Genomic DNA, 72,089 nt, shown 5'->3' with positions numbered 1-72,089 from the left:
CAGACTTTCCCAGGTGTTTGGCCCAGGCTCTGTTGAGTTTACATGGCAATGTGACTTCTCCTTTGATCAATAATGTTTCTCCCTGCTTTTTTCCCACAGATGCTATTCTCTAAACATTATCCTGCACAAAAACTCCATCTCTGTATCTGCTTCCAGAGGACCCACACTGTGATATTTGGTGCCAGGTATGTTTGAAGAACAAAAATAATATGGTGGGGTTTGGAGCTAAATTATTCACCAACCACTTATCAATAAAGATGCCATTACTAGTGGTAAGTAGAACAGATAGTCCCTGCTCAAGTTGGTCATCCAATTGTGATGAATTGTGATGTTCTAGCTGCTGTAATATGTCAGATGTTTAAAAAAGGATGGAGAATAGAAAAACTATTGTTAGATACCACTGATGCCCTAGAAAAAGATAGTGAAAATTGTGAGCAATTAATAGGCAATTGAAAACCACATAGCAGATGCCAGAGGACACCTCTCATAGCTTATAAAGAGGTTCTGATTTCCTGTAAAAAAAAAAAAAAAAAAAAAAAAGGGAAAAAAAGAGGGGTGGAAGAGGGCAGAGAAAACTGAGGACCAGGGCTGGGATTTTATAGAGTGGCTGAGCTCCAGAGAAGGATAAATGCCCAACAAAGGTAATTCTGTTATGCCAAAGTCCTAGCCCTAGTTGGAAAAAAAATGGGACTTTGACACTTAGGATGCAGTCATCTGAGTATATGGTCCTGAAAACTCTGTAATTAACAATCCTTTACACTCTCTTACTGCGGAGAAGTTACTCTCCCCTCCATATTAAAAGTTAGCATGCCCCTCTTGCTAAAAGAAAATGCAGATGCCTCTCTCCCACATGACAACATGTACACCTACTCCCACCCCCCACCCCCAACTTGGATCTGTCCCACGTCTTTCCTGGTCACTAAGTCTATAACATGACTCAACCAAAACTTGCTGGGTCTGATCAAAGAGGAAAAGACTCTACCTCAAAAGAGCTGCAAGAATTAGCATGAGCCAAAAGGGGCTAGAAGAGTATAGATTGAATTAAATCTAAGAGTGCTTGATTAAAAAGTCTGATATGTAAAATTGAATAGGTCAGAGTATATTGGAAGCACACTCCAGCAATAAAAGAATTAGCACCCTGCAAGGACTCCAAAAAATGGTGCTAATGCTGTACTAGGATGGCTCCAACAAGCATGGAAAAAGCAATGACTCATGCTATATAAAGTTGAAATGCCAAACTGTCTCAAACTCTACCAAGTAGTAGCCTCAATTGCAGTCCCTGAACCAGATGTCATATTTTTATGGTACTTGGCTATTGATTTGATGAATGAGTACTTTTTTATTCCTGGAAGAAAGGGGAGTTTGAAACCACTTGCATTTTCCCCAAGAGCTATGTTAGCTATGTCCTCTGTCATAATATAGTCTAAAGAGCTCTGTACTTCTCAAAAGCAACATATTGATTCATCACATTGATGTTATGCAGTAAAACGTGTGCAACTGCGAGGGAAGATAAACCCTGTGAAGATTGAGGGGCTGCCATGTCAGTAAAATCTTTAGGGGTCCAGTGGTGAGAGGAGTGTTGGCATAGCCCTTCCAAATAAAAGACCAATGAAGTTTGCAAGACCCAGAGAAAGAATCACAATGAAGGGTCCTGGGGTTCTGAAGAAAGGGCTTGTCATCCACAGTGGAGATTAATATATCATTTGAATATCATGTTACTAGGTCCTGGTAAAGATGGAGCATCTGGCCATGGAACACCAATTAAAACTGCATCTGGAACATCCTATAGTGAAATAAGTTCTCTCAGCCCTTTCAAGTCATAAGACTAGGCAGACCTACAAGCAATCTGTCATTACATGGAAGTGATAAACTCTGCATCAAGCATTAACATAAACAGAAGGCATTTGTAAACTGCCTGAGCAGGTAATCCAAACTCACATGTCCTCCACTACTTTTTTATCAATGACCCTCCTTTAGCTCATACCATGTACACATTGGGGCTCTTGTACAATGGCTCACAGAGCAGAAAAATCCTGAGTTTCATTTACAGAAGTATGGTCTCACAAAGAAAACTTTTGCCTTCATTGATACTTCGTCATCATTCATGCAATTTAGGTTTCTTTGGCAGTCATATAAATTGTCTGAAACATATTTACCTACAGGGAGGCAATGAATATGGATAAGAGTATGGATAGTTATCTAATCAGTATCTGATTAGATGGAACCAGGTTCATGTCTTAACACTGTCACGACTCTGAAGCTGAATTTCTTCATCTGTAAAACTGAATTGAGAATAATTACACTCTCAGATGGTCATAAGAATAAAATAAGACACTACAAATAAATTGCTTCATACAATACCTGACACTTAATGATCATATTAACCTGTCATATATTTTAAATGACTATGTGGATAGATATTTTTATTGAATTAACTGAAACTCATTACACACACACACACATACATAGGGAGAGCCATATTTCCCCTACTGTGAATTCAAGAAAAGGACTTTACATTTCATGACATAGATTTCATTTGGTAAAATTAAGCCCAATGTTCCAGCTTTCAAGATGTTTTTGATTCAAGATTTTGTCATCTTACAAACTCATAATTTCTCCCAACTTGATGTCAAACACAAATTTAATAAGTGTGCTAATGTGATCTAAAAGAGAAAAAATCAGAAGGTATTTTCCCCAATTTTTACATTTTCCAAATATAAATTGGTCAATTTCATTAGAGGAAAGCTACTAATAATAGGAATTAGAGTTTTGATTCCATAAATAAATTCTTGGAGTCATGTTATTTCTCTCAATATTTAGCTTTCTTTTTCTCAAAAATTCAAGGATATTTCTCTATTCCTATAAAGCAAGCTCCAATTTTAGATGTGAAAATGTTTCAATGAATCTTGAACTTTGTCTTCAGCCTTGAGATAGACCAGTGTTTGTCATTTTTATTCAACCTTAGCTAATTTTAGTCTAATGTTAAAAAAACAGGTGGCAAAAACATTCTGTGAGAAGACAAGTCAGTGAAATTAATATTTTTCTCCTGTACTTAAAATACCAAGGGGCATTCCCTAGTAATGCATACTTCTATGACCAAATCATTACATAAAAAATAAATACTTACATTGGTCAAAAGAATGTCAAGCAGCTTTCAAGCTGCCTAAACACCCCCTCACATCCTTGAGAACTGCTATGCTTTCGGTTCCAATCCTGCCAATCTTTTAAAGTGCTGATGCTTCACTGCATGAGGTTAGAGTTATGATTTCTCAACCTGAAATGCCAAGTAGCCCAGAAAAGCCTGTAGCATTTGCATCACAAAACACTTCTAAAAAGAGCTGATGATTCATGTACAGATAAGAGGGAATAAATGGGACCTGTAGTGATTATATATTGAGATATTTTTGAACAACTATCTACACCACCACAAAGTTTATTTTCAAAGTTTATTTGGGGTCCAAGCTGGCAATAGTCACAGTAATAGTGTCTGAAACCTTAGTGAACCTGCACGTCATGTTGCAGCTGCTTTTTATGAAGCATTTATATCACAGCTATATTTGCCAGAAACAGCAAAGGATTTTGTCAATTATAGCAAATAAACCACGATTTTTTTCCTGATTTCTGTGAATTTTATGGCACCATTATCAAGTTTCCCTCCAGAACCCATTCAGGTCCAGGACAGTCATCATTTTCCTTTCTTTCACTGGGCTCTTAACCAAAATTGGGCTTAGCACTAAAAATTGCACTAAACAAAATTTTTAACAACTGCTTATTAATCAAATTAAATGGAATCTGTCTATATCAATCTGGCCTATAAATTAATATATGTTACTTCATCATTGCCTGTCTATTAATCATGATTGTTTTAGATGTAAATTGTAGAAATCCATATCAAACCAGTTAAGGCAAAAGGGAAATTTCTGGACAGGAAATTGTAATGGTTCAGAGAATCAAGGGAAGCTATCAATAACTAAATAATGGTGGGAAGGAACATCCAATTCTGGCCAAGTTGAAGTACCTCTAACAAGTATTGGATATAACCCCCTGCCTGAAAACAAACAAAAAGCACACCAGATAAATGTTTAGAAATATATAGAAAACAGCTGTTTTCAAAGCACTGGGTATCAGTGATTCCTGAGAGATAGGAAACAAATCAGGTGGGCTAAGACTAAATTCTGCTCTGATCTCACCTTAAAAATCTTAAAAAAACAAGACCCAGAAGGATCAAACTATTTCCAAGTAGCATAACAGAGTCATAAAATTCAAGAATATTTATAGGAATACAAAAATATCTAGCCTTCAACAAGGTAAAATTCACAATGTTTCACATCCAAATCAAAGATTACCAGGTGTACAAAGAAACAGGAAAATATGAGCAACATTTAGGGGAAAAATTCAATCAACCAAAACCAAACCAGTATTATACAGATGTTAGAATTAGCAAACATTGAAACATTTATTATAACTGTATTTCATTTGTTCAAAAGTTAAATATAAACATAGAAGATATATAAAAGGCTCAAATCAAACATCTAGGGATGAAAAATCCACTGGTTGGGATTAATAGCAAATGAAAAATCACAGGAGAAAAAATTAGTGAAATTTAAGACATAACAATAGCAATGATCTAAAATGAAGCACACAGAGAAAAAGAAATTTTAAAAACTGAGGAATATCAGTGAGTTGTAGGGATATGTAAAGCAGCCAAATATACATATCAAGTGGAGTCTCTGAAGGAGGGGGAGGGAGAAAGAAAAAAAGCTTTTCAATTTTTCAAATTTGATGAAAACTATAACCTTGGAAACCCAAGATACTCAACAAACCTCAAGCACAATAAAAATATTAAGGAAGTTACACCAAAATACATCAAAATTAAATAGCTGAAAACCAATGATAAGTGGAAAATCTTAAATGTGACCAGAAGAAAAAGACATGAATTCTAGGCATGCAATGAGAATGACAACAGATTTCTCATTGAAAACATGCAAGTAAGGAGTGAAGCAATACCTCTAAAGTACTAAAAGGAAAAAATTAACTGTTAACCTAGAATTCTATAACTAGCATAAATATCTTTCAAAAATGAAGGCAAAACAAACATATTTTCAGATACAAAGAGCTGAAAGAATTTATCACCAGAAGACCTTCACTCCAAAAAATGTTGAAGGAAGTTCTTCAGGCAGAAAGAAAATTATGCTAGATAGAAAAAATGAATCTATAAAATGAATAAAGAGCACCCAGAAATGATAACTACTAGGGGGGTAAATATATAAAATATTTTTCTTATAAATGGTTGGAAGGACAGAGATACAACTGGGCCTCAGTGACAACCCCACCAGATGCTCAAATGCCACATAATGTGGCATTTGATAGCTTTACCTTTTTGACTGTTATAACAATTCTCATGAATAAGCATCTGTTGTACACTATGCTACGAGTGCAATAAAAAGTACTAATACTGCATTTTTTCAATAGCACCAGGAAATGAGCTATTCTACAGAAATATATTTTCTAGATACTTGAAGTTTAAGAATATTTAAAGTTTTCATCCTTTCTTATTTTAATCATCATACATGGGAATCTCCTAGGGATTTACTTTCAGGTTTTTCTCTTTCTGCATTTATGCTAAATATCAAAAAGAATATATGCAATGAAAAGTAGCTCAATAATTATGAATATATTATTGGGAGTGCATAAGTTAAATGAAAGTTTGGAGCGCTATTTGCCTCATATTAAAAGTTCCCAAACTGATTTGTTTTAAGTTCTTGGATCTGTCTTTATTTTATCTTTCGTCCTCACCCATGAAGTCGGCCTCTTATATATTCCTATGTGCTTGTATCTAGTGCATATTCAAGCTATATACTCTTCCTCATCCAATTCATATACTGGCTATGATGGAGACACTGGTGCAAAAGCTTACTTCTAATATGCTTTGGAATATAAAATCATGGGAAAGCTTTGGCCTAGGTAAAAAAGAAAAAGCAGAGATAGGGAACATAAAAATGTTGAAAACTTTACCAGCACAAAAATTTATTCCTTTTGAACTATTTTGACCTACTTTGTGTACTAGTATTGGTTTATTAAGTTATAACCTAGTTGGCATTTAAATTTGATAGTCTTATTCTACTGCTGGAATCACCTAATTCTTCCCTGCATCTATTTATTTTTCTTCTTTCTCAATGTCTAACATTTCTTTTCCCTTTCTTACACATAAGTGTCTTTTGGAAGACTATGATCATACAAACAATGTAAATCTGGGGTATCCATTCTGGTTTAGTTATTCATTTCTTTTTGGATGAAAATAAACACATTCATCTGAAAATTACAAATCATATCCCCACTACTCATGCAAAGAGGGATAGATGCAATATGCCTCTATTGGTGTCCTGGAAGAAAAATATTATATATTTTGGAAGTAAATTATTATGTATCTTCTTTGAAGCATGTATGTTAGTAAAATATATAAAAACATAACCTACAGAAGGAGTCTCATGAGGGCAACATAGTGGATCAGTCACGGTTCAGTCAGGGGAGCAGAATTTATTCCACAAGTTTATGGAATTGATGATTGACTATAGGAATTAAGCCTTAACTAGTTGCAGGAGGAGCTGGAAAATAAACATCCAGATTGGGGTTTGGAGGACCAAAGGAGTGACTGCAAAGGGAGAGCACATGGGGAGGTCTGCAGTTTTTTTCTATATATTGACTACCTATGTGGTAGAACCCAAAGGTGGGCATAGGGGCCCCTGATGGTAAGAAGAGCCCAAAGTCAGGTAGAAGAAATAGATGAATAATGGAGGAGGGTGAGGACCGACTGGAACCCACTGAGCAACTTTGCTTCTGACCATCACCACATCTGAACATGCGAAGACTTTCAGAAAGTAAAAGACACTACTTCAATTTAGAAGCCATGTTCCTCTTTTGACCAATTCTCACACAAGACCATACAGGGAAGGAATCCTGTGAAATGCAGTTCCCAGCTTAACCAATGTTGACACAGCCCAAACAACCACATCTGACATATTTAGGGAGCTGATAGTCTTCTCCAGATGGTAATTTTAAATGATGGAATGTTTTATTGGACCCATAAGCCAGTCAGTGCCAAGATAACCATTTGCAAACAGTCTACTGTTACAGCAAACAAAGCTAAAGACTTCATTTGGTAGAGATTTTTGGATTTTCACTATGCCACACACACAAAAATCATACTTCTCTTTTTTGAGCAAACTTGTTTAAAATCCTGGGTTACCTTACAAACAATCCTAGATCCTAATTTCTCTAATTGAAATGACACAAGCTCCTAGAAACATAGGTACAAGGGTCTCCTTCATTGTGTTCTAGTTGATATGAAACGTAGTCATGCCCCACAGCTACATAACCAGCAATATACCGATCAATATTACCAAGGGTGGCCTTTAAGCAGCTCATTTGTTAAATATATTATACCCGTGTTTGTCCTAAATATTTTCTTATGCTGCTTCCTTACATTTATACTGTTTTTTTTTAATGTAAATTACCCTTCCTGGCATCTCTGCCCCCACCCCAATAGTTCCTCATACTTTAAGGAATATTTCAATAAATTTACTCTTTCACAAATCCTTCCCTAGTCCCCCTTACCTACCTCCAATCTGGATGAATCACTCAATTCAATCACCATTTATTAATAATTTATCATTTTCATTTTTAATTAATTAATCAGTGTGGTGGGTTGTGGCCTTTTAGAAAGTTCAAAAGCAATTATAAGGTCATTCTGGTAACAATTTCCTGGGAGAGAATTTCTGAGCCTTTTTCACTACATATTAATTCTGTGAACTTACTTATAAACTGCAATAAGGGAACGATTTCAGCTTCTAAGGATAGATAGGCAGTCTTCAATCATGTATTCAGATGCTTTTACCTTCAATGCCATCACAGAGAGACACATCCACAGATATGCAAACTCATCTAACAATCACTATTTGGGCCTACTATCAAAAATGATAACATTAGAATAGCCTGGGTCCAATATACGGTCATAATATTTTGGAGTCTGATCAAATGAATAGGTATTTATTGAACAGTGACAAAGTGTAAACCAGTGAATTAGACAAAAAGAAGGAATAAAATGATGACTAACACGCAGTACTTATTGTATAGGAACATGTCATATTTTTGAAAAGTTGTTCCCCCAAATGAGTGTAATATTCCTTCCTACATATAATAAATGACATAAGAAACAAGATGCTGTGATACTACAAAAAAAAAGAGAGAGAGATTTCTGACCACATAGCCCAGAAAATGACAAAGGAAAAAGAGATATTCTTCTGGGCTTAGTGTAAATGATTACAATAGATGAAGACAGAAACAGAAAAATGGAGAAATTTTGGCGAAAGATGATTTTTCTACTCTGCTAGAATAGTGATTGTGAACTCAAGGAAATATGATTCTACCTTGAAGGAAGTATCAGAATATCTGGGTCTGAATGAGAGTGGAAAATGGCATATGTGTTTTTAAATTACCCCTGAGGAGACTGAGCCATGCCCTCTTCAATGTGCTGTGCCCCCTCAACCTCCTAACCTAATTGAGGATCAGTGGGCTAGATCCGAGTTTGTATGAAGAGGGGTAATACAAGGTTGATGGAAGCCAAATCATGGAAATAATTAAATGTCTGATATGGACTATATTCTTTAGTCAAGGGAAAAGCATTCGAATTGTCTTTTCAAGGAAGTGAGATGATCAAATATGTACTTATGGAAAATAACTCTGTAAGTCAGTTGTGCAAAACTTTGGAAGCTGAAAGATCAGTTAGGAATCTAAAGTAATACTGCACATGTAGCATTGAAAGCAAAGAAAGCTGAGGAAGGATAAACCAAACCTAAGAGGAGAGTTAGGATTACGGACATTGGCAAGAACAAGAATATATAAAATTTCAAGAAGCAGTAGGCAACCAATGGGGTAAGCCTATGCATAACTCTATTAAGTTGAAGATTCAGAAAAGGTCATTGAATTTGGTGAACTGGCAGGTAATAGGAAGAAAGTAAAAAGTACAACAAAAGAAAAAATAGGTAAAACAAACTTCATCAAAATTAAAATCTTTGTTTATCAAAAGACATTATCAAGAAAGTGAAGAGACAGCCTACAGAATGGGAGAAAATATTTGGAAAACATATGTCTGATAAAGGTTTAACTTCCAGAATATATAAAGTAATCCTATCACTCAATGCTAAAAAGACAAACAACCCAATTAAAAAATGGGTCAAGGATTTAAATAGACATTTCTCCAAAGACTACTGAAATGGCCTACAAGTATATGAAAAGATGCCCAATACTGTTAGTCATTGAAGAAATGCAATTTAAAACTACATGACACTACTTCACACCCACTAAGATGGTTAATATTAAAAAAAAAACTGGAATAGCAAGTGTTAGCAAGGATATGGAGAAATAGGAAAAGTTGTACATAATTGGTGGGAATGAAAAGTGGAGCAGCCACTGTGGAAACAGTTTGATGGTTACTCAGAAACTTAAGCTTTGAATTACCATATGACTCAGCAATTCCACTCCTAGGTATTTACCCAAAAGAATTGAAACCAGAGACTCAGTCAGATACTTATACACTAATGTTCTTTGCAGCATTATTCACAATAGCCACTTGGAAGCAAACCAAGTGCCCATCAACAGAGGAACGGATAAACAAAATGTGGTATATCCATACAATGGGATATTATTCAGCTGTAAAAGGAAGTGAATTGCTGGTACATGCTACAACATGGAAGAACCGTAAAAACATCATGCTGAGTGAAATAAGCCAGACATGAAAGGACAACTATGAAATGATTTCTCTTATATAAAATATTAAAAGATAAATCAGGGTCAGGTTTGCAGATAACAGTATTTTATTTGGGACACCAAAGTTCTGCTGCAGCAAGGAAGCCAAATCATTTTCAAAAATGGAAGTAGCTTCAGGCTTCTAGGGATGGCAGTTGATTTTTACACACATAAAAAGGAAATTAACTTGACTCCTATTGAATGGGCAAGGGTTTGTTCATCATATAGGTGCAGGTTTAGGGCAGGTGGGCTTTATTTTTGTTTTGGGTCAAACATAATGAATCAGCAGCTTCACTGGCTATCTGGGTCAGTTGCCTTGGCAGGGATTTCAAATTTCAAAAGCTATCAAAAGGAAACTCAAAGAGGGTTCAAAGAGGAAGTAGGGCACAGTTTTTCTGGCTGGATCCCCAGGACCTTCCTCTATATAATTGTATCAATTTCCCTCTACTGGTCATTCCCTCAATTATGAGGGCTTGACCAAAGATGTCAGTCTTTCATTCAGCATTGAAATTCTCTCTTAGTTCATCACCAATTTCATGGGTTAGCAGAAGTTTGGGATTTTCGTTGTTTCATTTATGCTGGTTTTGTATCTTCACTTGTATCATCTGTCAAGTTAGTAGCTGCGTTATACCATTTAAGAGTAGACAGATCAGACAATGAATGAGAGATCTTATGAATATGATTAAGAGGATAATCCTATTAGTACATCTCTAAGCCAAAATCCCCATGACTCTAGAAGCCAACTGTGATGGTAAGGTTTATGTGTCAATTTGGCCAGGTGATGGTGCCCAGGTGTCTGGTCAAACAAGCACTGTCCTAAGCGTTACTGGAAGGACATTTGTGGCTGGTTAATAAACCAGAAAGCTGGTTTAGTAAATCATCAGTCAATTGACTGCAGCTGTGACTGATTACGTCAATGAAGGGCATGTCTTCCACAATGAGAATTCAGTCAGCTAGATTTAATCCAATCAGTTGAAAACTTTTAAGGGAGAAAAGAAAGAACCTTCACTTCTTCGGCTAGCCAGCATCTCTTGAGGAGTTCATCGAACACCTTCATTGGAATTGCCAGTTTGCTGCCTGCCCTACAGAATTTGGACTCATGCATCCTGCCCTATGGAATTTGGACTCATGCAACCCCACAGTTGCATGAGATGCTTTTATAAAATCTTCTATTTACAGATATCTCTTGTTGGTTCTGTTTCCCTAGAGAACCCTAACTAATACACCAACCAAAAGGGAATCAGACCTATTCTCGTATTAAGGATTGACTTTTTGGTATGCCGAGCCCTCTATCTTGGGGCTTGCCCTTATGAAGCTTATTGCTGTAGAGGAGAGGCTAAACCTTCTTGTGATTGTGCCTAAGAGTCTCTCCCTGAGTGCCTCTTTGTTGCTCAGATGTGGCCCTCTCTTTCTAGCTAAGCCACCTTGGGACCTGATCTCAGGGGTGTAAATCTCCCTGGCAATGCAGGATATGACTCCTGGGGATGAGCCCAGACCCAGCATTGTGGGATTGAGAACATCTTCTTGACCAAAAAGGAGAAGCAAAATGAAACAATACTTTCAGTGGCTGAGAGATTTCAAATGGAGTTAAGAGGTCACTGTGGTGGGCATTCTTATGCACCACATAGATATCCCTTTTTAGGTTTTAGTATATTGCAATAGCTAGAAGTAAATGCCTGAAACTACCAAACTGCAATGATTGTATAACTATGTAGCTTACATGGGGTGACAATGTGATTGTGAAAACCTTGTGGATCACACTCCTTTTGTGCAGTGTATGGATGGATGAGTAGAAAAATGTGGACAAAAACTAAATGAAAAATAGGGTGGGATGGGGGGGTGATTTGGTTGTTCTTTTCTACTTTTATCTTTATTCCTATTTTTATTCTTTCTGGTGTAGGGAAAATGTTCAAAATTAGATTGGGGTGATGAATGCACAGCTATATGATGGTACTGTGAACAGTTGATTGTACACCATGGATAATTGTATGGTATTTGAATACATCTCAATAAAACTGAATTTAGAGAGAGAGAGAGAGAGAGAATCAGATCAATCAGATTCAAGAGGTGTGTAAGTTGATTTGGCTGCTTCTGTAGCATGGACTTCTGAGGCCAATACCTCTTGGTAAACTTCCTTTTGACTATCATTTACAAATGTGTATTCTAATGCTAATTGATTTTGTAGAGTCATTTTACAAAGTTCTGATACCTCATCAGCTAGTGAGCTGATAGCCTGCACTAGGTAGGAGACGGATTTCTCTAATTCTAAAGCTACCTTTCCTGATGCCACCTGTAATCTTAGAGCCTATCTTCCAACATAGGTGACAGGTGCCTCAATTACAAGGGGAACAATACTAAGAATAGAATATCCTATGAGTTTAGGCTGAGTTCATGGGTTTTCATGATGCATTTAGAGCTGTCTCTAGTCTGGCAAAAGTCTCTTCATGAGCTTTTAAAGTATGGGAAGAGGTCATAAAAACCCGCATGTTTCTAATTTTCCCTTTTGGAAGCTTATCATAAATAACCATTTGGGGAACATTATAAGCCAAATAATAGGAAACAACTGAATTTACAGGAAGTACTTTGATGCCTTGTGCCCACATACAAAATAATGTCCTTGAAATGCATAATAAGGGCATCTATTAACTTTAAGGAATGGAATATTTGTCTTGTACAGTTAATTGAGTGTAAACTCCAAAAGGAGGATCATAACCGTCATCATCTTCATTGCCCTCTGATATCTTGGTCCCATTTCACCAGTAATTTCCTTTGCCTGACCCTTCAGCCCACCAGAAATTTGTAGAATAATTTCTTATGTTATTAAAAACTTAGAGTTCTTGGAGAGAAACGGTGTCTCTAAAGGGCATCTGTCCCCTGTCAGAGAATTCTCCTGTCTCATGAGAGTAAAAGGACTCTTGCCATATTGAAAAGCACTATTTATTTTGCCCTAAAGGATGACCATTGTTATCTGTCTGGTTTCTAGTAAAACACCACATTCCTTGGGTTAAAAAGGCCACATTGTAATACAAGCCTTGAAGACTCTCTTCAGGAGCAGCCCAGAGTCATTTCAAAAGGAAATCTGTTGATTGGGCATGTTTGATGCTTCCTGGCAGGGCCAAGTCTCCAAGTGTGAGGTGGGTGGTTAGTAGAAGAATACCTGTTCTGGACCTAAGTGGGGGATAGGCAAAGATCCAGAAGTTAATCTGGTTGGTTGCATTTACTATATGGTATGCTGGAAGGAAAAAGGAATTGTGTTCAAGGCAAGAGTACAAAGGGCACAACAGGGAAAAGAGGACACGTGATAACACTTCCCAAGCAACTCACAACATATCAAATGAATCTAATAATTTTCAACACCTCTTTTTTTATAAGGTAAAAGAATGAATTCTTCGTGATTTTCCAGGGACCTCTGGAAAATCACAGACAGTTTGAAATAAAAAGATATCCTTTAGAGTTTGATTTTGAAAAGGCAAAATGTCAAAAATTGTCAGAAGGTTTGAACACTTGGCTAAAGAAGATCATAGATCACTGATAAACAATAGTTGGTTTAATCAATGGGACAATAAAAGATTTTTAAAAGTAAACACAGGAGGTTACATGATTGTAAAAAAAAGTAAAAATGTAAAGGAAACAGAAACATAGTTCTTTTAGAAATGAGAAGATGTTCTCTAAAGCAATAAAGGACGACAAGGTCAATATAAATATCAATGAGGATATTATTTTGATAAGACATAGAACCTTTGCCTTCTAGGCAGATTACACTGATGGTTAAGAAAACCCTTTTATAACCTCTCACTAAGAGCAGACCAATAATCCAAGAAAATTCCATCATTTTGACAGAGAGAAAACCAAATTCCAGTTTTGCATGAATGTACTGTTTGATATGAAAGCTGTTAAAAAAAATCCTATGAATAAACCTATCAAATCTTACTCAGCATTGACCATGACAAATGAAATTCATTTCCACAAATGTTCCACAACTTTCTCTATCTTCAGGTTATACTTTCCTGTTTCTTGTTCTGCAGCAACTAGTCAATTTACTTTAGGATAAAAAAAAAATTCTCTTTTTCCTTAACAAAAACACATCTTGCATACCTTACATATTTAAGTTCCCAAAAAGATCTTGTAAACTGTCTTGAAGCCGACATTTTACAAAATACAATAACTCATGAAATGAAGTCTGTCAGAATCATAACTGAATTTGTTCAAACACAAATTTACATGTTCATCATTGTAATCATATAGTAGATATAATGCTATCTGATTTGATCATTAAATCTGTATAAATTTAGGAAGAACATACTCAAGAATAATAAAATTGTATGCTTCCATTGTACTTAACATTAATACTCAAATGACATATTTGCCACTTCAATTTAGTTTTATAATACTCTTTTTACATTGGAAGTATTAGAAGTTCAGTTTCCTTAACTTCTGGGACTTTAGTAGTATTAATTTATATATAAGCACTTATTTATCTTTAAGCAATTTGAATAGTGCTCTATTAAGGATTTTTATATGTTAATTTGGTACTACTATCTGGAGGTAGGAAAATATACTGACAGAAAGAAATAGTGAGCTTATAGCTTCAATGAAAAACTTTTCAGCAATGAATCAGACGTAAAGACATAGAAATGTAGAAGCATTGATATGAAAGAGCTGGCTTTCTCTCTGCTCCACTCATATTTTTATCAGAAGTTTTATTCTTGGCAGATGGGACAAGTTGAGGTTATTTATTTCATATAACGGCTAAAGATTTCCCATAGTAATTTGTGGAAAAGACTTTTAAAATTTTCTTTGCCCTGATGTGCAGTCTTAAGAAACTTTGTCCTATTTCTCAGGCCTGTTTGACTCTCATATTTACTGTGGAAAGAGGAATTCTGTGGAACCCTTTCCAGGTCGGTCCAACCAGTTTTTCCATCCAGAATTTAGCATCTGAGATTCCGGTCAACAGTGTACAAACTGACACAGATCACATAGCCCCGGATATTATGCACCTAAAATAATTCTAAATTCTTCTATGAAGATTGCCTGACCTTATTTAGGAAAATCTTTAATTATAACCCTTAATTCAGTTCAGGTCCAAGATTTAAATTCTTCTTTAGTGGGCAGCCATGTTCCATTGAAGGCTTAATCTTGAAAGGAGACTGGAATAGGCTATTTTCCCTCAGAGTGTCAAGAGGAACCAGTTAGGGCAGCTGGGGGAAGGGCTTGGTATAAGACGCTGGGGAAGCTATAGGTTTGGTTTGGAGTTCATGCCCCTTTGTTCTGTTTTTGGTGTTTTCTTTTCCTAATGAACCTTTAAATAAAGCTATTGTGAAGGCATACTGTTGTCTAACATCCTCCAAGTACCAATCTTGGATCCCTCCCCGCCACACCCCCACTTTTTAAAGCACCTATCAAGTGCACAATTTTGTTCATACAAAGCTTCTCAAAGTGGCCACCACAAAGACAAGTCATCCTTTGTCAGATCCACCCATGAAGAGAAAGTCACAGGTAACTGGTCCATAATGCAAGTATAAAAGAAGCAGGAGTTTTAGCAGGAGGAGGTTAGGGAGATTTAAAGCAAGAAGACCCCATTAGGCTGTGATGAGACAAAATGTTTCTTGGGCTGTATGCCTTTCAGCTTAGCCATTCAGATACTGCTCAGACGTTAACAGAATACCCCAGTGAGTGGAAGTTCCACTTTTTTTGCCCATTATGCTGAACACAGACAGCATAATGGGCAAAAAAAAGAGAAACTCATTAAACAGGAGTGAAAGAAATAGCAAACTGCTCACCATGCGACTCGGGTTGGGAGCTGGCTTATCAGGACTCCCAGATTCCCAGACCCTATGTCTCCAAGAAAGAGAGAAAAGTAGAGAACTGAAGGAAGAAATGAAATGAAACCAAATGGAAGGTATGACAATAGACCAAAACCAAACCCAAACCAAAGGTACCTAAACCAAAGTCCCAAAGAAAAGGCAAGTGAACTCGACACAAATTGCAGAGTTCAGATATTGGAAGGGGTTTCCTGGAGGATATAGAGTCTCAGCAATTGGAGAGCAGACATAAGGTCCTGTCATGGGCAACTCACCTGTCAGTCACCGGAGCCCTCAGCCCAGAGGGGCACCTTCTATATCTCGGTGGAGGTCAAATCAGAGGCAAGTTTGCAGATTACAGCATTTTGTTCAGGACCCCAAAATTTTGCTGTAGCAAGGAAGCCAAATCACTTGTAAAAACAGAAGTAGCTTTGGGTTTCTAGGGATGGCAAATGATTTTTATACACATAAAAAGGAAGTTAGCTTGACTCCTATTGATTGGAGGAGGGTTTGTCCATCTTATAGGGGCAGGTTTAGGGTAGATGGGCTTTATTTTTTATTGGGTCAAATGTAATGAACTAGGAGCTTCATTGGCTATCTGGATAAGCTGCCTTGATGGGGATTTCAAATTTCTAAAGATATCAAGAGGAAACACAATTGGGAGTTCAAAGAAGTGGGGCACAAGTTTTTTGGGGGCTCTGAGGGGTCCCCAAGGCTTTCTTTATAAAATTTTTAACAAAAATTTAGAATAAGCAAATTCATAGACAGAAAACAGAACAGAGGTTGCCAGAGTGTGGAGAGAAGAGGTAGTGGAGTTATTACTAAGTAAGTATAAGTTCTGCTTTGGGATGATAAAAATAGTTTGGAAATATATAATGGTAAAAGTTAAAGTATTTTCAATGTACTTAATGTCAAAGAATTGTCCACTTAAAATGGTTAAATTATTTTTATGTATGTTTTTATTATCATAATTAAAAAATAATTAATTTTTAAAACACTGATGCCTTTAATATGAATTGTCTCATCTGCTAGTAACAACAAATGTATAGGCTTATCAATTAGGATATAACCAGATAAAGAGGAATTTATGGGTAAACAAAGAATGTCAGCAGTTTCCAGACTCATCCATCCAACCACACCTGTGTTTTCCTCCTCTTGCCATAACCTTTTATTAAAGTTCTTGCATCAAAATAACTGTCCCAAAACCCACAAGCATACATGTGCACTTAATTTGAGCATCCTAAAAATTATTCATAACTCAGACCTTAAGAAGACCCCAAAATTATAAAAGCCAAGGATAATGCTTAAGTTTGAGTCTGACTATGGAAATAATAAAGGGGGAAGTGGTGGAGAGCTATTTCTTGCAAAAAAAAAATTGCCATAGTAAATGGCAATGAAAACATACAAGGTAAGGTATCTGCAGTTCAGGAGACTGGATGGATACCAGAGAGAAGGTCAGAAATAATGGGACTAAACATGTAAGGATGATAAGGTCATTCATTTTGGTTTTGCTGAATTCACACTTGCAGTGAACTCAGTGATATTAAAACTGTTCTCTGGTAGGCCGCTGTAAAGTCCAATGGCGATAAAAATCAAAAAATAAATGCAAACCTAGCTGGATGTGACAATACTTATCTGGTCATCAGAATTACCATGTGAAAAGAGGGTCATCTAGAAAGTGATAATTAATTCTCCTACCCTGAACACAGAATTTTCAAAACATTCTAGAGAGGTCCAGGTATAGAAAGAAGAGACACTGTCAAATGTGACAAAAGATTTGATATTTAAGTATCTCTCTAGCTTTATGCATGAAGATGCTGATAGAGAGGATCCTGCATCCTGGGCCAGACATTTCACATGTGAACTTCTATAATGGCAAGACTCTTCAACTTCTGAAGTCAACCAGGTGGTCCTAAAATGGGGAAACATTTTATAGAATGTTGTACAAGACCCAAAGGGGGAGACTGTACACTCTAGCTAAAACATGTCAATATAAAAAGGTAAAATATTTTCACAGAGGAAGAAATGAAATGGTTTATGGTCTCTGAGAAGATGTATGGAGATATTCAAACAGGAGTTCAAAAGTGCATGAATTCAGAACCACAGAGGTTAAATTTCCTAAGACCTGTCAAAAGGCAAGGAATAAAATATCTGTCTGTGTCATAGGAAAAAAATTCTGCTACAGAAAGCGTTAGAGAAAAGTGTCATAGCTAAAAAGAAGTCAGGCTAGTCTCACCCTTAATTAAATACTTCAATTTTATTTTTAGGCAGCAAAAAAGGCAAAGGTGGTTCACTGTGTTCTAATGAGAGAAACTATTATGGGAGGAGCAAGGGGAGAAGTAACTTTGGAGAGCAAGGAGAAACAAAATGGTAATGAGAGAACTCTAGAGGTCAGTGCAACAAATGACTAAATCTCAGAGTTCTACAGGAGAACTTTAAAGGACGCTAATATTAGAGAGTAGATCTCCCATCTTTGGAGGGAGAATGGAAAGGTTGCAACTCTTTGAAAAATCAGTGAATCCCACCATTTTGTTCAACCAACTTTGGGGTTTGAAAAGTGAAAGCATTGAAAGCTAAAATTGGCCTGGAAATTTGCTTAGAAAACACATGAAATGGGTGACCCCCAACTTTAGCAAGCTCTCCTTTCCACAAGCAGGTAGGACTCTGGAAGTCCTATGTGTACCAGCCCAGAGAACCCAAAGTGACAGGACAGGACAATGGGAGGGGCAATCTACATCAATTCTGAAAACTTCCACTCAAGGCATTAGAAAATAATGTAGTTATTAAATGTCCCTGACCCAGGGTCCACAGTAAAGACCAAGGTAGAAGCTTTCTAAAAGAGTGGCCATGGACCAGCTCTTCTAATCCTCTGATTTGGGATCCTAAACCAAAGACAAAGATACCAGTCCACTCATATTATTGAACTGCAACCATCTCAGGATTGCTTTTAAGCAAAAGGCATCTGCGCACCACTGGGTCACATGAATCTCAAGGAGATTTGCTCCAAAATCAGGAGGAACCCTGACTATGATAGCAGTATCAAAGGTAAGGTGCTTTCAAGTTGTTTTTAAGGTAAAAGCCACTTTGGAAGAAGAATTGGCACCCCAAAAGTGAAAGGATGTAGGCCACTCTAAATCTAGTTTTTTTATACTGTTTCTGGCATGCATGAGGCTATTTGACCTGTGCAAATAGAGGCCCCAGTTCTAGAAAAAATATCAGACATTCCTACTAAGGGACTGTATTTTTCCTTCCTCTACTACTTTTTTGGAATGCTATAGAACTTTGAAATGGACTGCAAAGATTTCACATTAGGTGAGTAGAGAATAGCATATTGGCTAGTAAGCAACTGAGATTCAAGGATGCTGGCATATGGAACAGGCAACACTTCTCACCCACAGAGTCCTGTGTGTGTATGTGTGTATGTATACGTTCACACATAACTGGGCCAGTCACACTTAAATGTTACAGAAAGCTCACGGACAAATTGGAACATGCAAGGATATTTAAATGTTATAGAAAGTTCAAAGAGCTCCTTAACTGTCCCAGTGATGGTTAATTTTAAATGTCAACTTGGCTAGATTATGGTTTGGTCAAATACTAGGCTAGATATTGCTGCGGAGGTATTTTGTAAATGCGATTAGCATCTACAATCAGTTGACTTTAAGTAAAGGCAATTGATTATCCTCCAGTGGGCAAACCTCATCCCATTAGTTGAAAGCCTTAAGACTTAGAACTGTGGTTACCAAAAGAAAAAGAAAATTCTACCTCATGTCTACATGCTCTACTCTGTTTGGAGTTTCTAGCCTGCTTGTCCTTCCCTATGGATTTCAGATTCAAGACTCCAAAATCAGCTCTTACCAGAACTTACAGACTGTCATCCTCCCCTATGAAACTTGGAGTCAAGACTTCAACATCACTCACTGGAATTTTCCAGCCCGCTAGCCTGTCCTACAGAATTCAGGCTTTCTAGCCCCCACAATCCTGTGGGCCAATTCCTTAAAATAAATCTATAATATACATATACATATATCCTGTTGGTTCTATTTTTATGGAGAACTCTGACTGATACAGTCTCATAATTCTTGAATATATTATATAAATGTCCAGATACATTCTCTGACTTTCATGGGGGTCAAGAAGTCCATAAAAAAAAATTGATTCTATTATTCATTCCATTAATTCAATCAAGTCCCTGCCTTCAACACACTTACATTCCAGAAATAATGAGCAAGAAAGAATTCAGCAAAACATCAAATTCATGCATAATATGGACAGTGGTCATAAGCGCTGCAAAGAAAAATAAAACAAAGGGGTGAAAAACAATGGGGGATAGTATTTCATGAAATATCAATGAAAGCCTCTATGATGAGATGAAAACTAAGGGGAGACTTGGAGGAAGTGAGTGGAAGAGAGCATGGAACAGGAAACTGCAAAGTCCTGAAGCATGATGGAGGAGCGTGATGACAGTTTTAAGGGCAGTAAAGAGACTAGTGTGGCTGTAGCAGAGGGGGTGGCTGGAGAAATAGTTGGAGATGTGGTCAGTGAGGTAGCAGGGATCCAGATCACCGAGGACCCTACAGGCCAGGGTTAGTTTCTTGAATTCTCTTCTGAATGATATAAGAAGTTATTTGAGTATTTACTTGATCTGACTTAAATTTCAAATCACTCTGGTGGGTGCATGGAACACTGACGTTTAGAGGCAAGAATGAAAACAGGGAATGCAGTTAGAAGGCTACTTCATTAGTCTGAGTGAAGAAAGACGCTGGCTTGGATCACTGTGATGATATTGGATGTGCGTGGTGAGAAGCAGTTGAATTTTGAGAATATTTCAAAGGAAGAGTCAAAAGTATTTGCTGATAGGTTAAACATGAGGATATAGCTGGGACTCAGATAACTATGAATTGATCTGATCACCTGAGATAGGGGAAGAGGTTATGGAACAAATGTAGGCCAAAGTGCTTGCCAGAAAACTGCTAAAAATGAGTAAGGAGTCTGTTAGGGTGGGCCAGATTCTGAAATAACGTCTGAAGTTTTCCTAAACAGGGATAGGAATTCAGAGAACAATTCCCAGGGAGTTGTTCCTACACAGTGAGAAGCTTTGCTTGGTCACTTAACTCCTCCTCTACTCAAGTTAGAGGAGAGAAATGGGGATTGGGAGATATGAAAAAAGCAAGAAACTTGAAACAGAAGTAACAGAGGGAGTATGTAACTCATGCTCCAAGAAGCTTTGGAGGTTGAAAATTTGGCGACACCTCTGCGTGGATACCAGAGTAGAATATTGGCAATGTCAGTTATTCCAGAAAGTCAGAAGTAGTTAAGAGAAGTATATGGGAAGTGGGGCTGAGGATAAAAACAAAATTGATGATCACAGTGAGACAAGCGGTGTGGACAGAAACCTAAAATGGAAAAAAAAAATGTACTGTTTGATGGGAGAGGTTGAGCAAGAGTAATGGAAAAAACAGTGGAGAACAAGTAAATAAAGATGGTGACATGTTAAGCAGCCTGAGTAGAAGCATTATTGACCTTCAGGTAAGCTCTGATTATATCCAAGACTCTATACATCACTACTTCCATTCTTGTGGACATTGAGGAAAACAAAGAATTGAGGAAGCAGTAAGACTCTGATCACTTGGGATGAAGAGTGCCTCAGAATCACCAGCAGAGGGCACACTGGAATTTTACCTGGGATTCATAAACTAGTGGAGCTAAAGGACATTTAAGAAAAATCTGAGTATGACCTCAGGGATTTTCTGAAATATTTGGAAAGAGCTGGTCCTGGAAAATACTGAGCTGCTTTGTTTTCAAGCTTATGGAGAAATCATAGATTGAAATTTTATTTAGTGCTAACTTTAGCACACACATATTTCTTCTCACAATTGGAAAGCTTGTTGAGTTACATACTTTCAGGAAATCCTTGAAATCCTGTAACTAAAACATTGTTCACAATAGAAAAAAGGCAAAATATTAAATATCAATGATTGGGGAAGTTAATCATTAGTTGTTATTTATCATTAATAATTTAATCATAATTATTAACTAATCAATTAGTCTATGGAATACTATGCAACCATTACAAAGAATGAAGTAGAGCTAAATATGACAATAGAGAAATAACTCGAAAATATATCATTAATAACAAAACAGATAGATAATGCACAGTATGCTCTGATTTGGAAGGAGGAAGGAAAGGATGCTCACTAAATGGTTGAATGGGTGAATGAAAGGATAGAAAATACTAAGAAGATGGTCGGATCAACATATTGATAATGATATGAAGATAGGGAGAGAGAAACGAGACAGAAAGACAGAGAGACGCAGACTACTATTTCAGGGATTGAACTAGGGAGATTTTCTTCTTTTTTCCTTTTTTTTTTTTTTTTTTTCCATTTCACCCCTCTGTGCTATTGGATTTGCAAATATAACATTTATTAACAACTTTGTTTAAGTAGAAGAAATGAAAGTGCAATCATTATGAGTAAAGAAAAAGAAAAATAGTCTAATGCCAAGGGCAATTTTAGTTCATAGAAGAGACTACAATAATATACAGTAGGAACTAGAAGATACAAATGCATGTTTGTATAAATGATACACGTATATGAGTGTGTGTGCATGTGGAAGTATAGGTCTTGCTGTTTATTGGGTTGTACTATCCTATTTTTGAGAACATACTGCATTGCGTTTTGTTTTTGTTTTTGTGGGATTTTTTTGCCACTGAGGATTCTCAACCTTAGAAGCTTTCTCTTATATCTGAATTGTTACAGTCTAAATTTGACATTGATAAAATAAATAATAAAAGTAATAAAATAACTCAAGTTATTTGTAAAGGGTAGAGGGCACATCTGCTTTCATTGTTGCATTTGTGAATCTTTCACCTGCCACCCTCCATATAGATGTACCAGATCTAAAAGACCTGAATAAATTAAGTACTCTCATTCTTGGTACACCTAGTGTCACTAGCTTTTATTTATAAGTTCTTTCATTTACACTCCCAAAGAAATAAAAGGATTCCTAAAAAAAAAAAAAAAAAAAAAAAAAATCCTTTCTTAAAAAGTTGGGGAGACTAGGGATTTTTGTAAAAATAGAAAAAGAAAGAAAAAAGTAAATATGACTTGCAAATATATTTTTCTCAAAAAATGTTTTTCTCAAAAAGGCCATTTAAAATGGAATCCAGGGATTAGGCATAAAATAAATGCTCTTAGGCTTCAGAAGGAGTCTGCATGGCTCTCACTGCAGGCAAACAGGAATCTAGACATTCCTAGCATACCCTCAGTCAAGAATGTGGCCTCATTAGTCCAAATTCACTGGTTGGGATTTTGAGAACCTTTCTGAAAAGTATGAGATACTGTCTTCAAGTTGAGTTTAATGGCATACAATATTGAATTTCTAATATACCTCTTGTCGAGAGTGATGAATTACAATAGGAGAATATCCTATTCCTCAGGTCTTGACAAATGGAAGTGGAGAATTAGAAACTTCCTATGGATTCTGAATTTATAGTGCATTCCAGTACTGACATAGTGTTGAAAAGCTGAGGGCAAGAAAAATGGATGTCCATTTTATACGGTGAAGAAAGCAATAAATCACATTTGCTGAGGCCTCATTTCAGAGGTTTCTTGGAGAGTGTGATGATTAGGTTCATGTGTCAACTTGGCCAGGTGATGGTACCCAGGTATCTGGTCAAGCAAGCACTGGCCTAACCGTTACTGGAAGGACATTTGTGGCTGGTGAATAAACCAGAAGGCTGGTTTATTAAATCATCAGTCAATTGACTACAGCTGTGACTGATTACGTCAATGAAGGGCATGTCTTCCACAATGAGGGAATGCAATCAGCTGGATTTAATCCAATCAGTTGAAGACTTTGAAGCGAGACAGATAGAGGACCTTCACTTCTTCTTCGGCTGACCAGCGAAGCATTTCCTGAGTTCATTGAAGTTGGCAGTTTGCTGCCTGAAGAGTTCAGCAAAGATCTCCATTGGAGTTGCCAGTCTGCTGCCTGCCCTACGGAATTTGGACTTGTGCATCCCCACAATTGCATAAGACACTTTTATAAATCTTATATTTATAGATATCTCTTCTTGATTCTGTTTCCTTAGAGAACCCTGACTAATATGGGGAGTTATGCTTTAACATGGCAGTGTGTAGCAGGCATTCAAGAGCTCATAGAAGTTTAACATTTTGAGGAGTTACATTAAGAGTTCATTTGGGTTTATACAATGAGATATTTAGCACACTGAATTTGTGAAAAGTTAATTTGTGTAATGCCTTAGTCAGCAAAGAATTCAGCAATAAGGAGTGGTTATATTTTCTACATCATGATGGATAAGACTTGGCAAATGGAAATTTTGTCCATGATGTCAAACATGTATTAAATTTTTCCTTTTTTTAAATTTCTATAGTTGCTGTTATTATTTGATTTTAGCCACTTAAGTAAATATTATGGATAATTCAGAAGACAAGTTTCTTCGTCTGGAATTGTTGAAGTTATTATGAATTATAGAATTAAAATAGAATCAACAATTGGATGGAAGGTTGGACACATTCATGAGATCCACTTCCTCTGTCTTTAAATAGTTTAAATAGGTACATGTCTAAACACTCAGCACAAAAAGTAAAGGGAAAGCATAAGCAGATAAGATAAACACGATTGGATCACATCAATGATCAATCCAATTAAGTGACATCATTGTCAGAATGTAATTGTAAATAATAACACCTGTTTGTTTTTCTACTGCAGGAGAGAAATGGAAGAGGAGAGAGGGATGTTTAATAATGTAACACAGAAATTGTCAGGATGTAGTAACAAGAAAAATATTGTCAGCCCATATGCCAAGCAGCATGTGGCTCCTCCTTTAAAAGAGGTTAAAATATCTCTTCCTTTCATCAAAGCAGGTATTTCAAATGTTGGTTGTGGACAGCAATACATAGCTAGTAACACAAATATGGAAACAGTTTCAACGTCCAAGTCAAAGAGACAGAGTGCCACAATGTTAAACATCAAATATAATTTTTAAGTACAGCATGCGATGAGAATTGGGCAGAACACATTAGAAAAATCAAAAAGTTGAATGGACGTTGACTAAGTGACTTTTTAGTGAAAGCATACACAAAGATCAATAACAGCCACAAATACCACCAAGTGATCAAGTGACAACCCAATACGAAATCTTGTGAGTCAAGTTATTTAAGAAGATTGGCAGAACCTCTAAGAAGAGGACTCCACATGTAAGGGCAGAAGTGTAACATTAGCGGCTAATGGTTACCCCCTGCTTCTCACAGAGGCGCTGAGGGTTAAGGCATTAGAGGGCAGTGCTTAAGAACTGGGCTTCCATTCTCTATAATGTTCAAGTGCCCTGAGTTGTCCTCCCCTAGAAGGGAAGCCCCGGCCATGAGCATTAGCCACTGGCTGCACGAGACACGACGTGGCTGCAATCGCTGTTATGCACCAAAATGTCTGCACTCCCTTGAGGTTAATTGGGCAGGACCAGTGGATAGAGCAGAAACTTCTCAACATTTGCTTACTCTCTGTCAAGGTACTATAGGCCCCTTGTATTTTATAGACATGTGACAAAATTAAAACTTGTTAGGGATCATTTTAAAGCAGCTCCCTCAATCAGTTTATCATTTAGGAGTCCTTCCTCAAGCTTCTTAAAGAATCCTCTGAACACAATTCTGTTATCTATAGTCACCATTTATACTTCCCTAGCAGTTACAATAATTCAGTGGCCAACACCCAGGAATCATCTGATGCACATGAACAGGTAAACATATAAGATTCATGCCATAAATATGACTTTGAAAACCAATGACCGGGGGCGGGGCAAGATGGAGGACTGGTGAGCTGTAAGTTTTAGTTACTCCTCCAGGAAAGTAGGTAAAAAGCCAGGAACTGCGTGGACTGGACACCACAGAGCAATCTGTCTTCGGGCATACTTCATACAACACTCATGAAAATGTCGAACTGCTGAGATCAGCGAAATCTGTAAGTTTTTGCGGCCAGGGGACCCGCGCCCCTCCCTGCCAGGCTCAGTCCTGTGGGGGGAGGGGCTGTCAGCTCCGGGAAGGAGAAGGGAGAACTGCAGTGGTTGCTCTTATCGGAAACTCATTCTACTGATCCAGACTCCAACCATAGATAGACTGAGACCAGACACCAGAGAATCTGAGAGCTGCCAGCCCAGCAGAGAGGAGACAGGCATAGAAAAAAAAAATAACACGAAAAACTCCAAAATAAAAGCAGAGGATTTTTGGAGTTCTGGTGAACACAGAAAGGGGAAGGGCGGAGCTCAGGCCTTGAGGCGCATATGCAAATCCCGAAGAAAAGCTGATCTCTCTGCCCTGTGAACCTTACCTTAATGGCCCTGGTTGCTTTGCCTATTAGCATTTCAATAACCCATTAGATCTCTGAGGAGGGCCCTTTTTTTTTTTTTTTTTTTTTTAATCCTTTTTTCTTTTTCTAAAACAATTACTCTGAGAAGCCCAATATAGAAAGCTTCAAAGAATTGCAATTTGGGCACGTCAAGTCAAGAGCAGAACTAAGAGAGCTCTGAGACAAAAGGCAATAATCCAGTGGCTGAGAAAATTCACTAAACACCACAACTTCCCAAGAAAAGGGGGGTGTCCGCTCACAGCCACCATCCTGGTGGACAGGAAACACTCCTGCCCATCGCCAGCCCCATAGCCCAGAGCTGCCCCAGACAACCCAGTGTGACGGAAGTGCTTCAAATAACAGGCACACACCACAAAACTGGGCGTGGACATTAGCCTTCCCTGCAACCTCAGCTGATTGTCCCAGAGCTGGGAAGGTGGAGCAGTGTGAATTAACAAAGCCCCATTCAGCCATCATTTCAGCAGACTGGGAGCCTCCCTACACAGCCCAGCAGCCCAGAACTGCCCTGGGGTGACGGCACTCACCTGTGACATAGCACAGTCATCCCTCAACAGAGGACCCGGGGTGCACAGCCTGGAAGAGGAGCCCACTTGCAAGTCTCAGGAGCCATACGCCAACACCAAAGACTTGTGGGTCAGTGGCAGAGACAAACTGTGGCAGGACTGAACTGAAGGATTAGACTATTGCAGCAGCTTTAAAACTCTAGGATCATCAGGGAGATTTGATTGTTAGGGCCACCCCCCCTCCCCGACTGCCCAGAAACACGCCCCACATACAGGGCAGGCAACACCAACTACACACACAAGCTTGGTACATCAATTGGGCCCCACAAGACTCACTCCCCCACTCACCAAAAAGGCTAAGCAGGGGAGAACTGACTCGTGGAGAACAGGTGGCTCGTGGACGCCACCTGCTGGTTAGTTAGAGAAAGTGTACTCCACGAAGCTGTAGATCTGATAAATTAGAGAGAAGGACTTCAATAGGTCTACAAACCCTAAAACAACCCTATCAAGTTCAGCAAATGCCACGAGGCCAAAAACAACAGAAAATTATAAAGCATATGAAAAAACCAGACGATATGGATAACCCAAGCCCAAGCACCCAAATCAAAATACAAGAAGAGACACAGCACCTCGAGCAGCTACTCAAAGAACTAAAGATGAACAATGAGACCATAGTATGGGATATGAAGGAAATCAAGAAGACTCTAGAAGAGCATAAAGAAGACATTGCAAGACTAAATAAAAAAATGGATGATCTTATGGAAATTAAAGAAACTGTTGACCAAATTAAAAAGATTCTGGACACTCATAGTACAAGACTAGAGGAAGTTGAACAACGAATCAGTGACCTGGAAGATGACAGAATGGAAAATGAAAGCATAAAAGAAAGAATGGGGGAAAAAATTGAAAAAATTGAAATGGACCTCAGGGATATGATAGATAATATGAAACGTCCAAATATAAGACTCATTGGTGTCCCAGAAGGGGAAGAAAAGGGTAAAGGTCTAGGAAGAGTATTCAAAGAAATTGTTGGGGAAAACTTCCCAAATCTTCAAAACAACATAAATACACAAATCATAAATGCTCAGCGAACTCCAAATAGAATAAATCCAAATAAACCCACTCCGAGACATATACTGATCACACTGCCAAACACAGAAGAGAAGGAGCAAGTTCTGAAAGCAGCAAGAGAAAAGCAATTCACCACATACAAAGGAAACAGCATAAGACTAAGTAGTGACTACTCAGCAGCCACCATGGAGGCAAGAAGGCAGTGGCACGATATATTTAAACTTCTGAGTGAGAAAAATTTCCAGCCAAGAATACTTTATCCAGCAAAGCTCTCCTTCAAATTTGAGGGAGAGCTTAAATTTTTCACAGACAAACAAATGCTGAGAGAATTCGCTAACAAGAGACCTGCCCTACTGGAGATAATAAAGGGAGCCCTACAGACAGAGAAACAAAGACAGGACAGAGAGACTTGGAGAAAGGTTCAGTACTAAAGAGATTCGGTATGGGTACAATAAAGGATATTAATAGAGAGAGGGAAAAATATGGCAAACATAAACCAAAGGATAAGATGGCCGATTCAAGAAATGCCTTCACGGTTTTAACATTGAATGTAAATGGATTAAACTCCCCAATTAAAAGATACAGATTCACAGAATGGATCAAAAAAATGAACCATCAATATGTTGCATACAAGAGACTCATCTTAGACACAGGGACACAAAGAAACTGAAAGTGAAAGGATGGAAAAAAATATTTCATGCAAGCTACAGCCAAAAGAAAGCAGGTGTAGCAATATTAATCTCAGATAAAATAGACTTCAAATGCAGGGATGTTTTGAGAGATAAAGAAGGCCACTACATACTAATAAAAGGGGCAATTCAACAAGAAGAAATAACAATCGTAAATGTCTATGCACCCAATCAAGGTGCCACAAAATACATGAGAGAAACACTGGCAAAACTAAAGGAAGCAATTGATGTTTCCACAATAATTGTGGGAGACTTCAACACATCACTCTCTCCTATAGATAGATCAACCAGACAGAAGACCAATAAGGAAATTGAAAACCTAAACAATCTGATAAATGAATTAGATTTAACAGACATATACAGGACATTACATCCCAAATCACCAGGATACACATACTTTTCTAGTGCTCACGGAACTTTCTCCAGAATAGATCATATGCTGGGACATAAAACAAGCCTCAATAAATTTAAAAAGATTGAAATTATTCAAAGCACATTCTCTGACCACAATGGAATAGAATTAGAAGTCAATAACCATCAGAGACTTAGAAAATTCACAAATACCTGGAGGTTAAACAACACACTCCTAAACAATCAGTGGGTTAAAGAAGAAATAGCAAGAGAAATTGCTAAATATATAGAGAGAATGAAAATGAGAACACAACATACCAAAACCTATGGGATGCAGCAAAAGCAGTGCTAAGGGGGAAATTTATAGCACTAAACGCATATATTAAAAAGGAAGAAAGAGCCAAAATCAAAGAACTAATGGATCAACTGAAGAAGCTAGAAAATGAACAGCAAACCAATCCTAAACCAAGTAGAAGAAAAGAAATAACAAGGATTAAAGCAGAAATAAATGACATAGAGAACAAAAAAACAATAGAGAGGATAAATATCACCAAAAGTTGGTTCTTTGAGAAGATCAACAAGATTGACAAGCCCCTAGCTAGACTGACAAAATCAAAAAGAGAGAAGACCCATATAAACAAAATAATGAATGAAAAAGGTGACATAACTGCAGATCCTGAAGAAATTAAAAAAAAATTATAAGAGGATACTATGAACAACTGTATGGCAACAAACTGGATAATGTAGAGGAAATGGACAATTTCCTGGAAACATATGAACAACCTAGACTGACCAGAGAAGAAATAGAAGACCTCAACCAACCCATCACAAGCAAAGAGATCCAATCAGTCATCAAAAATCTTCCCACAAATAAATGCCCAGGGCCAGATGGCTTCACAGGGGAATTCTACCAAACTTTCCAGAAAGAACTGACACCAATCTTACTCAAACTCTTTCAAAACATTGAAAAAAATGGAAGACTACCTAACTCATTTTATGAAGCTAACATCAATCTAATACCAAAACCAGGCAAAGATGCTACAAAAAAGGAAAACTACCGGCCAATCTCCCTAATGAATATAGATGCAAAAATCCTCAACAAAATACTTGCAAATCGAATCCAAAGACACATTAAAAAAATCATACACCATGACCAAGTGGGGTTCATTCCAGGCATGCAAGGATGGTTCAACATAAGAAAAACAATCAACGTATTACAACACATTAAAAACTTGAAAGGGAAAAATCAATTGATCATCTCAATAGATGCTGAAAAAGCATTTGACAAAATCCAACATCCCTTTTTGATAAAAACACTTCAAAAGGTAGGAATTGAAGGAAACTTCCTCAACATGATAAAGAGCATATATGAAAAACCCACAGCCAGCATAGTACTCAATGGTGAGAGATTGAAAGCCTTCCCTCTAAGATCAGGAACAAGACAAGGATGCCCGCTGTCACCACTGTTATTCAACATTGTGCTGGAAGTGCTAGCCAGGGCAATCCGGCAAGACAAAGAAATAAAACGCATCCAAATTGGAAAAGAAGAAGTAAAACTGTCATTGTTTGCAGATGATATGATCTTATATCTAGAAAACCCTGAGAAATCAACGATACACCTACTAGAGCTAGTAAACAAATTTAGCAAAGTAGCGGGATACAAGATTAATGCACATAAGTCAGTCATGTTTCTATATGCTAGAAATGAACAAACTGAAGAGACACTCAAGAAAAAGATACCATTTTCAATAGCAACTAAAAAAATCAAGTACCTAGGAATAAACTTAACCAAAGATGTAAAAGACCTATACAAAGAAAACTACATAACTCTACTAAAAGAAATAGAAGGGGACCTTAAAAGATGGAAAAATATTCCATGTTCATGGATAGGAAGGCTAAATGTCATTAAGATGTCAATTCTACCCAAACTCATCTACAGATTCAATGCAATCCCAATCAAAATTCCAACAACCTACTTTGCAGACTTGGAAAAGCTAGTTATCAAATTGATTTGGAAAGGGAAGATGCCTCGAATTGCTAAAGACACTCTAAAAAAGAAAAACGAAGTGGGAGGACTTACACTCCCTGACTTTGAAGCTTATTATAAAGCCACAGTTGCCAAAACAGCATGGTACTGGCACAAAGATAGACATATAGATCAATGGAATCGAATTGAGAATTCAGAGATAGACCCTCAGATCTATGGCCGACTGATCTTTGATAAGGCCCCCAAAGGCACCGAACTGAGCCATAATGGTCTTTTCAACAAATGGGGCTGGGAGAGTTGGATATCCATATCCAAAAGAATGAAAGAGGACCCCTACCTCACCCCCTACACAAAAATTAACTCAAAATGGACCAAAGATCTCAATATAAAAGAAAGTACCATAAAACTCCTAGAAGATAATGTAGGAAAACATCTTCAAGACCTTGTATTAGGCGGCCACTTCCTAGATTTTACACCCAAAGCACAAGCAACAAAAGAGAAAATAGATAAATGGGAACTCCTCAAGCTTAGAAGTTTCTGCACCTCAAAGGAATTTCTCAAAAAGGTAAAGAGGCAGCCAACTCAATGGGAAAAAATTTTTGGAAACCATGTATCTGACAAAAGACTGATATCTTGCATATACAAAGAAATCCTACAACTCAATGACAATAGTACAGACAGCCCAATTATAAAATGGGCAAAAGATATGAAAAGACAGTTCTCTGAAGAGGAAATACAAATGGCCAAGAAACACATGAAAAAATGTTCAGCTTCACTAGCTATTAGAGAGATGCAAATTAAGACCACAATGAGATACCATCTAACACCGTTTAGAATGGCTGCCATTAAACAAACAGGAAACTACAAATGCTGGAGGGGATGTGGAGAAATTGGAACTCTTATTCATTGCTGGTGGGACTGTATAATGGTTCAGCCACTCTGGAAGTCAGTCTGGCAGTTCCTTAGAAAACTAGATATAGAGCTACATTCGATCCAGCGATTGCACTTCTCGGTATATACCCGGAAGATCGGAAAGCAGTGACACGAACAGATATCTGCACGCCAATGTTCATAGCAGCATTATTCACAATTGCCAAGAGATGGAAACAACCCAAATGTCCTTCAACAGATGAGTGGATAAATAAAATGTGGTATATACACAGGATGGAATACTACGCGGCAGTAAGAAGGAACGATCTCGTGAAACATATGACAACATGGATGAACCTTGAAGACATAATGCTGAGCGAAATAAGCCAGGCACAAAAAGAGAAATATTATATGCTACCACTAATGTGAACTTTGAAAAATGTAAAACAAATGGTTTATAATGTAGAATGTAGGGGAACTAGCAGTAGAGAGCAATTAAGGAAGGGGGAACAATAATCCAAGAAGAACAGATAAGCTATTTAACGTTCTGGGGATGCCCAGAAATGACTATGGTCTGTTAATTTCTGATGGATATAGTAGGAACAAGTTCACAGAAATGTTGCTATATTATGTAACTTTCTTGGGGTAAAGTAGGAACATGTTAGAAGTTAAGCAGTTATCTTAGGTTAGTTGTCTTTTTCTTACTCCCTTGTTATGGTCTCTTTGAAATGTTCTTTTATTGTATGTTTGTTTTCTTTTTAACTTTTTTTTCATACAGTTGATTTAAAAAAGAAGGGAAAGTTAAAAAAAAAAAAAGAAGAAAAACAAGGAAAAAAAAAAAAGATGTAGTGCCCCCTTGAGGAGCCTGTGGAGAATGCAGGGGTATTGGCCTACCCCACCTCGATGGTTGCTAACATGACCACAGACATAGGGGACTGGTGGTTGGATGGGCTGAGCCCTCTACCATAAGTTTTACCCTTCGGAAGACGGTTGCTGCAAAGGAGAGGCTAGGCCTCCCTATATTTGTGCCTAAGTGTCTCCTCCTGAATGCCTCTTTGTTGCTCAGATGTGGCCCTCTCTCTCTGGCTAAGCCAACTTGAAAGGTGAAATCACTGCCCTCCCCCTACGTGGGATCAGACACCCAGGGGAGTGAATCTCCCTGGCAACGTGGAATATGACTCCTGGGGAGGAATGTAGACCCGGCATCGTGGGACGGAGAACATCTTCTTGACCAAAAGGGGGATGTGAAAGGAAATGAAATAAGCTTCAGTGGCAGAGAGATTCCAAAACGAGCCGAGAGATCACTCTGGTGGGCACTCTTACGCACACTTTAGACAACCCTTTTTAGGTTCTAAAGAATTGGGGTAGCTGGTGGTGGATACCTGAAACTATCAAACTACAACCCAGAACCCATGAATCTCGAAGACAGTTGTATAAAAATGTAGCTTATGAGGGGTGACAATGGGATTGGGAAAGCCATAAGGACCAAACTCCACTTTGTCTAGTTTATGGATGGATGTGTAGAAAAGTAGGGGAAGGAAACAAACAGACAAAGGTACCCAGTGTTCTTTTTTACTTCAATTGCTCTTTTTCACTCTAATTATTATTCTTGTTATTTTTGTGTGTGTGCTAATGAAGGTGTCAGGGATTGATTTAAGTGATGAATGTACAACTATGTAACGGTACTGTAAACAATCGAAAGTACAATTTGTTTTGTATGACTGCGTGGTATGTGAATATATCTCAATAAAATGATGATTAAAACAAAAAGAAAACCAATGACCATGTCAAGATAGTTGGAACTTGGGGTCTCGTGAACTGCTAATAAATTCATTTGTTCAGAATATGGCAGCCTGCACATACTTCATTTTCCTTCTTTCATGCTTTAAGTATGCACAGGACTTCAAGAATCAGGCAAATTCCATAGATTAAGAGTCTGTTAACACAGCCCCTATGTACTTGGCCTCTAACAAACTGTTCATAGAGAACACACTATAATGGCTGGAGGTCTTATGAGCCATTTGATACTTTTTCCCCTTTTCACAGTTCATGTTCTAGTCAAGGAAGAACAAATTGCACTTAGCTTGAAACTTCTTATTTTAAGGTGTCCTTGTGTTGTTCCGGGTCTGAAAAAAAAGCTGAAGTTAATGATAAGTTCAACTCAGTTTCCTGGGCCTGCCAGGAAAGGTAAGTTACAGCGTTACAGTTTGTTTCTGAGGATATGCACCAAAAAAGTAGGTATAGGAAGCATTGTCAAATACTGCTCTGCAATGTGCAAGTGTTAATAGTAGCTTACCGTATGTAAGAGGCTGGGTGAGTCACAATGTACACAGCTATTCTAAACAGAACTGTCTTCTGCCTTGTGGTCATTTTATGATCAACAGAGTGCTGCCTGCACTCAAACTGCTGAGACCTAACCTTTGCTAGACTGCTCAGAAAATGACAGAAATGAGAGTGGCAGGAGCTGACTGTTCACTGTGACCTGACACATTGGTTCTCTCTACTAGTGCTCACCCTTTTGTCTCCAGACCACCCAGACTGAGAAAGGAGACTGGGGCATGAAAGAAAGGAACTTGTTACCAACTCAGGGTCTATCCAATGTGTTTGCCCTGGAGAGGATCTCTCTCTTTCTCCCTCTGTTCCCATCCTGAAAATCCCTCAGTCCTTAAACTTTTTAAAATTTTCCATCTAAATCCTTCTTTCTTTTTTGCCAAACTTCCAACAAGAGTCCATTCATCATCATTCTTTCATCATTCATCATCTCACTCATCACTGGTTATTCTGCAAAAAGGGAGCTCTGGTTTTCTGGAAGGGGGAGGAGGAGGGAGGAGATGCTGCCATTCATCTAGCCTCAGGGTGAAATATGTAAAAACCAATCCAAATGTCCATCCTGCATAAAGCTATCCTTCTAACACCCTCTCTCCTAGATGCTATTATAATATTAAAAGAGTGTCTCTCTCTTTTCCCGTGTTAAATAGATTCCAAAAACCCCCCATCTTTGGATCTCTGGTAGGTGTCAGGCACAGAAAACGGTCGAGAAGAAAAAAATTGCAATTTTCCTTGCAGGAACTATTTACACAAAATTTAATCTTCTTGACAGTATTTTAGGTTATTCGTTCATCTTTTAAAGGTCTACTTTAAAATAGTATATAGTCTATCCTCAATTATCTACTCTAAATGACTCTGCTTTATAAATAATTACTTGAATCTAATTGTGGCTTTATTATCATAATTTAACCTTATATCAATAGACCAAATTAAAAAAATAAATAAATAAATGCAGAAGAGGCATTTGAACACATTGAAGACATTCCTAATTCAAAGGTATATTCTTAAATATCAGAAACTGTTACCGTGGTCTCTAGGACATGGCAGAAGTACCTTGTAATGCCACTGTCAATGACCTGATCCATTGTCCAAAGAGATAATCAAAAAATGTCTTGACAATAAAAAAATTGATATATATATCAATATATATTTTATACATATATTATATATTTTTAAAAGCCCTCCATCTTTGGAACTTTGGTAGATGTCAGGCACAGATAGAGAAGGAAAAAAATACAATTTCTCCTATATGTATTACTAATTTAAACTTTAATCATCATTTAATTATTTAATTTCTATATACAGTATCTCTATATTACTGGGTCTATTAAGCTTGCTGTTATTTATGTTACATAATGCTATATAACATCCCATCAACTTATTTCAATACTTCTCGTAAAGTAGCTTACCAGAACAGAAGCCCACTAGATACACTCCTTTTGTGTTGTTTGAAAGGCAAGTCATAAAGATAAGCCAATGTAGTCTTATTACTTTCTATTCACCAATGTTATTTCCAGTCTTCCAGCTATGATAGGAATAAAAGGAGGTAAATGGAAGGAGATAAATTCTGCTATTGTGTCCTTTATTATATTTGCTTATTGTCTGATTCAACTCATAAATTATTGCATTGCCCCTTTTCTGTACAATGAGCTATCAAATATCTTCCTGGGTTCCCTAATGAATATGTGTGTCAGTCTAAATTGTGCTATGTGAAGGTCTAGAAGGAGTAAAGATGTACACTATTCTCTAGAGAGACTAGTGATTGGAAAGCCAAATAAAAAGTGAGAAAGAAGTGTCACAAAGTGAATATGAAAATATATGTTCTATCATGTTTCTGTTATTTGCAAAAAAAAAAAAAAAATTGTATTTCATTCAGTAAGGCAATGCATTCATTTTCACAAGAGAATGACAGTGAGGAGTAGCAGAAAAAGGAGACCGAGGGGGAAAAAAGTAAAAAGACATGCCAATGAGTAAAAGGAAATAAGAAAAAAGTGAGAGGAAAGAAGGGAATGAAGGAAGGCAGGAGGGAGGGGAAAGAGAAGGAAGGAAGAAAGGAAAGAAGGGCCAAGGAAGAGAGACTTTTTCTCTTGGGAAACTTTCAATGGTGTTCCCTGCCTCAAATGATGAAACAATGCCCTCTACTGCACCATCCTCTCTGCCTGTCTCTCTAGCCAGTTCTGACCCCGTCTCAAACGATCACTCTCAAGTTAACTCCCAGTGCCCACTGGATGCACTCTGGTGTCTCCTAGGCTGTGCCTTGGCACATTGTGGAACTAGTTGCCACAGTGCATTGTGAGAATATGGCTCAGGCACAACAAAGACTTTCAGCAAATCAACTTTTTTCTTTTTTTTTTTTTTTTAACTTACAAGCACAAAGGGTCCAAAAGTTCAAGGGGGGAGATTCTATCATGGTTCATTCACCAGGGAAGCCAAGTGCTCCAGGCAAGCTCAGAGGATAGCTGCTCTACAGGCTGTGCTTCGCTTGGGAGACAGAAAACTAAGAGGCCCTGCCACTGAACAGAAAGCATGTGTCGTGCAAACTTTGTGCAGAGTTCCTGCCCTGATAAGCAACTGAGGCTGTTTGTACCCGGTTTGCGGTTCAAGGTATGATCAGGTCTTTTCATTTCACAGTCTCTCCTGGGCTGCAGAATGGAAAATACTGACACATCTGCACACAATGGAGAGGTGGGTAGGGGAGGGCTGGCAGATGGCCACTGAACTCAAGCTTTACTTCCCCAGCACACATGTTGTTTTCTTGAATTGCCTTTTCCATAACCATCACAGATTATCTCTACCTATTGGTCTTAGGCAGTGGCACCAAGTTTCATTTCCATAGTTATACCAAGAAATGTTTGAAAATAGATGTAATTTTATGGAAGCAATTATTCTCACATATAACCAAGTGTCAACCATATTGATCTTAAGTAAAATAAAAAAGAAAACCTACTATCTTCTACAATTTCAAAAGAATTTAAAAAGTACATAAACACATTAATTCAAAAAGTATAAATTTTACAATGTCATCTCCATTAAATATATAATTTTCTTGTTTGATCAATTTTCTGCAAAGGATGACAAAATATTGAAAGGAGTACAAGAAATGAAATGTAGAAAATGAAGTGGAACCGCTTCAAAGACAATGCTAGCTACTTCAAGATGTTGCTTAGGGATATCCCTGATCCCAAGTAATACATATGTAAGTTGTTGTCCCATGTTCTCCAATCTCTCTTCCTCCTCTTTTTAGTTCCTCCCTCCTTTAACACATGACGTTATCCTCCCAGCAGTAAAAAATGTCTTTTCTTTAATATTTTGCTTCTTTAGCACATTTAAGAGTTCCAACACCGTATTCCAAAATATCACCTCTTCTTGGAATTCCAGAAGCACCTCAAACTCAAACCTTACGTCTAAAGTAGAACTAATTTTCTTATGTGACCACCTACTACCACCAAGGAACTTTTGGCTTGTGCTTCAAGATTTTAATCAGTGGTGGTGTTTTGCATTCTGTTGTAAGAGTAGAAAATGGGGATTCATCCTTTTCTCTTTCCTTTCCCTCAAGTTGCCCGCCAATAGTCTTTCAAGATTTGTTGATCCTCCTTCCTAATTATCTCTTGCATATCTGTCTCCTGTCCAGTCCCACAGGTCCCAGCTTGAGGTAAGCTTTCTATTATCTCTTGACTGGCATATTTAAGGCAGAAGTCAATTGAGTCCATTAGCTCAAGGAGATTCATTTTAATACAAGACTCAAGGAATACCTAAGACACAAAGAATGAATGATATGTAATTCATCTGTGGCTTTATTTATTCATTCACTAGTCCTTACTTTGAATAGACATAGTGCTGGGCAATGGGAATACCTCAGCAACAAGAGTAGACAAGTTCCCTGCCCTCTGGAAGTGTAAATCCTACTTGAGAGATGTACACGATAAACAAACAAACAAACAAAATACAGATTTTGATAGGGGCTAATTAGGAAGCAGTCTGATGCCACAATGGAAATGTGCCCTTGGGCACATGTGAGAATAAAAAGTTAATTATTTCAAGGTACAGTGTTCATATTTGTTCTCAAATAATTATCTGTTGGTCACCTTTTGATCCAGTATCATAGAAATCATGTTTAGGCAATAACTGTTTTTATTGTTAAACAGTGTTTTACATACTGGAATCATGGGTTTAGAAAAAATATGCCTGTGAATGAAGAATACTTTAAAGGTTTATTATTTATAACAGCAGAGATAAGTTTTAATCATCTGTTGTCTACAAAAGTGAGGAAAGAGAATCAAATAACAAATTATCAACTAAATTGTTAAGTCTACTGTAACTCAATCATCTACTGTTCAAGTTCAGTGTAGATTTGAATTCAAAAAGACATTAGAGATGGAAAACTCTTCATCTGAAAGATCAAAATGCTTTTCCAAAATACAGCACACAGAAGGTTAAAGAAAATATCTAGTGCTTTCATTGCAACTTCTTCTTAATGTTAAAGGAAAAGGTAATATTTGACCAATAGAGTTCAAGGGGCAAACTCATGTTAGAATGACTGGCTGATAGAAGTTAACATCACTCCCTTTAATGTCTAAGTGGCTTTTTAACACTTAGAGATATAAATGCTGGATTTAGAAAAAGAGAGGAAGAGACTTTAAAAGGTGTTAACTTCATCCTGCGCCATAAAAGAAGAGATGTTTAATTAAGCCATTGGTAGTTCTTGGGTGGTTTTCAGTTTAGTTTTATACTTTTGAGATGAAAGGGTACATGCAAAATTATGTACAAAGTACCTTTTAGAAACTTTGGAAAGGTCAAGGAGAAAATAGCTGGATTTTCAAAAGCTGAACTTTTCAAGGTTTTTCTCTGATTTTTCTAAAACAAGATAGCCTCCTCCTCCTCTTAATAGTTCTTTAAGGCCCTTTTGGTAGCCAAAATCTTTGTTCTTTTTTTTTTTTTAAGCAGCTTTGTAACAGAAGAACTAAAAATTAATTATGGCTATGGAACTTTTACACAGAAGAGTTTAAAAAGCATAGACGTAAAGAAGGGAAAAAGACGAGGGCCCATTTATCTTATATACACAGGACTAGCTTCAAACGATGACCTTGAATCATAATCATCCTAATGAGCTCAAAATATTTCACTTTAACAAGTGAAACTATAATCAAATCAGTTTCTGAAAGCTCTACTAATGAGCATTTCCTTTGATGAAAACATGGTTAACTGTCTTAGTCTGCAGGAGGTGCACTACAGTAAGGGGCCAGCTCCTGACAACTCATTAGCTGACCTGGGAAGAGAGTAATTTGAATGCTTTTGATAAAAATTTCAAGGCTTTTTTTTTTTTTAACTTAAATTACAATTTATGCACACTTTTATAAATAGTATAATTTTTCTAAATTGGGGGAAACTAGTGAGAAGACTTCAAAGTTGTGGAATAAATTTTGTTTACCAGATTTGGTGTGTCAGATCCCCAGAAACAAGAAGAAGGAATACGTTTAATTAGCAACTGCAAACTTGGGGCCAATTCCTATATTGTTGCCTGCTGTATTTTTGCAGCCTGGCCTGAAGTTAAATGAACTCTATGAAGCTACATTTTATAAGATTTGGGATTGAAAATCAGAAGTCACTGATTCTGAGTGGGAAAAATGTCTTCCAAAACTACTTCCTCCATCAGAACAATTCACTCAATTTACCTAAAGCAGCAAAATAAACTTAAAGGAAAACTGAATGCAGAAGTATGGTTTACTCTTATTCACTACTCATCAAGGACTGCCCTCCTTATTAAAATTGTTCATTTTAACAATTGCTCTGCTCTACTCAGCATGGAGAAATGATCACTCTCCTCACTCCTTTTTTCCCTCTCTCTGCAGAGCAGACTTGCTGTCAAAGCAGAAGGTAAAACAGAAGAATACTTCATCTGTTTTGAGTATCACTGGAAGACAGATCTTAGCTGCTTCAGAGAGCCAATTCCTTGTCTTCTCCCTTCCCCCAATCTTCCCTTTGCTTTTGAGGGGTGTTCTTCTTTCTATTTGTCATATTTTCTTCCTGTGTTCTGCAAGGCAAACCGCTGAGATGGTTTGTGACATAGGCACGTGAGACACTGTTCTCAACTTGTCAAATGTTTAATCTCTTGCTCGCTTGTTCTTGCTCTCTCTCTTCCTTGGCTCCAGATAAGAACAAAAATATTCCCAATGTTTTAGAAGACAACTTACTGGACAGAGATAGAACATCAAAAAAAGAGAAGAGGATTTCATTTTAATTCTCAAAATTATCACTCCCTTTCTCCAAACAGCTTTAATAAAATGAGCAGCCATAAAAAAAGCAAAATAATCATTTTGTTCCTATACACACACACACACACACACACACATAAACACACACACATGTATACATGATTATATATCTGTATATATAATCTGAAGAATGTGAGAGATTTTTAAATTAAACAATATCAGAGTTTAAAAGGAAAAGCGAGTGCCAGGTTTGAATTCTGTCTGGCTTTTTTTTTATTGGAGAAGGGTATACCACTTCTGAAAATACTAGAAAATTCAGCTTAATATAAATTAACTAAATTGTAATTACAAAGAGTGGAATAGAATATGTCAGTTTGAGAATTCCATAATTGACTTAAGAATATTCCAGTTGTTTATATTGAACAAAACTCTAACCTTCTGTACCAAAATAATCTATTTTTTTTCCCTAATACTCTAGGTTCCTACTATAACTTGCAATGCTACCAGCTCAGAAAAGCAAAAATTAGTAAATGCCTTAAAGGTGAGGCTGGATATTTAAACAATATCCTATATGACTCCATAATTGATTTTGTTAGTCTGAGATTATCAGACAGTGCCCCAAAATTTGATGGAGCATCTCCACTCACCTGCATTCCTGAGTCATCTCTGAGCCAGGCTACCCAATTCTTTCTTTCGTTTCAGGAGTTGCTCTTTTTTGCATAGCCAACCAGTCATGGGATTGGCGGTAGGAAATTTATCCCCTGGGTCTGCTAATATGGAGGGAGGCAGAATAAGTGGCCTCTTTTTGAGAATAAAATAGTCAAGTTGTGCAGGTCATCTCCTTCCAACAGACCCACCATAATGTCTCTGGAACTGCAGTGTTCCCAGATGCCTACATCCTAGATACAACCCTTTATCTTTTGCAAATGAGATCTTACCGTGAGTCTCTAGACCAGAAAAGCTGTTGGGGGTTCCCAGTTTGGTCCAAAAAACTTGTACCCTATGCTTCCAATTCATTATGCATAATCAGAGCAGTTTCACCTCCCATTCATTCTTCCAAGTTATTCCAGTTTTAAGCTTCATTGACTTAACATGTCTGAGAGGTTCTTTCCCCTACCAGGACTCTAAGCAGCTTTATGAAACTGTAGAAAAACTACAGAATTCCAAATCTCCCTTTTTTCTGGCAGGATGTGTCCTAGTATTGGCAACCTGCATTTCCCTTCCTAAGGGAATGACTATGGTCACCGCTTTTGTGCCTTTGGCCAGGCCTATATGTCCCTTAACCCAGACAAGCCAGTCACAGGGAGGTTGAAACACACAATCTGCTTTGTGTTCTGTGTGTGTAAAGCCCTGGGGAAATCTTGCATTTGCAGATTGTGATATGCATTACTTCCTTTGGAATACACGGTGTTTCTGCTAGTAGTTTGTGCAATGGTCTATGGAAATTTAACAGAAAGAATTTGTGCTTGCCATAGATATTATTAATGGATTTTTCCTTACCTTTCTAAATTCATTTGAGGAAATCCTCCTGTCACTAGTATAAGGATTTTCTAAAGGGGCATTTGGGAAAAATAGTTAACACATTTACTAACCTCATTATAAATAAATTTGCCTTCTCCTATATTATAAAAAGTTCATGGGTCATCAGAAGATATACATAAATTGGAATACTGAATTAAATTCTATAGCTGTTTTAAATTTTGTAATGAAAGCCACTGTTTAGGAAAAATAATTCACTTTAGAAAAATTCAATTTTATGACAAACTTTGCAGGAGTATGTATACAGTTGCTCTACTGAGAAATTTTTTATTTAGATATTTTTCAGTATAAATTATTGATTTACCAACGTTCATTTATCTCTCAGATCTGTATGTTACACAGTCTTCAACAACCATGATGGCATCACAGAGGTTTCTTCTCTTCATGTTACTGTGTGTATAAATTGCTTGAGTTACTTATCAGTCTCCAAATTAACCTGGGAAATCTTTTATTGGGTAGATTACAGAACAACATATAGACCTATTGTTTATATCACTTTCCTTGCTAAATGGTCTATCCTCCCCATTCCAAGTGATGGCAGTCCAAGAAGCTCCCTGCTCATAAAAACCCTAAGACATTTTATCAAATAATATTAAGCCATCAGACACCAAGATTCCAGAGCCTTAACTTGAAGGGACTCGAGTTCTATATACAAGAACCACTTAATTTCCTAATTAATGGTTTTCTAAATTATTGTTTCCTATTTAATTTTTAAAATAATTGTTTCTAAGTTAGTTACAAATATTCTTTATAAAACCCTTAGATAAGAAAGAAAATATAAAGAAGAAATCATAAAGCACCTATATGGTAATCACTCTTAGGCACACTCTTAGAAACCATTATTAAAGATAATTAACCACCTCTATTAGTAATGCTGCAATAAATATTTTCAAACATCCATGTTTGCACAGTTACATAAAGAGCTCCTCCAGGATAAATTCCTAACATCATTGTTGCTGATCCAAGGAATTGTATTTTAAAATTTCTGATAATTTTGTCAGATGCCTTTCCAAAGCAGTTGTATTAATCTACAGTTCTACTAAAAGTGAACAAGGATAGAGCTCCCCTCTATTCTTGCCAGGATTGTGTGTCTCAGATGTTTTAATAACTGCCAAGCTGCTAACACTGAAGAATGGAGTTTCCTTGCACTTAATTTTATTTAATTATTGTGAGTGAATGTAGAAAGTTTGATTTTTGTTTTTGTTTGTTTGTTTGTTTTGGCAGTGTCTGAAAAGTTGGGCAAATGGCTTTGGAACTGGACCCATAATAAATGCTCCTTAAATGTTTTTTGAGAAAATGAGTGTTTGGTACTGTCCATCTTTTGCTTAATGTATAAATACTTGAAGGGAAAATCATGTTTTACTGTGATTCTTTATATTTCTCCATGGAAGAGTGTTAGCCTCTACCTAAACTTCAAACCCCAACTCCAGGATCCAGTGTCAGTCTTTTCTAGGTAATGTCTGTAGCCCAATAATTGTACAGTCACTTCCTTTTGTCTTCAGTTCACTAAAGGGAGAAATTAAATTTTTACTGCTTTCCATATTTTTACATTTCATGTGCTTTTAATGATAGCTATATTTTTATCATGCTAATTTAGATACTGAAATATAAATTGACAATGAGAGAGTCAAATAGTAAAAATTCAACTTCACTGAAAACTTACTTATAGAAAAAACCAGAAAGAAAAACTATTTATTGAAATCCTTGATTTCTATCTTTATCACAGCATTAGTATGGAGAACAGAAAACAGATTGCTCCCATTAGCAACATCCTAGTCCTTTGCAATTTAATGGAATCCTTGCAATTTACCAATCCTTTGGCCACAGTCCACCAGAAACTTCAGGTACATAAATTAGCCACCAGGCAGTACACAAAGGCTGACATTTACAGTTTTGCCTTGATGTTCTAACACCCAAAAGGTATCAATCCAGACGTACTTGAAAAGACAGTCAAAATAAATTAAAATTCATACACTTCACCTAACACAGACACATACACACACACACACACATATGCACACATCATTAATGGAAATTTACTTCCATAAATTTCAAATGAAAAAATATCAGCTTAGACTTTTGTTTTGAATCGCTACATAGCCACAGCTATATTTCAAAATAAACCTCAAAATGACTTTTAATGAAAGAGAGAATAGTTGTTTTTAATTTCTAGAAATAATTTATAGGATTTCATTTTTTAAAGAGATTAGCGCCCATAAAAGTAGAACAGTGTTCAGAGAATTTTGTTGAATTTCCTTTCATTTGATATATTTAAAATTTGTAATTCTTAACTTTTTGGACAAATTACTTTCCATTTTCTTCATATCTTTTGATTCCCAAAAAAGGGTGGGTATTAATGAGAAAGGAAGGAGGACTGTGGCAGGATCAGTTGGCTTCCTCAATGTGGTATCACTTTTAGCATTTCTTTGCTTTCTGCTGGGAATCCAAACAACTATAGAGAGTAGGCGTCTCTAGTACAAAATCCACATATAAACTAAAAGGCAAATAATAAGTTCAGAAAAACTATTTGCATCATTTATAACAATGTGTTAGGATTCCTAATCTTTGATGAAATTCTATTCAATAATGTTTTGAAAAGATGAATGATCTATTACAAAAATGAACAAAGGACACGAATAGGAATTTGCAAAAGAGCAAAGCCATCAGATTGGAAGATATTAAAAATAACAATAAAACCTGGTATTGGTCAGGTGGAGACATATGGAATTATTCATGCACTATTGATAGAAGCATATTTACCATCTTTCCTGAAATTAATTGACAAAATATATCAGAGGTCTTAAGACATTCATACTTCCAATACTACTCACAGGAATTAAAGAATAAAAGATATTCAAGGCTGATTACTATAAGTTTATAATAACTGTGGTATAAAACAAAACTAAGTAAATGTTTACTGGTATGGTTCTGGTTAATGGAAAATACTCAAGCAATTAAAAAGAGTAACGTAGATCTCATTTCATTGATTCCTAAAAAGCAGTCCAAACCAGTTTGCTGTGCATGCACTGAAAGAGACACCCTGAACTTAAAGCGACCCCAGAACATAAAATACCCTGTGAACAGAATTGAACTGAGCAGGACATCAGGTAAAAGAAACAAGGGATCCTCCCACCCCCCCACCCCAAAAAAGAGAGAGGTGCATCCATTACCAGTTTTGGCAACGTCACAGGCCCCATCTATCACAATAAAGGACCAATTAGCAGAAGTTGCTAGTTTGCAATCCCTAATTTGAGTATCTATTGCCAATGGCAATAGTTAACCTGCAGTTACTAATTTAGATATTTACTAACCAATCACCATATGCCAATATCCCAAACATCCTTGTCTCTATCTCCCTTTGTTTGATTTTAATAAAAACCCATGTGTCTCCAGTTTGGGGAGGAAGGTTTGAGATGGTCAAGTTCCCTGTCTCTGCCAGCACTTAAGTCACTTTACTTTGCAACCAAACCAGTGAGACAAGTCATTCTTGACGCTCTGGGCAAGGACCCAAGACATGCAGGGTCCCCTTCAACATGAATGGAGCTTTAAGATATATTCAACATGCACGTTTCACAAAAGCATATATACAGTATGATTCCTTAAGTGTAAAAGAAATAAAGAGACTGTGTACTTAAGTATGTACATTCTTTATAATTTTTTTTGACTCAAGTATACATCTTTGTGATCTTGTATATGCTGTGGAGTGTGTTGCTGTACAGGGTGTCATGGGAACACAGGCTCAGGAACAACAGAAACTTTCAGAAAATGACAGCTTCTTTACTTGTACCACACAAAAGGGTCCAAAAGAGCAGGAGAAGTGATCTCCCAGGGAGGCCAGCTGCTCAAGGCAGGGTCGGATGGTGACTCCACATGCCCTGCTTCCCTTCAGAGATGGGGGACCGAGGATGCCCAGCCACTGAACAAAAAGCATGTATCAAGCAAACTCTGGGCAGAGTTCCTGCCCTGGTAAGCAACTGGAGCTGTATGTTCCCCATATTGGTTTCAAAGCATGTCAGGCCTTTTCTTTAGACCTAATGTTTCTCCTGTGCTGTGAAATGGAATATTGAAACATCTGCACACATTAGAAAAGGAGGTGAGAAGGTAAGGGCTGGGAGACGGCCACTGAGCCTCTGTCCCTCCCCCAGCATATGCATAGACATTTTCGGGAAAATGTGCAAGAGGATGGTAACAGTGGTTACATTGGCAGAGTGGGGATACATGGGGTGGGGATTATGAAGAGAAGGAGAAATTTTGATTTTTACTTAATACCCTCCAAGTTTTTTGACCATTTTGAGTTAAGCACTATTACATTTGTAATAAAAACTACTATCGAAAAAAAGAAACAATTTTCATTAAAACAAAAAGGAAAAATTATCACTTACTGTGCTCCGCCTCACATTACTTTTCAAGCTGTAACCTTTTCTCAGCCATAACTACTAGAATATATCTAATCCTTCAACTTCTAACCTATTGGATCTCTCTATGGAATTATACCAAATTATGATCTCTCTTCAATAAAAGAAAGCATTTTGAAATGTGAGCTTTTACATGGCCTTATCATTTCTTCTCCAGGTTACATATGTTCAATTTCTTAAACATGGTGATCTCCAGTCTCTTCAACATTCTAGTCACCCTCTAGGTGTAATCCACCTTTTCAGCAACTCTTACAATGCAGCCTACAGAACTGAAAATAATATTCAAGACACAGTCTCCAACAGTTCAGATTATAGTGAAACTGTTACCACCCCTGCACTTGACTCTCTACCTCTATTAACCCAATTTAAGAATGCAATAGGTTTTTTAAGCATCTGTTAACACCATATTGCCTTATATTGAGAAGGTAGTCAAATAAAATCATGGGAATTTTGCCAAAAATTTTCCTAACCTGTAAATGTGCAATAAGCAACCGTTTATAATATCTTAGTAAAATTTCATTTTATTAGTTTCAGCCCATATTTCCAACCTGGAAAGATTGTTTTCATGCATGCAACTATCATCTAAACCAATAAGTACCCTTTCTATATTTTTTTGTATTACCTGCAATAATGAAAAGCATTTTTCTTTCATCATTCTAACTATTGATAAGCTTGCTGAAAAAAAGGGAGTCAAATGGAGAGCCCCATTTCCAGAGTTTGACTCAACCCATTACAAGATATACTCTTTGGGTAGTTGTTCATTTGGTCATGGGCTAGAAGGAAGTTCATATTTTTCCATCTTGTCCTCAAGAATACTAAGAGTATTTTCATGAAATGCCTTGCATAAATATAGGTATGCATTTTTGGGGGCATTTCTCTTATCAGTTAAGCAACTTGTCCAACTGACATATATGGTGTCCCATGAGGTCAAAAAGGAATGGACACTATTCGAGCTGTCTTCTAGAGACATAAATTCCTTACTCTGCAGGCCTGAACTTCTCAATCCTGATTTGTTTACACAGTACAATGAAAACTGTATTATCTTCTCAATTCCACTTAAATAAATCAATTTTAATTGTATATCTCCCATTTAAAGCTTATGAGAAACAATCATTCATGTGCTGGGCAGGTAGTAGTGAAAAGCACTGATTCTATAATCAAAGTTGCCTGGGTTTAAAACCTAGCTCCACCACTTCATATTCATATGACCTTGAGCAAGTTACTTAAACACTCTGTGCTTTGATTGTCTTATCTATAAAATGATGATAATAATATCTCCCTTAAAGAGATTAAATGAATTAATATATGTAAAGCACAAAGAAAGAACCCTGGCACCTAGTAAGCTCTAAGTATAATTATTATTATGACATTTTCAAATGAAAGTATAGTATTATGTTAACTATAAAGCAATAATGCTGATATGTAGCTCTTTTTCTTAAATTATTTAGGACTATGCACTACAAAGAATGCATTTATTTATTGCCTCTTTAGATTTACTTATACCTCTACAGTCCAATACTTCCATCCATTGATTGAAACAGTTATGTAAGTGTTTACCATTACTCTTATTATGAAGCTGAAATGATTCCTGGACTACCCTTATAAGCTCTCCTGGCAGCATAGTGGAGGGATCTGTTTGAAGCTCTGACCCCACCCACATACTTTCCACAATTCCCAATATGGTGGCTTCCACAGCACAGATAACACTACAATTCTGGGATAGGATATAAGTCAGGGGTTGGCCCCCTCCAATATGGTTGATGTTTCCCCAGGGCACAGCTCTGGACACTTCTCAACACATCTGCCTACCTGTCTCAACTTCTGTTGGACCTGATCTTTACTTTCAGCCAACCCACTCAAGAGACTTGACAATTCAAGCTGTTTCTTCATTTCTAAGATTACCTTGCCTAGGACACAAAACTTTCTGTTTCCTTTTGCCCCTTTTTGAAAACCCTGGAAATCCCTTCAATTCACATCAAAACCAACTCTGGATAGCTAAGCCTTGAACATTTTATTCCCTGGTAAGGCAAACTGAATTTAGACCAGAGTAGAAATGGTTTAACAGTAAAATGTCATGAAAGAATTGATGTTACCTGAGTGTTAATCATTACTACATTCATTCATCAAATATTCTGGGTGCACTAAACAGCATGTTAGATAATGGAAACACAAAACTAAATACAAGTTAGTGCCAGTTCTAAAGGAAATTATAATGTAGCAAAAGAGAAACATACAATTAATGATATTAAAATGTGATAAATTCTAGAAAAGCTAAGAGGAGAAATCCATAATCACAAAAGTAAGGTGTGTGGGTCCTGTCAAAAGTGGGTGTTTATTTGTAAAAGCAAAATGTCTTGATTCCACATGTGGGCAGACAAACCAATCCAAAGAAACCAGACCTATTCTCCAGTCTAGAGCCCTGCCTCTCGATAGTTGGGCCCCAGGCCGACAATGCCTGTATTCCCTGGTAACTTATTAGAAATGCAAGATTCAAGGCCTCACCCTCAATCTACTGAATCAGAATCTGCATGTGATTAAATCCCCTGCTGATTCTTGTGCACATTAAAGTTTGGGAAGGACTGCTCTAAAGCAAAAATTAGCTCGAGGCAAACAGTGGCTCTTTCAAGAGCTCCGGCCTGTTTCCTATCTTTACAGACTATAGCGATTTGGTAGCTCTTTGCAGGTAAAGAAGATGCCCATTCATCTAGGGTTAACACAATAGGTGCTCAACAAATGTCTGTTGACTGAATATGTGATAGAATGACTAAAGAAGTGAATGAAAGCATTAATGAGTAACGTTTCTGATGCTTTTCGGAGCATGACAGAGAAGGAGAGGAAGAAGGATAAAGTAATAACAAAAGGAAAATACCCCTGCATGTTAAATCAGTCATTTAAAATAATACTTAGAATGTTATTAAATTAAGTAAAAAAAACAGAAGGCATTCCAGTGCTATACATTTGAATTTTCACTTAATTTTACTTGTTTCAAGTTTCATTATATTTATATTTAACTGTCCTAAAATATAAGTTTATGCTGGAAGAAGACTTTGTTATTTCTAATTTGCTAGTCATGTAAAATCAACAGCCTGGGATTTAAGGTGTCAAAATGATACCAAACACTCAATTTGTTCTCACATTATGTGTCAGTAAGTATACGTATAATAAAAGACATAAAGTCCCAAAAAATCATATTAAAATGATACATGTTAAAAAGAAGGGCAATTAATTTCAAGATGATGCAAACCTTAAGTGTTAATTACTTCATATGCTAAAAAAATAGAATGGGAAGAAATATAAGGGTTTTGGTGAAGAAGGGCAATGCTTCCAGAAAAAATACAGGGAAACTTTTAGAATTAATTGCTTGAGTCTAATTAAAAGGCTATAACTTTTAGATGCACAGTGGCTACTGAAAGTTTGATTTTTTTTGCCTATATCAGTATGAATGTGACAAATGAATCTCTAGAAAAAGGTAATTCCATGTCCCTAAAAGATAACATATCTTAAACTTTTCCTCAAATATAAATATTTAATACCTATACCATAAATAAGTTAAATTGTGTCCTACTTTTGGAAAAATATGAAAATTGCCAGGACTTAGGTACAATCAACCTCAAAAACATCTGAAACTAGAAATGGGAAACAGCCTATATATTAAACTATTAAGTTTATTACTAGTTTGTCAGCATGATATGATACAAATTATCCCCAGTGGCATCTATACTTTCAACTCAGGGGATCATATATATCTTGAGATCCTAGAGTACTACAAAATATATAGGGACAAGATTTGTTCTGTGCATGTTCAGCCAACAAACAATTGGCAAAAATTACAGAGAGGCAAAAGTTTAGCTCAATACAAGTAGAACTTCTGAACAATCAAAGCCACCTGGAAACAAAAGGTTGTCTGGTTCAGTTGATATTTACCTGTAGCAGGAAGATTTCAGCCGGAAATCATTAAGATACACTAAAGGGTATTTATTCATTGACTTTGAACACAATAAACTGAGTTTTCCTCCTATTCTTGAATTATTGTTATACCTACAACATAAACCTATTGTTCACCCATATTCTTCATCAAAAAAGCCATAGTTTGATCCAATTTCTGTGCCACACCACTGCTACTATTTATTAAAAACACATTACTTCTCTGTCTTCAGTCTCCTTTGGCTTCCTCTGATTACAGGGCTTGAGAGCATGATAAATAATGGTCCATAACTCATTGTGCTTTCCTTCTCTCCCTTGGTTCTCATTGTGAATTAACGCCAGTATCTCACAACAGGTGCAAATAGATCACTTCATATCTAGCAGATGATTTAGAAATCTTGAGAAAGACAGATGTTCAAATATTTTTCCTGATTATGGTCTGAAATATTTTCTAGAAGGAAGGAAAAAATCGTCTTTTAATCACTCAACCTGAAGACTAAAGAACTTAGGTAACAAAGATTTTCAAAATGACTGATTTCTAACTTTACGCAGTTCTGCAATTCCTGGATAAATTGTGTACCCTTATAAATTATAGAAACTAAAAAAGTTCTCCCCTGCTCCTCCTTATCTTCTTTTTTATTGTTGCTGGAATTATTAGGGAAGGAAGAAGAAAAAAAGGGAGATGTCTATTTCTTTCTTTCTCTTCTATCTCTATCTCTATCTCCTGGTAGATATTGACTTTTAAAAAACTTCTCCATATAGTATACGTCACTGTGCATCATGAAATTAATGAGGCAACAGCATAGACAGATTTGCAGTTAACTAGAGCCTAATTTGGCCTCTGAAAGCCTCAGCAATTACAGGAAACCTATGTCAAGTTTCCAGGAGAACCGCTAATGCATTTAGTACATAGATGGTATTGACAGTAAACTCTTCCAACTTTTCCATAATTACTGATATTAAAAGTCTTGTAGCCACTTATATACCATATCTACACTTCATTTTCTGTAACACATATCTTTCTCAGTCTGATGGTGATTGTTTAAATCCTTGAATCACCAAGAATGGTTATCTAGCTGAAGTCTCAGCAAGAGAAAACCAGAAAAACATCCTTACTAACAGATTTACAACGGTAGTTCTCTGACTGCTCATACATGCAAGTAGGTCAAGTACCAGTTATCTAAGGTATTTTGTGAGGGTGACAGCAAATTCAATCTGGAATTCAAGAAACCCTTATGCAACCATTGTTGATTTTCTATATACCACAGGAAAAAAAGTACTTAGAGAAAAGTTCCATTTCAATTTTAACGAAGCCTTGGAGACTAAAGAAAAGCTTCTGCTATTCTTGCAAAAAAAAAAAACTTTGAAGCATGTAAACATAAGTACATAGGCTGAATTTCAAAATATACAGATGGTATACGTGGTGATGGACCCCAAAGGAATCCAACTCTAAATTAAAAAATTGCCAGAAATGGAAATCTACAGACAAAACCAAACCATTAATGAGGGTATTATTTTCAATCCTCATACCCTCTTGTCCCAGCATTAAATGATGCCATTCTATATTCTTAATTTTTTACTGTCCTATAGGTCTTGGTAGGAAGAGCCAAAAAGTAGATAAACAAAAGGCAGAAAGAGAGGGAAAGAACCATTTGTGAATATTAATGCAAATGCATCCAAAGCAATGTACTCAAATTAGAAGGACCCTGAGATCTATGACAAGTGAAGGAAATGAGTACAGTGTAGGGCTGTCTAGTGGAGCAAGTGTTCACACTGGTCTGATAAAACAGATTATACTATATATTCATAAAAGGCACTAGGTTACATTTTCCTCACATCACAAGTTTGAAAAACACATATATCTTCATAAATTTTATAATGGCATAGTACAACAGAAAAACCTCATGAACACTATCCATGTGACTAGAGCCAAATGAATTCTGGCTATACATTGTATTGCCATGAGAATATTATTTAACCTCTCTGAACTTTATTTTACTCATCTGCAAAATGGACAAAGGCAACTTAACTCATATGATTCTGCAGATAATTAAATAAAGCAGCATATTGAAATCTCCTAACGCAATGCTTGTCACATTATAGATGCTTGAGAAATATGAATAACCCTTTTTTCTCTCCACTTCTTTTTATATTAATCTAACAGTCTGCTAAGATTTTTTAAGCCTTTGTGGAGGGAAATGCCTTTTGTCTCCTTTTAAGCTTCCAGCCTGGCAGAACTAAAGATTCCTCACTCTACTGTTATCCATGTGCACAGAGTATCTGAGAATATAGGGAAGGAAACTCTTCATGTAGTCTCAGACCATTGCAACAGTCAGGGTGCCATGAGGGGGTGGCGGAGGGTTAATTTAGAAAAAGTTTTGACTGCAAATTGTTAACAGACCGAGGCTGCATTGAAATAGGAAAGAATTTTACAAATGATGCTCTTTTGCTTTCACATCACCTTTCCTGATTTACCAATTCCTCTACTTTTGCTTGTCTTCCCCTTAGGGAGACACAAATTCACCTCTTAGCTGTTGCAATTGGTCATGTTCTATAGCCAGAGTTGACTTTTAGTCTATTGATAGAGGTTATGTACCTGAATACCTATTAAAAAGATCCTGTTCTAGAATATCCCTGCTCCCAGCAGCGATTAATTTATGCACATGTTAATCCCAGCTTCCAGTTTCACTTATGTTTACACAACTTAAAAGTGAGAGAAGTGTGATTCAAACAATTTCTTCTAATTAAATATAAGACAAAATTTTCATTAACAAAGTAGCTTAATGGACAATAATCATTAATTGACAGTTCTCCTGAAGTTGGTGGCGGTTGGTTTTCAGTACAAAAATTCTACCACAAAATGGGGCTCTTGGTTCATACAGAGTTACTCCTGTAATGCAAACAAATGTAATGCAAACAAAGTAATTCACATCTCTGGGTATGGCCAAAAGAATGCTCTTTCAGTTTGTTTGTCAGTTTGCTTGTTTGCCAATAATGCATTTATTAACTAGAGTATGTAGAGCATGCAAGAGATGATTCAGATTCAGCTTTTCCAAAACATAGAACAAAGCAATTACAAATTCTATTGTCCCTCCAAGAGTGTCTTGAAAATGTGAACAGCATGTAATTTTTTTCTCAGTAAAACTTAAACTAAAAATCAAATCTTCACTCAATGCCCAGTTTTTGAAGATCATAATCTCATTTCTATAAAGACAATTGATTTTTACATAACAAGCTTGATGTGAATGATCAATAGGTTCTACTAGAAAATTTACAAGTATCTGAAATTTAGATAGCTAACTTTCTCCAAGGTGCTTGGGAGATACATCATTTATAATCTGACTTGCTGATCAAGGAAACCAGAATAGGATTTTAATTGGAACCCCTATGTTCTATCATCAACTATAATCAGAAATAAAACCAACATGTTTCATGTAGAATCCTTGGTTACACTTAAATGAGGCGTTGGGCTCTGACAAATACAGTTTCTTTACTACATGAAAAAAAATCAGTCTGTGATTAGCTCTCCTCCTATTAGAAAATGTTACTTTTGCAACTTGCAGTAAAACCAATGAAAAAATACCACAATTTAATAAAAAGGAGATAGAGGTGCCAGGCTATCTCACTATTATCATCATATTTAGCTTTCTGTGATGTTTATGCAGTCATTAAAAGCAAGATAATGGTAATATTTTAGCCATCTCAATAACTGGAAGACTTCTATTACTTGGCCAGGAAACTTTTCCTTGGATGATTGGTTGACAAAATCCAAAGGATAATTTTAGGTCCTGAAGAATTAAACATAGGTCTGTTTTTATGAGGTGGGACCAATTGGAATCCATTCTTTCTGCTTATACCAGTGAACTGGAAATGAAAAGAATGTGTGTCAGTTGAGGGACAAATGTCATGAAGCCCATCTGAATTATATGCTCTTTATAGCCTAATGTTCAACTATATCCATTTTCCTGGCAGTATTGCACCCATCAAAAACAAGTTATTGACACTTATGTCTCATATATAAATCAAATCAGGCAGACAAAGCAAAGAAGGTGTTTGCAGAGATATTGGATGATGGAGTCGAATAATGTATTTGTTTTTCACCTCTAGGATATAACTTTAATACTATTCTGAAACAATGGCACAAAATCATTCCAATTAAATGGTCTTAAAATAAGATATAAAGCATATTCAGGTGATCTCATTCTGTCTCGTATGTCAAGAGTTGACAGCACAAAATTGAGCAGAAATAGTTTAAATTTAGCAGTCTTCACATATGTGTACAAGGAGTGAGACTAGAAATTGGATTTGCTTCAGTGGAGTCAATTAAGAAAGACTCAACAAGGAAGGGTTGAAGTGCATTGACAGGGTACTGGGAATTCTGTGAGTATTGACTGGCACTGGCTTGGATACAAATTAAGCAAGGCTTTCTGGTTTCTGACATTAATTTTCTTCAACTTAGAAATTACACTAATAGGTAGATGATGATAATGATAACAACAACAGCAACAACAATAAAAGACAAATGTAGTGAAAAGACACATTCATTAGTGATCACCAGACAGCCATGTCAGTTTTATTCGCCTTTTTAAGGTCTCTGGACATACAGTTCATTTCACACAATTCTTCTGCTGGTACTCCAGATATCACACATCATTCTGTTTCTTGGGGCTATTCGCCTATTTCCTCTGCTCTAAAGAATTGAGAAGAAGCTAAGAAGAAAAGGAAGTTTTTTTCTTTACCATATGTATAGCAAATTACTTAGCCTGCTCTGGCTTACTCAGCATGTCACTCACTCACTTTCCTTCCTTTGCATATCAGTTCTGAGATTTCAAATGCTAGACAGGAGTCACTTGTATCATTAGCAAATGTTTACCATGAAAGGAAAAGCCAGGAGAGATTGTAGTGGTAAGCAGGTAATAATCAAAACAAATCAATATGCCAAGTCTGCTACTTGATGCTGATTTCATTAAAATCTGCATGATTAAGAAAGATCTCTCACAAAGACAAATATAAAATACACTTGCATTTTAATGATTATGGGAATTTAGAATATACACTCAAATTATACAGTCTTGGGAAGGAATAAAAAAAGTAAAGCTAAAAGTAATGCCATTTTTATACTCCCTATTCCTTATTATGTGCCATTTTTCTCCATAAAGAAAATATTAAAATTGAACATATTGGTAAAAATCTTTAAATAAATTATTCCAGAAAAGTATTAACTACAAAATATTAATAATAATGTTTTGCAGTTATTGTATGCCATCTCAGCAAAATATCATTTTCCAGATTTTTCAAAAAAAAAAATTTGAAATCCATGCCATAGCCTCATAAAGATCAATATTCCATTCACATAGCAAGAAAGAAATAGGAGGCACAGGTTGATGAAAAACTAACCAGAGCTACATAGCAATTAAGAATGCAACTAAGAATCTATTAAGTGTTGGCCTTCGAAATATTGCTATAAATACTCAATATAACAAATTCCAGTAACCAGAAAAGGGCATTTTTTTTAATCTGTGAAAGAATAATTTTAAATGTTTAAATGGGGGGGTTTTGTTTATACAATTTAGAAAATCAGAAAAGACTGTGCATCTTACATGTCACTTTGCAGTTATGCTTTGCCTAAATTTGCACTCTCTATAAGGAACACTCCACTCCAACAACAAGAAGCAAACACATCTCTAAACAATGTTGAAGCCCTTACAGTTTCTGAAGTCCTTATGTTTTTCATTGCTCTGCTCAGGAGAAGGAGCAAAGTAATGGAAGAGAATGTATTTGACCTTACTGCACTTACATAGGTTTAGCTGTCTCAAGCATTTTTAAATTAAAACTAATCACATTTGTTTAAGTCAAGCTTATTCATTAAGAAAAATCACTCAATCCAACCAAATCAAGTGGGAAGATTGTTTAAAAATTACAGAGTTATTAATGGAACCTAAAGAGAGAAAGTGTGATCACAAAGGACTGGAGGAACTGGAACTAGGGATTAGAAACTCAAGAAGGAAAGTTACTGTATTAGTCAGGGTTCTCTAGGGAAACAGAACTAATAGGAGATATTTGTAAATAGTGTAAGATTTTATGAAAGTGTCTCATGCAACTGTGGGGATGCAAGTGTCCAAATTCCATAGGGTGGGCTGCAAGCTAGCACTCTGATGAAAGTCTTCAATTAGTTACCCAGGAGAATCAGTTGACTGGCTGAAGTAGAGATGAAGTTCTCTCTTCTGACTGCTGAAGTTATCACCTCCCCGTTAAAAGCCTTCAACTAATTAGATTAAATGTCTCTCATTGCAGAAGACACTCTCCTTAGCTAACTGCAGATGTAATCAGTCATGGATGTAATCAACATGCTGATGATTTAAGTCTATGAAGTGTCCTCACAGCAACAGATAGACCAGTGCTTCCTTGACCAGACAGCCTGGAACCATCAGCTGCCCAAGTTGACAAATGAACCTAACCACCACAGTACACCCCTTGTCAACTTGGCAGCTATACACATCACTAATCACTAGATAGAAAACAACAGACATTTTTCACCTAACAATACTCAACTGCCCTGCGTACAACTGGAAATGCACTAAATCTTTCCAGGAGAGGGTGCAAGTCCTTGGGTGATATTCACCCTTAAACTTGATAACCTGTAACTTAAATACTACAATATGAACAACAGATAAGAAAACAAAGAGTTTCATTAGGTGCAAATGCAAACATGATCATAACAAAACAAGGAAGAAATATGCATACCATTACAGTCGTCATTTCTGTAACTGGTCATGTGGTCGTAGTTCATATTTTTCGCTACCTTCTTCCACTACTCATTCCATGTTCCCTTCACCCTCAGTAAGCAGCTCAGCTGGTCATGGTTCTTTGCCTGTTGGGGTGACCAAAACCTTCATTCCTGAAGTGTCTGGGTCATAAGCAGTCCTGCCTGGATTGGGTTGCAGTTTTCCACTGACTTTAATCACAGGACATTGTAGTACTAAAAAGTGCCCTAGGGGATCTCCTGTTTTCCAGGAAAACTATTCTTTACCTCCATTGTGTAGTTGCAGTCATATTTTCCCTTGATAGTCAGGATCACTCACTCTAGCCAGCACAGTGAACCCCTTCCTTGCCTGTTGATTCAGAGGCAGGAGAAGTCCAAGTGGCCAGGTGGCAGTCTTAACTTCAAGTTCAATGGAATCATTGCTGTGTCTCCTGGTGAGAGCACACCTCCTTTTGGAATTAAGACCTGTAGACCAGCAAAGCTTAAGGTTGCAAGAACAGGAAGCAAAACTTTTTCTAGTGGGTCACTACAGGTGATAGTGAGTGGTGCCACTCCCATTTCCACCCCTTGATTCCTGGATGTGCACCATAGAGTGGGCACTGATTCAGAGCATACACAGCCTCCCGAAGAACACTGCCTCAGCCCTGCAAGGTATTGCCACCTCATTGGCACTGTAATTGAGTTCTCAAAAAGGCATTTCCACTGTTCTATCAACCCAGCTGCCTCTCTATGATGGGGAACATGGTAAGACCAGAGGATTCCATGAGCAGGTGCCCATTCACTCACTTTATTTGCTGTGAAGTGGATTCCTTGATCAGAAGCAATGCTGTGTGGAATACCATCACAGCATCCTGTAGTTTTGGTGGAAACATTGTGTGCAGGGAAGACAAACCTATATCCAAAGTATGTGTCTATTCCAGTTAGAACAAATCCATGCCCCTTCCATGAAGGAAATGGCCCAACGTAAACAACCTGCCACCAGGTAGCGGGCTGATCACCTCAGGGAATGGTGCCATATCAGGGACTGTGTGTGTTTTTCTGCTGCTGACAGACTGGGCACTCAGCAGTGGCTGTGGCCAGGTTGGTCTTGGTGGGTGGAAGTCCATGTATGCTGAGCCCATGCATAACCTCCATCCCTACCACCATGATCACTTTTTTCATGAGCCCATTGGGCAATGATGGGAGTGGCTGGGCAAAGAGGCTGACTGGTAGCCACATAACAGGCCTTCTTATCCACTTCATTATTAAAATCTCCCTCTGCCAGTCACCCTCTAGTGAGCATTCACAGAGGACACAAATATTCTCATGTTTTTTGCCCAGTCAGCATGGTTTATCTACATACCTCTCCCCTAGCCCACTTTGTCACCAATTTTCCAATCATGTTCCTTCCAAGTCCCTGACCATCCAGTCAAACCATTAGCAACAGCCCATGAATTAGTATACAAATGCACCTCTGGCCAGTTCTCCATGTTGTTTGGAAGCAAAATGAACAACCAGGTACATGGCTCAAGTTCCACCCACTGGGAAGATTTTCCCTCACCACTGTCCTTCAGGGACATCTCAGACAGGGGCTGCAGTGCTACAATAGTCCACTCTCAGGTAGTACTTGCCTATCATGCAAAACCATCTGTAAAAACCAGGCCCGAGTTTTCTCTTCCTCAGTCAACTGACTGTAAGGAACTCCCCAAGATGCCATAGCTGTGGGCTGGGAAAGAGAAGGTAAGTTGGAAGGAGTGGGGGCCATGGGCATTTGGGCCACTTCCTCATGTAACTTATTGTGCCTTCAGAACCTGCTTGAGCACTATCTTGTATATACCATTTGCATTTTATGATGGAGTACTGCTGTGCACGCCCAACTTTATGGCTTGGTGAGTCAGACAACATCCAGCTCATGATAGGTAACTCAGGTCTCATGGTAACTTGGTGGCCCATGGTTAAGCATTCAGACTCTATTAAGGCCCAGTACCAGGCCAAAAGCTATTTTTCAAAAGGAAAGTAGTTATCTGCAGAGGATGGCAAGACTTTAAATCCTAAGGGTCTACATTGTAATTCTCCTATGGGGCCTGCCAAAGGCTCCAGAAAGCATCTCTGTTTGCCACTGACACTTCCAGCACCATTGGATCTGCTAGATAATATGGCCCAAGTGGCAGAGCAGCTTGCACAGAAGCCTGGACCTGTCTCAGAGCCTCCTTTTGTTCTGGTTCCCACTAAATATTAGCAGCTTTTCTAGTCACTTGGTGTGCCAGTTTGAAACTGTTATGTACCCCAGAAAAGTCATGTTCTTTTAATCCACTCTTGTAGTGGAAGACCAATTGTGGGTGGGACCTTTTGATTAGATTATTTCCATGGAGATGTGACCCTGCCCATTCAAGGTAGGTCTTAATTAGTTTACTAGAGTCCTTAAGAGAGCTCAAGGAAACAGAGTGCTCAGAGCTGACACAGACACAGATGCTTGGAGATGCAGACAGAAAGACTTTCACAGATGCTAAGCTAAGAGACAAAACCCAGAGTCTGTCCCAGAGAAGCCAAGTGAGAGCCCACAGACACTTAAAGAGACAGCCACTGGAATCAGAAGCTGAAAGCAATGCAACCCAGGAGCAAAGGACCAGCAGACACCAGCCACGTGCCTTTCCAGCTGACACAGGCATTCCAGATGCCATCGATCTTTCTTCAGTGAAGGTATCCTCTTATCGATGCCTTAGTTTGGACACCTTTATGGCCTTAGAACTGTAAATTTGTAACCTAATAAATCTGATTTACAAAAGCCCATCCATTTCTGGTATATTGCATTCTGGAAGCTTTAGCAAACCAGAACACTGGGTAAATTGGCCACCATAGCACACCCAAATGAGGGATATGCTGTCTCCAAAATCCAAAGAGGCCAACCAAGTGTTCACAAAAAAACCATTCACCTCTTTGTTTGTAGGAGTGTCCAATGCAACAGCTTATCCTTCACCTGAGAAGGGATATCTTGATATGCCCCACACCACTGGACACATAGAACTTTTACTGAGGTGGAAGTCCCCTGTATTTTTGTTGGATTTATCTCCCATCCTCTGACATACAAATCCCTTACCAATAAGTCTAGAAAAGTTGCTACTTCTTGCTTACTAGGTCTAATCAACATGATAGCATCAATATAATGGAGTGGTGTAACATCTTGTGATGGGGGGGTGGGGAAGACCAAGATCCCTACAGACAAGATTATGACATCAGGCTGGAGAGTTGTTATACCTCTGAGGTAGGACTCTGAAGGTATACTGCTTGCCTTTCTAGCTAAACCAACCTGTTTCTGGTGGTTCTTACTAACAGCTATTGAAAACATCGCATTTGCCAGATCAGTGGCTGCATACCAGGTACCAGGGGATGTGTTGATTTGTTCAAACAATGATCCCACATCTGGAACAGCAGCTTCAATTGGAGTCACCACCTGGTTAAGTTTACAGTAACCCACTGTCATCCTCCAAGACCCATCTGTTTTCTACACAGGCCAAATAGAAGAATTGAATGGGGATGTGGTGGAATCACCACTGCTGATTCCTTCAAGTCCTTAAGGTTGGCATTAATCTCTGCAACCCCTCCAGAAAATCTGGTTTTGCTTCTGATTTACTATTTTGCTAGGTAGGTAAAGTTCTAGTGGCTTTCACTTAGCTTTTCCTACCATAATAGTCCTCATTCCACAAGTCAGGGAACCAATGTAGGGATTCTGCCAGTTGCTGAGTATGTCTATTCCAATTATACCTTCTGGAACTGGGGAAATAGCAACACAGTGGGTCCAGGGACCCAATGGACCCACTGTGAGAAGGACCTGAGCTAAAACTCCATTGGTCACTTTACCCCCATAGGTCCACCCCTATTCTGACTGGTGGGCCAGAGTGACATTTTGGGTCTCCTGGAATTAATGTCAGTTCTGAGCCAGTATCTAATAATCCCTGAAATATCTAATCATTTTCTTTCCCCCAATGCACAGTTACCCTTGTAAAAGGCAATAGATCTCCTTGGGGAAGACTGGGAGGAAGATTCACAGTACAAATTTTTAGCAGTGTAACAGGGTCCTTCCCCAAGCATATTTGCCTTTCCCTTTATTCAAGGGGCTCTGGGTCTGTTAGCTGTCTCAAGTCTGGGAATTGATTAAGGGACCATGACTCTCTGTTTTTGTAATTCAAGTTAGACTTTTGTTCACTTGACCTAGAACTCTTCAGCTTATACAGTTCAAACAAGTATTTAGTAGACTTCCCATCTATTTTACTTCTAGGTACCCTGTGATCTACTAGCCAATGCCATAAGTGTCTCTGAGTCAGATTATTTTGACTGCTGCTTTGAGTTTGTTGTCCATTATGGCAGCCCTGCCCACCTTGTCTTTGGTGATTAAGTGCTGCTACATGCTGACTCGGGATCTGATCATCCTGATGATCCCCAATGTTTAAGGATTCCAGCTTGGTGACAGCAATTCCCACAGAAATATCTGACCTATAGGAAGGGCAACAACAGAACTCTTCAGGGATGATGGAGCTAGTCTCACAAATTTATTCCCCACAGTCCTGGTAAAAGGTGTGTCCTCTGGGTATTCCTGGGGTTTTGAGCAAGTCTTCCATGACAAATCTACTCTAACATTCCAATCTCTCTATGCCATTGGATACCCTCCTCTACATTACACCAGGGCAGTTCTGGCATCTCAACCTCAGGTAATTTTGGCCACCTTTTGGTCCATTTTTCAGCCAACCACCCAAACAGTTAATGCTCTTTCTAACCCCTCAAGCTACAATATTGGATCCAGAATCTCTGCTTAGTGTGTCCATATCAATAAATTTAACTGATTCAGCTTTATATTCCTTCCACCATTATCCCACAACCTTAATATCCATTCCCACGCATATTCCCCTAATTTCTGTCTATATAAATTGGAAAACTCATGCAGTTCTTTTGGAGTATAGTGTACCTCCTCATGGGTTACACTTCGTACCTCACCCTTTGGGGCCTGTTGGGACTTTAGTCTAGTTATGGGCATGGAAGAAAATAGGGGTAGTGGACAGGAGTGGATCATGAGAAGAATTAGAAGTGTCTTTCAAGCCAATTACTTCAGGGTATTCCCTTGCAGTTTCATCTGGTAAAACAGGATTAATCTCTCCTGACAGAGGAGTGGAGGGCTGTTTCCCCTGGGGAGTTGGTTGCAGGTTTTGCAGGCACTGAAGTGTTAATCTCTTCAGGTAGAGGTTGGATGGCAGACTCCTCAGGGCAGGCTGGAGGTGAGGCAGCTCTTTCCTCAGGGTAGACCATTACAGGTTTATCCAGCAAAGACTCAGTAGAATCCAGAGTTCCAATGTTCTGACTGCCATCATTATCAACCCATATGTCCCCATTCCAATTTTCAGGATCCCATTCTTTACAATCAATGCCCTCACTTTAACAGCAGACACCCTGCAAGTTTGAGAATTCATTTTATGTCACAAATCTGCTACTCACTCAATGAGACTCTGGGTCTGGTTTTCAAAGATTTCAAGTCTGAGACCACAGGACATAGATTTTCTTTCAGTGCACATATAGAAACTTTTACATCTTTCATATGGCATTTAAACTGAAAATCTGAAGCCTTCATCTCATCCCTTTCCTTTATAACTATATCCAGCATATCTAGGAACACATAACCAACATCATTATACCTGTTAATGCCACAAAACTCTGTTAAGGTATCAAAAACACTGTAACCCAGAGCCTTGCCTCATAAAAGCAGATGATTAGCAAAATGAAATGGTGATATTTTGTGTATCTCTATTGCCAATTCACACCATGGACTGTCAGTGCTGTCTTTTTTTTTTTTTTTTTTTTTTTTTTTACCTGGATGAAGGACCGCTGATCAGCCTGGTCTCACTTTAACCAGTAATGTCTGCAGAGTTCCTGTTTACAAAGGGGCTTCCACCCACAGGACCAGGGTGTAGGACTTGAGTCTATCTTTGTGGAGGGGGAGTGTTTGATTCTCAGCAACTGGTGTTGTCTTCTATAAATATTCATAAGCAAACTGTACACTTACATTATGTACTCCTAATTTATTGCATATAAATAATGCCTCGATGGTAAATAAAAATATAAAATAATGATAGTAATAATTTTAACTCCATAGAAGAAAACAAAAAGCATTAGCTACTCTGAGGCACTTTGGGGGGTGTTCGATTCTCAGCAACTGGTGTTGTCTTCTATAAATACTCATAAGCAAACTGTACACTTAAGTTATATACTCCTAATTTATTGCATAGAAATAATGCCTCAATGATAAATAAAAATGTAAAATAATGATAGTAATAATTTTAACCCCATAGAAGAAAACAAAAAGCATTAGCTACTCTGGGGCACTTCCCCACACCATCCTGAGCTGAGAACCATTGCCGAGGTGAGAAGGTTCATGATGGGCCATGATGGGATGGCTGGCACTGTCCCACAGCCTCCGGGCATGCTGAGTGGATGCATATCAGTGTGTGTTTACAGATCACCCACTGCAGGGTTATGAAATCATATTTGTAGTTCATTTATACACCTACTGTGCTGGTTTGGATGTATTATATCCCCCTAAATGCCATTATCTTTGATGCAGTCTTGTGTCGGCAGGAAATGCATTGGTGTTGATTGGGTTGGAGACTTTTGATTGGATGTTTCCATGGAGATGTGATCACTCAACTGTGGGCAAGATCATTCATTGGATAATTTCCAAGGAGGTGTGGCCCCACCCATTCAGCATGGGCCTTGATGAGTTTACTGGAGCACTATATAAGCTCAGACAGAAGGAGTGAGCTTGCTACGGCCAAGAGGGACACTTTGAAGAATGCACAGGAGCTGAGAGAGGAGCTGCAGTTTACAGAGACATTTTGGAGATGGCCTTTGAAAGCAGACTTTTGCTCTGGAGAAGCTAAGAGAGGACAAACGTCCCAAGAGCAACTGAGAGTGACATTTTGGAGAGAAGCTGAAACCTAGGGAGGAACGTCCTGGGAGAAAGCCATTTTGAATTCTGAAGCAGATGCCAACCACGTGCCTTCCCAGCTAACAGAGGTTTTCCAGACACCATTGGCCATGCTCCAGTGAAGGTACCTGATTGTTGATGCATTACCTTGGACACTTTATGGCCTTAAGACTATAACTTTGTAACCAAATAAATCCCCTTTATAAAAGTCAATTCATTTCTGGTATTTTGCAATCCAGTGAAGCATTAGCAAACTAGAACACCTACTGAATACTTACTGGCACTTCCTTTCCTTCTGTTTTTAACTACATCCTTTATACATTAGATCATTAAAGAAAGAACAAAGCCATAGGGTCAAAATCCCGGCAGTTCACAGGAGGAAACTGCTTTTCCCAAGAAAGAAAAGGATGAGCACAGTCTTGTTTCTAACTCTGTTTTTCCTTCTCTTTGTCACTTCATCAACCCAAGTTCAGGAGAGCAAGCGCTGTGACTCAGTCCTTCTCCCTTGTCTCAAAGGGAGGATCATTCTGCATGACCAAAAGGAGTTGGGCTGGAAGAATTGCAGATGCTAATGTGTTAGTTCTTACTGAAGTTGATTTCTTTTCTCCCCTAAGGACTTTCACCAGTGCCTTCATTTTATCCTTCAATGAGCAGACAAGAGTTCAGAAAAATTCATTTCAGGGCCAGAGATGATGATGACGACGATGATGATGCAGAAACATAGATAATAAAATAAATAAAATAAATAAAATAAATAGAATAATTTCTTTACAAATTTAGCAGATTACAGGATTCATTTAAAATTTATCTCTAAGAGAGCTGTTCATAATTGAGAACTTGTCCATAGACATCAACAAATAATGCAAAACACCACATAACCTGTGATTTATTGATCTGAAGTGCTGTGACAAACTTTGAGATTGTAAAGCTGCTGTCTCCATGTTGCTGTGTATATATATAGTGATGATTGGAGTCAGCTGAGGGGGATTGAGATTAAATAGTGGATACTTTTGTAAAGTAAAAATCTTCACTTAAATAGTTTTAAGTGAAGGTTTAGTTTTGATAACATGCAAGTTTATTTTCCATTATCAGATTTTGTTCATTCTTGTGATTAATTGAATGTCAGTTCTTAAAGAATTCTGCTTTCTCTGTATATGATGCTAATATTTACCTTGGAAATTTTGCAGAATACCTATAGGAAAGAAATAAAATATGTTTTAAAATATTTTTAAAGAATTCTTAATTAGGTCCCTAAAATTGTATTCCTTTCCAAAATATTGGAGAACCATGTAGAGAAAATGGGTCCTGTCCTGAGTTTTATACCCATGAGGCAGATGACATCAAGGAGCAGCCCAGAAAGTAAGGCCCTGAGCCCAGCTGGGTCTGATGTGAGGCTCATGGCTCCTCCCTTTTTTAAAATTTTCTTCTTTTTTAATACATTTTTTATTGTGAAATTTAACATATATACTGAACAGTGATAACTTTCAAAGTATGAGTTAACAAGTAGTTAGCAAATTACAAAGAATGTTATGGGTTACCATTGCACAATTTCAGTTATTTCCTTATTGTGATATATAACATAGATACGGAAAGGTGATAACTATCAAAGTACAATTTAACGAGCAGCTATAGAGCAAAATTTCAAAGAATGTTATGGGTTACAGATCCATCATTTCGGTTAATTCTTTTTAGCTATTCTAATAGCCTAACATCTAAAATATATTCATATATATTTATATAATGATTCAGTATTTGTAACCATTTTTAATATTCTGTTCCTCAAGAACCACTCCTAGTACCAAAGCTATATTAATCAGGGTTCTCTAGGAAACAGAACCAAAAGAAGCTATCTGTAAATAGTATGAGATTTTATAAAAGTGTCTCATGCAATTGTGGGGATGCATGAATCCAAATTCCATAGGGCAGGCTGCAAGCTGGCACTCCAATGAAGGTCTTCGATGAATTTCCCAGGAGAGGCTGGCTGGCTGAAGTAGAAATGAAAGTTCTCTCTTCTGACTGCTGAAGCCATCACTTCCCCCTTAAAAACCTTCAACTGATTAGATTAAATATCTCTCATTGAGTAAGACAGTCCCCTTAGCAGATGTAATCAGCCATAGATGCAATCAATGTACTGATGATTTAAGTCCACGAAATGTCCTCATAGCAACAGATAGGCCAGTGCTTGCTTGACCAGACAACCGAGCACCATCACTTGGCCAAGTTGACACATGAACCCAACCATCACAGTTATTTTCTTCATCTGTAGGGAACTTCATGGTCTCTAGTCCATATTCCTCTCTGCCAACTTCATCCTTCCCTTGCTCTCCTTCCTAGTGTCAGGAAAGGACAATGGTTACTCTGGCTCTACATGATGTTCAGTTCAAGTAACCAAATTAACTGGCAAGAGCAGGAGTGACAATCTCAAATGATTGCAGGTATCAAGCAGGTGACAAAGTGGGTGGAGTAAAGGGGAAGAGTATGGCCTGAAATCAGCCCCAGTTGCTTGTTACCATATGTAATGAGGGACTCCAAGTTGCCAGAATTTCTATTTTTCAAGAGAAGCCAGGCTTCCTAAACTGTTGTATCATACCTCCCAATTTTCAAATGTTGTCAAGTAGTTCAATTTTTAAAGAACACAGTTCAGGCAAAACTACAAAGGTCCGTGAACCAAGAGATATCAGCGAGAATTAGAACTGTGGAGGAGTGGGCCACTAGGCAAAAGCAAAAGTCTTGAAGAATACCACTACCTCCAGAGACAAAGCACTGCAGTAAGGAAAGAGTAGGGAAAAAACACCCAGACCTTCCTGTCCTCCAGCATCCCACCTTCTGCTAGTAATTTTCATTAGCTAAACCCAAGCAGACTATCCAGCAAAGGAACCTGGGGGATATATTTAGCATGTTTTGCTATCCAATGGCAGGGAGTGGAGCCGAGAAAGATGAATAATGGATTTGGAAAGGCAAATAGAATAGAATGCATACCATTACTTCTAGGACAGGGCATCCTTTTTGGATGGATGGATGGACGAATGGATGGGTAGTTGGATGCATGGATGGATAAACGGATTGATGGATGGATGAATGAACCAAATAATGGTATAATTAATTGTTTAAAAACTTAGACCTTGCATGCAATCTTTCCAGGTTTACACAGTAGTACACAATTTCCTAATGCATCTTGAATCAGTTGCCAAACCTGTTTCTTCATCTGTAAAAAGAGAATAATAACAGCACTTATATCATAGGATTGTTTTAAAGAGTTAATAACATAACATGCATAAAGTTCTTGGAATCCAGCTTGGCAGACAATTGACATCTCATAATTATTAGTTATTACATTTACTTGCTCATTTTTAGTTCACCAAACTCTTATTCTGGGCTGATCTATCGGTGCAGCGTAGAGTCAGATTTTTTGAAGGATAAAACAGAATCAGAGCACTAATAGATGAGGCTCCTTGATGTGAGTCAAAAAAAGGATAGAGATACTTTCATTGCAATATCCATCCAGCTTCACTTGATGTGGGGGAGTGGTAACATATTAGAGAGGAACTATATTTGGGCATCTTATAATTGAACTCAAAGTTGCAAGACACCTTTAAAAGTCAATTAGGTAAGCTGTTGTGTAATGCATTTGGTTAAATAGAAATATATTTGAAAGGACTGAAAAGATTTTCAGTACATGATCAGCATCAGTTTTTGCATATTCTATGATTGCAACACCTCTCTGAGAGAAGAGAATGTTTTAAAGGCAAAACAATTAAAATAAAATAGAGAAAAGGAAAAGGAGCTTGTAATTTCTCAGAGAAGTTCTAACCAACCTACTCACAAATTACTTCTTTTCCCTCAAGATTATGTTCTCAAGATGAGTATCTTCCCCATGTATGCAGAGAGCCAAAGCTAAGAGAATCATTAAAACCTGAACTAAGGCTAGACTAGTTGCTGATGGCATGGTAACCTGAACCAAAATGGCCAATGGTGCCAGAAACAAGATAAAAGTATCAAGGTCAAGGCACTTGATTAGAATTGGCTAAGATAAAATGAGGTAATGCGAGGCATGAGGTTTGTCTTTGTGGACACCAGAGGCTGAAGAGAAAGTATAGTAAATGGTGTCTACGTTAGTATAATACATAGATATTGAGCCCACCTGCAGATTATCTCTGTGTACTAAAGACAGGGTACAAAAGAAATAAGAGCCTCCTACTCAATTGGGTGATCCAAGGCATAAATGTATAAATATAATAAGGAGAAAATAAAATAACCGTGGGAGTGAAACTAACAGAAGACAGGCATAGGGAACCAGCAATTGTATTGCTACAGTTCAAAAGATTAGTATATGGCTTACTCCTAATGTTGATTTAGGACTTCTCAATTCCTTTGTGTACAAAGTCTCTTGCCAAAGAACTCCATTCAGGTCTATTAAAGTAGAGAAAGCCGACTTATGTGGACCTACTAATCTAGCTGGTTGTCAAGAATATTCACTCTAGAATCCCAAACCTCTAGTTACTCAGATAAAAATCACATAACTTGACCCTGAATAGGATAGTTTTGTCTTTTGTTTTGTTTTGTTTTTATGAATAGCTCTTTACAAGTAAAGAAATCATATTTTAGTTCCATCAGAGCATATAAATTAGTGTTTCTCAATGTTGGCTAGACATTAGAATCACCTGATGAACTTGAAAAAATTAATGATGCTGGAGTTCCAATTCAGATCAATTAAATCAAAATCTCTGGAAGTGGAACTCAGAAATCAGTATTTTTAAAAATGTCCTCAGATAATTACAATGTATAGCCCAAGTGAATACCCTTCTAGACTTTGAGTCACACTTAAAAGTGTTAAGACCCGATATAAGAGGGCAGGCTCCAGTGTAGCTTTGCTATTGGGCATATAACTGAAGATAGATGATTTTCATAGGGATTAATAGAACAAATTCAACGGAAGGCAAGTATTTTAGAAATAAAGCGTTCTATTAGATGTGTATTACTTTCTTGAACCAGAGAATTTGAGAATTTAAGAAGAAATGAAAAGAAGTGTGTACTCTTAGAAATAATAGAGCATCTCATATAGAAGTAATTAAAGTTCCTTAGTTCACTACATTCCTACACACGACCACCTATTAGAAAAATGATAAAATTGAGGTCCGATGAAAGAAAGTGGCTAGCTTAAACTCATGGACTTATTTAAGAAAGAGATAAGTTAACAGTTCTTTCTCTTGACATTGAAGCCAGTTCTCTTATTCCTAAATTGTATTTTATATCACAAATTACATGACAAAAATGTTGCATTCATATTTTTGGAGAGAGGGGATGGTGCTGGATTGTTCGATTGCCTTTTTGGTTACACTGAGAACTATGTTTCTCCAAATCTCCTTCCCAGTGTCATCTAGATTAGAGTTAGTCAAAAGGGAAGCTGGGTGGGGTTAGGTAGGCAGGAGTGAAGCAGCAGCCATGACCATGAGAGTATTTGAGATCAGATGCACTGACAGACAGATGTATATATGCGGAAGTTTGCAGCTTGTTTTCTCCTTCTTCATTTCACAACTATCTGTTTTCCTAATTCTGCTCCTGTTGACCAAAGGCAACCACAGGCCCACTGGGAACTCAGAGGCAGCAGCTGTGCAGCACCAACAGCCTTCGGTGGGATTTCCCATCAGTCCTGCACAGTGATCTCACTACAGCTGCAATCTCTGCTGTGTCCACCCACACAAGTGCTCCAGGAGTGCCAATTAGTGACTTTTCTCTGTCTTCCAACTATTCTTTTTAGACCATTGCTTCTCTAGTTTCTTCCAAAAATGTGTAGAGTCTGTAACAAATTTCTTATTCTTGCACTCTCAAAGTCATTCTGCTTTCCTGAGTGAAGCGTCATAGTTATGAGGGGTTAATAGTAAAGAAGTACTGTGGACTTCTCAGGTGAGGTTATAAACCCAAGGTGACGGGAATGGCAATAACATTCATTTTCAGAATGCTAAAATTTTACAAAGCAGCTCTTTATAGTTGCTAATTAATTCCTGGTTTATAAAGAAAAAGGCATGTTCAATTCAGAAATAAAGCAGCCTCAATTCAGAGAAATGAAGGCGACTCTACCAAGTCACTGATGCCCACGGCTCCCACCCCAGGCCCCTCTGCCTCCCCTACAGACAGTCCTCAGATGAATGCTGACACTGGTGTGAAAATCTGCTAATTATACAAGTCATTTTTGAAATATTCATTTGGATTACTTTACAGAGAGATGGATATTAATGGCTTGCTAGCTTTGAAAAAAAGAAAAGATTTTCTTTGATCTCTGAGAGTTCTGTCCTATGCTTTGGTTAAGGAAAAGTGAACTGGAGAGAAAGGAGCCTGGGTATTTCCTATTCATCCAAGTAATCATGGTAAAGCAAGTGCTCTTTGATTTGGGTGGATAGCCTTAAAGATACAGTGTGAATGGCTGTAATTATCCTTTCAAGAGTCATTCTGAAAACCACATTAAACCACAAATGTATAGATCTGACTGACTGAATATGGTTTCATTCTCAAAAGTTAGGTTGAAAACTGAAGAATATTACAACATACAAAGTCAAGAAGTCCTTTGACATTGTAAGGAGAGTATTGAGGAGAAAATGGAGCTATTCACATGTTAAAGGGCCAGAGATATTTAGTAGTGAGTTAGTGAAGAATGGAAGTCTACAGTTATTCAGAGCCTAAAAACGCTAATAACAGCATGTGTTTTAGTTTCCTGACTGTGAAAACAAATACCATACAATGGGGTAGCTTAAACATCAGAAATTTACTGGCTCATAGTTTTGAGGTTAGAAGTCCAAAGTCAAGGCTTCAGCAAGAGGATGCTTTCTCTCTGAAGACTGTGGTTTCAGGGGCTGGCTGCTGGTGAGCCTCAGTGCTTGGCTTTTCCACCACATAGCAATGCAGGTTGTGATGTCTTCTCCTTTCTCTTCTTGGTTCCATTGACTGCTGGCTCCTTGCTTCTCATCACGGCTTTCTCTTTCTTTGGTCTTCTCTATAAGTCCCCCAGTCATAGGCTTTAAGACCCATCTTGATTTAATTGGGCCATATCTTAACCTCATCAAAAGATCCTATTTACAATGGGTTCATACCCACAGGAATGGATTAAGTTTAAGAACATGATTTTCTGGGGAATAGAACTTTAAGCCACAACAGCATGGTTCTCCAATTTTATTATTTAAAAGTATTACTTTCAGTTGCTTGCTAGCAGTGAAGATATTTTGATAGAGTGAGTAAAGGATGGGGTCTGTATTAGTTATCTATTGTCATGCTGCATAACAAACTACCCCACGCTTTAGTGGCATTAAAGCAACAGACTTTTATTAACTCACACATTTTCTGAGGTCAGAAATCCATGAGTGACTAGGCAGGGTGGTTATGGTTTGGGGTGTCTCATGTGGCTAAAGTTTAGCTGTCATCTGCAGTGGCGTCATTGGAAGAACTGACTAGGGCTGGAGCAGCATCTTCCAAGATGTCTCACATATGCCACTGACAGTAGCAGGGCTCAGTCCTCATTAAGTATTGTCAGAAGGCCTCAGTTCCTTGCTAAATGCCCCCTTTTTTTAGGGCTCCTCTACATGGCAGCTGGCTTCCCCCAACATGAGTGATCCAAGAGAGAGGCTGAGTACCAAGACAGAAGCTGTAGTGTCCTTTACATCCTATTCTCAGAAGTGACCTACAATCACTTCTGTTATGTTCTCTTGATCCATATAGCCCAACCCTGGTACAACAGGGAAGAGGACAAAACAGGAGTCTGAGCATCAGGAAGCAAGAACCACTGGGGTCCATTTTGGAGTCTACCTTTGATGAACACCCATAAGGATTCATTTGCATGTGGCCTGCAGACCATAATTTCAGAAATGAATGATCTATAGGTCACACTAGTAAAAAATAAATGTACACCATCAATTCATTAAATCAGTAAATATATGTCATTTTCTGAGATTATTTATAGGGAAAGTTGCTTCATACCAAGACAAGAAGCCTTTGAAATCTGTCTGACCACATCCCAGAGATTCTATCAAAAACATGAATAGAATAAGGGAAAAACAATGAAGATGATATTAATTCCCACCCAGCAATTTTAAAGCATCCTTGTCAAGGCAAGCAATGATTTGGTAATTCCTAAAAACCTGAAGACTTCCAAGTAGGCATTTATGAATATTGCTGAGCAAAGGGCTTCTGATCATCAGAAAGTTATGATACCCAGGCCTTATGGAGAAGGTATTGGATAAAGAAGGTATAGATAAAGCACAGAGAGCCTGGCTGAATAGCTGACTGCCAGATCTGGCAGAGTTCCCAATCCATTCTAATTGACAAAACCCATAACAGTGAGGAAAACAAAGAAGCTGCCAACGTTGGCAATAAAGGGAGATTCAGAGCAACTGTGGTGGTAAGAAACAGCCCTCTAGGAATTCAGTGGCTAACAGAGATGCAAACTTAACCCACCTAGCTTTTAAGCTGGCTTGCCAGATAAAGAAAGCTGCTAGCCTCCTGAAAGTCT

Source organism: Choloepus didactylus, chromosome 7 (genome assembly GCF_015220235.1).
Source record: "Choloepus didactylus isolate mChoDid1 chromosome 7, mChoDid1.pri, whole genome shotgun sequence".
NCBI classification, from domain to species: Eukaryota; Metazoa; Chordata; class Mammalia; order Pilosa; family Megalonychidae; genus Choloepus; species Choloepus didactylus.
Note: the sequence above shows the minus strand (reverse complement) of the source record.